The sequence below is a fragment of the Triticum aestivum genome, chromosome 4D, assembly GCF_018294505.1.
Source record: "Triticum aestivum cultivar Chinese Spring chromosome 4D, IWGSC CS RefSeq v2.1, whole genome shotgun sequence".
Classification (NCBI taxonomy): Eukaryota; Viridiplantae; Streptophyta; class Magnoliopsida; order Poales; family Poaceae; genus Triticum; species Triticum aestivum.
The window spans coordinates 66,364,973-66,437,061 of record NC_057805.1 but is presented as its reverse complement, the minus strand read 5'-3'; the positions used below and the strand labels follow the sequence as shown (position 1 = coordinate 66,437,061).

General features: G+C 46.3%; 3 protein-coding genes across 3 annotated transcripts; 2 read left to right on the top strand and 1 right to left on the bottom strand.

Moving 5' to 3' along the window:
- The first annotated feature begins 30,200 nt into the window (after positions 1-30,200).
- LOC123096255 (protein TPLATE) lies at positions 30,201-38,288 on the top strand. The gene is made up of 7 exons (XM_044517936.1): positions 30,201-31,453; positions 32,832-33,428; positions 35,210-35,571; positions 35,716-36,016; positions 36,304-36,426; positions 37,007-37,462; positions 37,571-38,288. Exons 1-7 carry the CDS (start codon positions 30,329-30,331, stop codon positions 38,069-38,071), a joined length of 3,465 nt encoding a protein of 1,154 aa, XP_044373871.1. The 5' UTR covers positions 30,201-30,328; the 3' UTR covers positions 38,072-38,288.
- A 168-nt stretch (positions 38,289-38,456) lies between these two features.
- LOC123096253 (putative pentatricopeptide repeat-containing protein At4g17915) lies at positions 38,457-41,039 on the top strand. The gene is made up of 2 exons (XM_044517934.1): positions 38,457-40,558; positions 40,676-41,039. Exon 1 carries the CDS (start codon positions 38,717-38,719, stop codon positions 40,097-40,099), a length of 1,383 nt encoding a protein of 460 aa, XP_044373869.1. The 5' UTR covers positions 38,457-38,716; the 3' UTR covers positions 40,100-40,558; positions 40,676-41,039.
- A 332-nt stretch (positions 41,040-41,371) lies between these two features.
- Positions 41,372-43,687, bottom strand: LOC123096254 (putative B3 domain-containing protein Os04g0346900). Its single transcript, XM_044517935.1, has 3 exons — positions 43,200-43,687; positions 41,711-42,045; positions 41,372-41,669 (listed from the first exon to the last, which is right to left on the bottom strand). Exons 1-3 carry the CDS (start codon positions 43,648-43,650, stop codon positions 41,445-41,447), a joined length of 1,011 nt encoding a protein of 336 aa, XP_044373870.1. The 5' UTR covers positions 43,651-43,687; the 3' UTR covers positions 41,372-41,444.
- Positions 43,688-72,089: the final 28,402 nt, after the last annotated feature.

The following is a 72,089-nucleotide window of genomic DNA, read 5'->3' as shown; positions in this document are numbered from 1 at the left end:
GCCCGGGTCGAGAGATATGAAGTCTCCGACAAGTTCTTCAGCTGTAAAATGGAGGAAAATAGTTCTGTTAGTGAGCACATACTCAGAATGTCTGGGTTGCATAACCGCTTGTCTCAGCTGGGAGTCAATCTCCCGGATGACGCGGTCATTGTCAGAATCCTCCAGTCGCTTCCACCAAGCTACAAGAGCTTTGTGATGAACTTCAATATGCAGGGGATGGAAAAGACCATTCCTGAGGTATATTCAATGTTGAAATCAGCGGAGGTGGAGATCAGAAAAGAACATCAAGTGTTGATGGTGAATAAAACCACTAAGTTCAAGAAGGGCAAGGGTAAGAAGAACTTCAAGAAGGACGGCAAGGGAGTTGCCGCGCCCGGTAAGCCAGTTGTCGGGAAGAAGCCAAGGAATGGACCCAAGCCTGAGACTGAGTGCTTTTATTGCAAGGGAAGTGGTCACTGGAAGCGGAACTGCCCCAAATACTTAGCGAACAAGAAGGCCGGCAACACCAAAGGTATATGTGATATACATGTAATTGATGTGTACCTTACCAGTATGCGTAGTAGCTCCTGGGTATTTGATACCGGTGCGGTTGCTCATATTTGTAACTCAAAACAGGAACTACGGAATAAACGGAGACTGGCAAAGGACGAGGTGACGATGCGCGTCGGGAATGGTTCCAAGGTCGATGTGATCGCCGTCGGCACGCTACCTCTGCATCTCCCTACGGATTAGTTTTAAACCTCAATAATTGTTATTTAGTGCCAGCTTTGAGCATGAACATTGTATCTGGATCTCGTTTAATTCGAGATGGATACTCATTTAAATCCGAGAATAATGGTTGTTCTATTTATATGAGAGATATGTTTTATGGTCATGCCCCGCTGGTCAATGGTTTATTCTTGATGAATCTCGAACGTGATGTTACACATATTCATAGTGTGAATACCAAGAGATGTAAAGTTGATAACGATAGTCCCACATATTTGTGGCACTGCCGCCTTGGTCACATTGGTGTCAAGCGCATGAAGAAGCTCCATGCAGATGGACTTTTGGAGTCTCTTGATTACGAATCATTTGACATGTGCGAACCATGCCTCATGGGTAAGATGACCAAGACTCCGTTCTCCGGAACAATGGAGCGAGCAACCAATTTATTGGAAATCATACATACCGATGTGTGCGGTCCAATGAGTGTTGAGGCTCGCGAAGGATATCGTTATGTTCTCACTCTCACTGATGACTTAAGTAGATATGGGTATGTCTACCTAATGAAACACAAGTCTGAAACCTTTGAAAAGTTCAAGGAATTTCAGAGTGAGGTTAAGAATCAACGTGACAGAAAAATAAAATTCTTACGATCAGATCGTGGTGGAGAATATTTAAGTCACGAATTTGGTGCGCACTTAAGGAAATGTGGAATCGTTTCACAACTCACGCCGCCTGGAACACCTCAGCGAAACGGTGTGTCCGAACATCGTAATCGCACACTATTGGATATGGTGCGATCTATGATGTCTCTTACCGATCTACCGCTCTCATTTTGGGGCTATGCTTTAGAGACTGCCGCATTAACTTTAAATAGGGCTCCGTCGAAATCCGTTGAGATGACACCATATGAATTATGGTTTGGGAAGAAACCTAAGCTGTCGTTTCTAAAAGTTTGGGGATGCGATGCTTATGTCAAGAAACTTCAACCTGAAAAGCTCAAACCCAAGTCGGAAAAATGTGTCTTCATAGGATACCCTAAGGAAACCATTGGGTATACCTTCTACCTCAGATCCGAAGGCAAGATCTTCGTTGCCAAGAACAGGTCCTTTCTGGAGAAAGAGTTTCTCTCGAAAGAATTGAGTGGGAGGAAAGTGGAACTTGATGAGGTGATAGTCACCCCTTCCGAACCGGAAAGTAGCGCAGCGCGGGAAGATGTTCCTGTGGTGCCTACACCAACTGGGGAGGAAGTTAATGATGATGATCATGAAGCTTCGGATCAAGTTACTACTGAACTTTGAAGGTCCACAAGGACACGTTCCGCACCAGAGTGGTACGGCAACCCTGTCCTGGAAATCATGTTGTTAGACAACGGTGAACCTTCGAACTATGAAGAAGCGATGGCGGGCCCGGATTCCGACAAATGGCTGGAAGCCATGAAATCCGAGATAGGATCCATGCATGAAAACGAAGTATGGACTTTGACTGACTTGCCCGATGATCGGCGAGCCATAGAAAATAAATGGATCTTTAAGAAGAAGACGGACGCGGATGGTAATGTGACCATCTATAAGGCTCGACTTGTCGCTAAGGGTTATCGACAAGTTCTAGGGGTTGACTACGATGAGACTTTCTCACCCGTAGCGAAGCTGAAGTCCGTCCGAATCATGTTAGCAATTGCCGCATACTATGATTATGAGATATGGCAGATGGACGTCAAAACGGCATTCCTTAACGGCTTCCTTAAGGAAGAGTTGTATATGATGCAGCCGGAAGGTTTTGTCGATCCTAAGAATGCTAACAAGGTATGCAAGCTTCAGCGCTCCATCTATGGACTGGTGCAAGCATCTCGGAGTTGGAACATTCGTTTTGATGAGATGATCAAAGCGTTTGGGTTTACACAGACTTATGGAGAAGCCTGTGTTTACAAGAAAGTGAGTGGGAGCTCTGTAGCATTTCTCATATTATATGTGGATGACATATTATTGATGGGAAATGATATAGAATTCTTGGAAAGTATAAAGGCCTATTTGAATAAGTGTTTTTCAATGAAGGACCTTGGAGAAGCTGCTTATATATTAGGCATCAAGATCTATAGAGATAGATCAAGACGCCTCATTGGTCTTTCACAGAGTACATACCTTGACAAGATATTGAAGAAGTTCAATATGGATCAGTCCAAGAAGGGGTTCTTGCCTGTATTGCAAGGTGTGCGATTGAGCATGGCTCAATGCCCGACCACGGCAGAAGATAGAGAAAAGATGAGTGTCATCCCCTATGCCTCGGCCATAGGGTCTATTATGTATGCCATGCTGTGTACCAGACCCGATGTAAACTTTGCCGTAAGTTTGGTAGAAAGGTACCAAAGTAATCCTGGCATGGAACACTGGACGGCGGTCAAGAATATCCTAAAGTACCTGAAGAGGACTAAGGATATGTTTCTCGTTTATGGAGGTGACGAAGAGCTCGTCGTAAAGGGTTACGTCGACGCTAGCTTCGACACAGATCTGGATGTCTCGAAGTCACAAACCGGATACGTGTATATTTTGAATGGAGGAGCAGTAAGCTGGTGCAGTTGCAAGCAAAGCGTCGTGGCGGGATCTACGTGTGAAGCGGAGTACATGGCAGCCTCGGAGGCAGCACAGGAAGCAGTCTGGATGAAGGAGTTCATTACCGACCTAGGGGTGATTCCCAATGCGTCGGGCCCGATGACTCTCTTCTGTGACAACACTGGAGCTATTGCCCTTGCGAAGGAGCCCAGATTTCACAGGAAGACCAGGCATATCAAGCGTCGCTTCAACTCCATTCGTGAAAGTGTTCAAAATGGAGACATAGATATTTGTAAAGTACATACGGACCTGAATGTAGCAGATCCATTGACTAAACCTCTCCCTAGAGCAAAACATGATCAACACCAGGACGCAATGGGTGTTCGATTCATCACAATGTAACTAGATTATTGACTCTAGTGCAAGTGGGAGACTGTTGGAAATATGCCCTAGAGGCAATAATAAATGGTTATTATTATATTTCTTTGTTCATGGTAATTGTCTATTGTTCATGCTGTAATTGTGTTATCCGGAAATCATAATACATGTGTGAATACATAGACCACAACGTGTCCCTAGTAAGCCTCTAGTTGACTAGCTCGTTGATCAACCGATAGTCATGGTTTCCTGACTATGGACATTGGATGTCAATGATAACGTGATCACATCATTAGGAGAATGATGTGATGGACAAGACCCAATCTTAAGCATAGCTCAAAGATCGTGTAGTTCGTTTGCTAGAGCTTTTCCAATGTCAAGTATCTTTTCCTTAGACCATGAGATCGTGCAACTCCCGGATACCGTAGGAGTACTTTGGGTGTGCCAAACGTCACAACGTAACTGGGTGACTATAAAGGTACACTACGGGTATCTCTGAAAGTGTCTGTTGGGTTGGCACGGATCGAGACTGGGATTTGTCACTCCGTATGACGGAGAGGTATCTCTGGGCCCACTCGGTAATGCATCATCATAATGAGCTCAATGTGACTAAGGAGTTAGCCACGGGATCATGCATTACGGTACGAGTAAAGAGACTTGCCGGTAACGAGATTGAACAAGGTATTGGGATACCGACGATCGAATCTCGGGCAAGTAACATACCGATTGACAAAGGGAATGGTATACGAGATTGATTGAATCCTCGACATCGTGGTTCATCCGATGAGATCATCGTGGAACATGTGGGAGCCAACATGGATATCCAGATCCCGCTGTTGGTTATTGACCGGAGAGGCGTCTCGGTCATGTCTGCATGTCTCCCGAACCAGTAGGGTCTACACACTTAAGGTTCGGTGACGCTAGGGTTGTAGAGATCTGAGTATGCGGAAACCCGAAAGTTGTTCGGAGTCCCGGATGAGATACCGGACGTCACGAGGAGTTCCGGAATGGTCCGGAGGTGAAGAATTATATATAGGAAGTCCAGTTTCGGCCACCGGGAAAGTTTCGGGGGTTATCGGTATTGTACCGGGACCACCGGGTGGGGCCACCTATCCCGGAGGGCCCCATGGGCTGAAGTGGGAAGGGAACCAGCCCTTAGTGGGCTGGGGCGCCCCCCATGGGCCTCCCCCCTGTGCCTAGGGTTGGAAACCCTAGGGTGGGGGGGCGCCCCACTTGACTTGGGGGGGAAGCCACCGCCCTTTCCCTTGGCCCCCCCCCCCCATGTAGATGGGTCTTGGCCGGCGCCCCCCCCCTCCAAGGGGCCTATATAAAGGGGGGGAGGGAGGGCAGCAACATTACAGCCTTGGGCGCCTCCCTCCTCCCCTGCTACACCTCTCCCTCTCGCAAAAGCTCGGCGAAGCCCTGCCGAGATCCCGCTACATCCACCACCACGCCGTCGTGCTGCTGGATCTCCATCAACCTCTCCTTCCCCCTTGCTGGATCAAGAAGGAGGAGACGTTGCTGCACCATACGTGTGTTGAACGCGGAGGTGCCGTCTGTTCGGCACTCGGTCATCGGTGATTTGGATCACGACGAGTACGACTCCATCAACCACGTTCATTGGAACGCTTCCGCTCGCGATCTACAAGGGTATGTAGATGCACTCCTTTCCCCTCGTTGCTAGTATACTCCATAGATGGATCTTGGTGATGCGTAGAAAATTTTAAAATTCTGCTACGATTCCCAACATAGTTGTGATTGAATTGCTGGGGTTTCGATGACCAGGGAGCGAATACGCTTTGCCTGAGTCTCGAGTTGTTGTCTGTCGTCCTTGAACCGCCACCGGCTCGTGCCTTTATATACACAGGTCGACGCCCGCCGGCTTACAGAGTCCCGATGTCGGTTTATACACATATCGGCTCGGTCTCTACTTTGTCATACCTTACAATACAAGTCATGTACTACATGGCGGTTTATAACTACAGGCCTCAATCTACCTTTGGGCCTCGGGCCTTCGATTCTCCGTAGTAAACCGCTTTATTCCTTGTCTTCATGGGCCTTCAAGTATGAACAATCCATTATGGGGATAACCCGGCTTCCTTGGCCGGTTTACACCTAGTAGTAATATCCCCAACATTAGGCCCCAGATTGATTTGAACTGGTTCATGTCAATCTCCGAAACCTTGAGAAAATTTCTTCTTCTATATCTTCGCATAAATCTTGTAAACTGCCATGATGTCATTTGTCATTTTAAATGGTATATTCCTCACCTTCATTAATGAGCCTCCGACAATCGAGGCAACAAATCTGTCACATATCCACTTATTAGGCTCCTGATTCTTGCGCTTGACCCTTATCCTTTCGTCTTTATAAATACGGCCGAGGGTCCTTTACATTTTCCCCCTTTCTCTTCATCTCCTTCTTCCTCGCGACGTCTCAGAACCCGAGCTCTGCCGCCGTTGTTGACCTTCGTATCTGCATCAACCAAGGCCGCTGCATCAACCTGATCGAGCCAGAGCAACGTGGCGCTCCTCCGCTGTTCCGCAGCACCTGGTGAGTTCATTTCCTTTTCAACCTCAGATCTGCATTAGGGTTCCGCCGTTTGTCGGTGTTCTTCCCTGTTCGTCTTCTTTCTGTTCTTAGATCTCATAACTTGACTTGCGACTGATAGTAGAAGTAGGCGATGATAGTCTAGCGTCCTTTACCAACCTCAGAAAACACCTTTTACTGCCTGAGATCCAATCAAACAAACGTGTTCTTCCATTGCCACCATTTTAGGTTAAATTTATTTCCTCTTTTTAGAACTGCGGCAGATCCAAATTTACACCACCGATCTGTGAAATCTGTTTGCGCCATACTTAGAAATTTTTGTAAATCTGTAGCCTCTATACCATTGTGGGCGGTTTATCCTTTAAACTTTGATAACTCATCATATACCATTAGCCCTCTGTTAAACCGCCAACCTGCTTTAAATGCTGAAATCCGGTTTAGTACACCCAAATGCTTGAAATATCATTGTCTTCCATCATTGCACCGGTTTGTAAGTTGTAACCATGAACTTTAACCCGGATACCGTGCTTTTTTCCAGCTTGTCACCAAAAATGGCCAAACAATTATGTTCCTGTAATTGGGTTCCTTCCCGGGTTACGGAAGCGCAGCTGGCTCGTTGTGTTGCAACGGGCGCTTTAGCAAATAAGGACACTATCCATTGGCAAGTCCCCGGTCCAGAATTTCCTCCTAAACCCCAAGACGGAGAAGTTATTGTATTTGTTGATCACCTGAGCCGAGGCTTCACTCCTCCCGGATCAAAAATTTTCCGTGACGTGCTCGCCGACTTTCAAATCCATCCCCAAGATATCGGTCCAAACTCCATATCCAGTATTTGTGACTGGCAAATATTCTGTGAAGTGTACCTGCAAGAGGAGCCTACTGTTGATCTGTTCCGGGATTTCTTTTATCTAAACCGCCGTACTGAGTTTACGGATGGCCCCAATACTGAATTAGGCGGGGTTTCAATTCAGAAGAGGAGAGATGTCGATTTCCCTCATGCCAAGCTTCATAGTCATCCTAAGGACTGGAATCATACTTGGTTCTACTGCCGCAACACAGCCCCAGCCAATGAAAATCCTTTGCCGGGTTACCGTCCACACCGGCTTACCCAAGCTCATCCCTTTCCTCAACGGTTGACCGCCCAGGAGCGAGCAAAATATGCCCCTCAACTGGCAAAGCTCAGAGCCTTTGTTGCAAATGGGCTGACAGGCGTGGATTTTGTCCGATGCTGGGTTTCATGGAGCATTTTACCTTTAAGCCAGCGACCCGGTTTAATGTGTGAATACACAGGGGATCTGAAAGACCCGCAACGCCATATTGACATTCAGTTGACTGATGATGAAGTCACCGAAGCTGTTAAAAAGATGCTTAATGAGCCAATAGATGTGTGCAGCAAAACCGGGCTCAGTCCTTTCTATGCTACCAATAAACCGCCAAAGGTATAATCTACCGTATTTCTGCCTTTATCCATCCTTTGTTAAATTTCTCCTTTGATGACTTACTATTTGTCTATGCAGGCCGATGATCCATTCTGGAAGAAAAAATCACAAGATAAACAGGTAAAGCATCCTCGGCTTAAGACCAAGGCTTCAAAAAAGCCTATGAAAAGAAGGAACGTTGAACCGTCCGAGCCCATTATTGATGATGATCTGGAAATTCCGGATTCAGAGGTAGAACTTGACTCTCTCGATTCATTGTTTATACACCTTATTGACAATGATCATTATCAGGATGAAGCAGAAGCCAGCCATGCTGATGAGGTAACTATTCTTTCTTCTGATTCTGATCCTGTGCCAGTACCAAGAATCCGTCGAGCCATTCGGAAAGTAAAATTTTCATGCCCTCTTTCTTATTTGGACCCGCACTTTCTTTTAAAGACGCAGCAGCATGAAGCTCGCCGCACAACTCGACATAGTGGCCAAGTGGTGACCTCCTCCGGTTTACCAAATTCGCCGGTTCGCAAACGCCGCCAAGAGGTTGCTTATACTCCTGACACCCTTTACCCTAAGGCGGGTTACATCCGATATCCTCTTATCCGTCTGACTCAAATTATCAGGGAACTTCCCATTCATCGTCCGGCGAGTCGTCAGCGACACAACTTCCTCCTCTGAGAACCGTCCCTGGGTAAGCATAACATACTTTTAACTTTTTCGTCTTGTATTATACTGTCACATCGATCTTCGTGTCTGCTCTTTTTCAGTGCTAAAGCCAGACCAAGCAAGAAGGCTAGATTGAATAAGCCAACCGACCATGAACCGGCTACCGAGCCGGAGAAAACCCCAGAGGCTAACACTGTTATTGATAATCCGGAACCTCAAGCAACTGACACGCTTGTTGAACCGGTAGAAAATAATCCAACAAGCCAGTCAGCTGATCCACTAAGTCCAACTGTTGATCCGCCGAGTCCGGCTAAAGCATCCGATAAACCGCCAAGCCCTGCCAAAACTACGGACGACGATGTTGTCGTAACTAGCCTTGGTTTCAGCTCCCCTGGTCGTCCTGTCGCGTTATCAAAGCATAGCGCCAAAGAAGAAAGTTCTGCTGTGGACAAAGGGAAATGGAAATCCGAGTTATCCAATTATACCAACCTCAGCGCTGAAGACCTTCATTCTGGTTTTTTAAACCGCCTGTATACAAGCCGCGACATTGAAGCCGGTTTAGTAGGCCTGATGAAGGAGCGGTATGAGGTAAATGTCACTTTCCCTTTGCATAAATATTCCAATAGTCCTTTTGTTAGAACTGGTCTAACGTATCAACTCCAGTAGCCCCCAAGGGCCAGTGAATAACATTGGTTTGAACCAGGTCTTGAATCAATATTTGCATTTTGCTGGTGTAGCCCCCATGAACCGGCTTATATATTTTTAGAATGAACCGGTACATCCTATTAATCTCACCACTTATAATGATGACAATCCATCTGAATCTGAACGAATACTCATTAGCCCCCAAGTGTCAAGTAGATAACTTGTTATGTGCTTGAGACTATAAATGAATAGCTGATAAGAAGCAATCCGCATTAGCCCCAAGTGTCAAGTAGATAACTTGTTATGTGGTTGAGACTTCAATGTTGTAATGCTAACTTATTATCTGTATTTTTGCAGGCTGAGTTGTCCAAAAAAGACTCCCAAATCACTGATCTCCAAGGAAACATCAAGTCTCAGGTAGATGAAACTTGCAAAGTTAAGAGCGAGTTGACCACCGCTTTAATAACCATGGAGCAGCTGAAGGAATTCTTCAAAGGCGAACGGGCAGATTGGGCAACTGAAAAGACCACCTTGTTAAAGCGGGCAGAAGATGCGGAAAACGCCCTTAAACCGGCCACAGAAGAGCTGAGCAGCCTGAAGCGGCAGATTGATGCCATGACCTCTGCCATCTTTGGTAACAATCTCTTCACCAATATGTAACAACACCGGTTATAAAAACTTCCGGTTTAATAATAATATGATCCTTTTGCAGGTAGCCGTGTTACTCATCTTGGCACAGATATGGCAAAAAATTGAAGGCAGTCTATACTTTGGTAGAACAGCTTTATACCGGCGCGCAACGAGCTATCTGCACAGCTTCCAATAACCATCCGCCCCCGTCGCGAATCAAGGAAACGCTAGAAAAATTGTCTATGATGCCTGCCCGGATTGTGGAATTGAAGAAATCTGCTGCTAGGTCCGGTGCCCTTACTGCACTGACGCGCGCCAAGGCCTGTATCTCTGACCTTGATCCGGAAGATGTTTGAAATGGTTACCCAAGCCAAAAAGAGGACGGTTTAGAATTTAACAATGACGATCTCCGGGCTATCACAAGAGAGATGCGACCACTGGCAAGTAAGTTGGCTGAAGACACTAACTTGTCAATTTACCAGAATGTATATGATGCCAGTGGCAAGCGAATAAGTGCTCCAACTTATGACGTGGAAAGTCTGATCCCGCCGATCTGTAAGCACACTTACGCTCCTAATGTTGAACCGTCTGATCTTATACACGACGAAGCTGTCTTTCAAGCCTTATCAGGAATTGATTGGACAACTGTTGACTTCCAGCCACTGGGTGGAGAGAAGGAGGATGAACCGGCGCAGGAAGATCCGCAACCTTCACATCAACCTGAGGCAGAATCATAATCCGGAAGCGGGTTTAACTTGTGCCTATTGTCATCTTTTGTGAAAAACAATCATTCTTATGGGCAGTCAAAACGCCTTGTAATAGGCGAGCTTGAACATCTGATCCGATATGCCATCGTGCATACTTGTTGCACACAATATTGTTAATCCGTCATGCTATATTTGCTTATGATCTTTATCGGTTTTACACAGCCCTATTTCTGCATAAAACAAAGTGAAAACTGTCCTGGCGGTTTACCGCCGGACGGGTCATAATGCCCAATATATAGCCAAGGTTGATAACCATAGCTTTAAATAATGAAATATGAAACATATCATACCTGTGATATTGAATCACTTTGTTGGTTTACCAACATTCTTGTAATAAGGGTGACGACCCAAATACTGAGTATTGATAACTCAAACCATGTTATGCTGGTATATAATAAGTGATGCCGGGTTATGATAAACACCGGATGACCATCCTGGCAACTTATAGTTAACTCCAGGCCGGGTTAAATAAACACCGATTTATATGGATGATTTACAATCAGGCCGGGCCATTGGACGCCGGTTTAGATCAAAATTGTAACAAGGGAGAAAAACAAAACTGACCAATAGAAACCAGAGAGAGAAAAAAAACTTGTAGTCGAGGCTTTTCAAGGGCTGCCAGGCCCAAATGCGAGGCTTTTCATCGGCTGCCAGGCCACTGAGTTAAACCGTTTTACAAAGCCTTTTAAGATGGTCCTCCATCTTTAACCAATCGCCGGTCTATCATTGACAAGTTCAGGGTCATATGCGATTGACTTGTCAAGTTGGCGGGTCATACCAGGCTTACCTGGGTGGAGTGACTTACTTAATGAAGGCAGGTTAACCCGGGGTTTTAGGTATATATACTAGGCTTCCAAGCCACGGCTTGATAGCCTATTGCAAGTGTAGATCTCTTTATTCATTGCGATAGCAAAGAATCCCCAAGCAACATTTTGAGCTGTGCTCAACGGGTGCCTATGTTTGAGTTGTTCTTGACAACACTCTTTGGCCCCTAAGTAATGGCATTGCGCCAGCCAAAAGGTGTAGCTATGGTTGAACACAACCAAGCCCCCAAGTGACTTACTGTCTTGGCTTTTGAGCCAGCCAAGAGGTGTAGCTATGGTTCGAATACGACCAAGCCCCCAAGTGACTTTCTTTTGTGGCCTTGAGCCAGCCAAGAGGTGTAGCTGTGGTTCAAATACGACCAAGCCCCCAAGTGACTTTCTTTTGTGGCCTTGAGCCAGCCAAGAGGTGTAGCTATGGTTCAAATACGACCAAGCCCCCAAGTGACTTATATTGATAGATAGTTGTAAAGCTGAATCAAGGGGTAAACCGGATGTCGCTTTGCAAACAGAATCCTCCGTGTAACCACTCATGATATGAGAAGAACAGCAGATACCCCGCTTTAGGTGGGGCTCCGGTTTATTATATTGATCATAATATATACATCGTCAAAATATGTACATGATAGGAGCCTATGGCTCAGGTGTAGTACGGCCGTAGATGAGCTATGTTCCACGGCCGGATCGTCTCCTCCTCTGACTTGCATGAGTCTTTATGCTCTCGAACATCAATGAGGTAATATGATCCGTTGTTCAGATTCTTGCTGACCACAAAGGGCCCTTCCCAAGGTGGGGATAACTTGTGCATATCGGTCTGATCTTGGATAAGCCGGAGCACTAGATCGCCTTCTTGAAAAGTTCTGGTTTTAACCCGGCGACTGTGATAACGCCGCAAGTCTTGCTGATAAATCACCGAGCGAGCCGCCGCTACGTCCCGTTTCTCATCCAACAGGTCCAACGCATCCTGGCGTGCTCTTTCATTATCCGCTTCAACATAAGCTGCCACTCGTGGTGAGTCATGACGAATATCACTTGGAAGGACAACCTCCGCTCCATAAACCATGAAGAAGGGTGTGTAACCCGTAGATCTATTGGGGGTGGTGTTAATGCTCCATAAAACGGAAGGCAGCTCTTCAACCCAACACCCCGGTGTCCTTTGCAAAGGAACCATAAGCCGGGGCTTGATCCCCTTCAAGATTTCCTGATTAGCTCTCTCCGCTTGACCATTAGACTGGGGGTGGGCCACTGAAGACACATCAAGACGGATGTGCTCTCTTTGACAGAACTCCTCCATAGCACCCTTGGAAAGATTCGTGCCATTGTCTGTTATAATGCTGTGTGGAAAACCAAAACGGAATATCACCTTCTTCATAAATTGAACCGCCGTGGCTGCATCACATTTGCTAACTGGCTCTGCCTCCACCCACTTGGTAAATTTATCAACCGCCACCAAGAGGTGGGTCTTCTTATCCTTAGACCTCTTAAAGGGTCCAACCATATCAAGCCCCCAGGTTGCAAATGGCCAGGTAATTGGAATCATCCTCAGCTCCTGAGCCGGAACATGATCCCGGCGTGCAAACTTCTGACAGCCATCGCACCTTTTGACCAAGTCCTCAGCATCAGCATGAGCCGCCAGCCAATAGAAACCGTGACGAAAATCCTTAGCCACCAGGGACTTTGAACCGGCATGATGACCACAATCACCTTCGTGAATCTCGCGTAGAATTTCACGACCTTCTTCAGGAGAAACACAACGTTGAAAAGCCCCTGAGACACTGCAATGATGTAGCTCACCATTGACAATAGTCATGGACTTGGAACGCCGGATTATCTGCCTGGCCAGAACTTCATCCTCTGGTAACTCACCCCGGTTCATATACGCCAAATATGGGATCGTCCAATCCGGGGTGACATGAAGCGCCGCCACCAACTGAGCCTCCGGATCAGGAATAGCTAAGTCTTCCTCCGTGGGTAGCTTGACCGACGGGTTATGCAAAACATCAAGAAAAACGTTGGGCGGCACCGGTTTACGCTGGGAGCCCAACCGGCTTAAAGCGTCCGCCGCTTCATTCTTTCGCCGGTCTACATGATCAACCTGATAACCCTTGAAATGACTTGCAACAATATCCACCTCTCGATGATACGCTGCCATGAGGGGGTCCTTGGAATCCCAAGTACGAGAAACTTGTTGAGCCACTAGGTTCAAGTCACCAAAACATTTAACCCGGCTCAGATTCATCTCCTTAGCCATCCGAAGACCATGGAGCAGGGCCTCGTACTCAGCTGCATTATTAGTACAAGGAAACATCAAGCGGAGAACATAACAAAATTTGTCACCTCGAGGGGAAGTAAGAACCACTCCAGCCCCCGAGCCCTCCAATTGCCTGGATCCGTCGAAATGAATCGTCCAGTATGTGTTATCCGGTCTATCCTCCGGCACCTGCAACTCTGTCCAGTCATTGATGAAATACACGAGTGCTTGAGACTTAATGGCCGTGCGAGGCAATTTTTTAATCTGTGAGGCCCAAGCTCAATAGCCCACTTAGCAACCCGGTCAGTCGCTTCTTTGTTCTGGATGATATCTCCCAAAGGAGCAGAACTGACCACAGTAATGGGATGGCCCTGAAAGTATTGCTTCAGCTTCCGGCTCGCCATAAAAACCCCATATACAAGCTTCTGCCAATGTGGATATCTCTGTTTTGACTCAATGAGCACCTCACTGATATAATAAACCGGCCGTTGAACCAGATACTCCTTTCCTGCCTCCTTGCGCTCCACCACAATAGCCACGCTGACAGCCCGAGCATTAGCAGCCACATATAACAGCAATGGTTCCTTGTCCATGGGAGCAGCAAGAACAGGTGGTTCGGCAAGCTGCCGCTTTAGAGCCTCAAACGCTTCATTAGCCGCATCACTCCAGACAAAGTTGTCCGTTTTTTCAGCATTTGATATAAAGGGATGGCCTTCTCCCCGAGACGACTTATAAACCGGCTCAATGCTGCAATCCGGCCTGCCAGTCGCTGAACATCATTGATGCACCTCGGTTTAGCCAGTGAAGTAATAGCCTTGATCTTCTTCGGATTAGCTTCAATGCCCCTGTTAGACACCAGAAAACCCAAAAGCTTGCCTGCCGGCACACCAAAAACACACTTGGCCGGGTTGAGCATCATCTTATAAACCCGAAGGTTATCAAAGGTCTCCTTTAAGTCATCTATTAATGTTTCTTCCTTCCTGGACTTCACCACAATATCATCCACATAAGCATGAACGTTGCGCCCAATCTGGTTATGAAGACAATTCTGAACACAACGCTGATAAGTTGCCTGGGCACTCTTGAGCCCAAAGGGCATAGACACATAGCAGAAGGCTTCAAAGGGAGTTATAAAAGCTGTCTTCTCCTGGTCCTTAACTGCCATCTTAATCTGATGATAACTTGAATAAGCATCCACAAAACTCAAACGCTCACAACCTGCCGTAGCATCGATGATTTGATCGATACGTGGGAGGGCAAAAGGATCAGTCGGACATGCTTTGTTCAAATCCATGTAATCCACACACATACGCCAGGTGCCATTCTTCTTAAGCACCAGCACCAGATTAGCCAACCACTCCGGATGAAAAACTTCAACAATGAACCCTGCCGCCAAGAGCCGGGCTACCTCCTCACCAATAGCCTTGCGCCTCTCTTCATTGAACCGGTGAAGGATTGTCGGACCGGTTTAAACTTGGGATCAATATTAAGGGTGTGCTCAGCGAGTTCCCTCGGTACACCTGGCATGTCAGAACGCTTCCATGCAAAGATATCCCGATTCTCATGGATGAACTCGATGAGCGCGCTTTCCTATTTCGGATCCAGATTTGCACTGATGATGAACTGTTTGGATGAATCGCCGGGCACAAAATCAACCATCTTAGTCTCATCAGTCGATTTAAACTTCAAGGTCGGATCATGCTCCGTGGTTGGTTTCTTCAAAGAAGTCATGTCCGCCGGATCAACGTTGTCCTTATAGAACTTCAACTCCTCTGCTGCGCAAACCGACTCAGCATAGGCCGCATCACCTTCCTCACACTCCAAAGCGATCTTGCGGCTTCCATGTACTGTGATAGTCCCTTTATGACCCGGCATCTTGAGCTGCAGATAAACATAACAGGGTCGTGCCATGAACTTAGCATAAGCCGGCCGTCCAAACAGGGCATGATACGGGCTTTGGATTTCACCACTTCGAAAGTCAATGTTTCTGATCTTGAGTCATACTCATCTCCAAAAGCGACTTCCAGAGCTATTTTACCAACCGGATAGGCTGACTTGCCAGGCACCACACCATGGAAAACAGTGTTCGACGGTTTAAGATTCTTATCTGTCAACCCCATACGACGGAAGGTGTCATAATATAAGATGTTGATACTGCTGCCTCCGTCCATGAGCACCTTAGTGAACTTATAACCTCCAACCTGAGGTGCCACCACCAACGCCAAATGACCCGGATTGTCAACCCGGGGCGGGTGATCCTCTCGGCTCCAGACAATAGGCTGCTCAGACCATCGCAAATAACGAGGCACTGTCGGTTCAACCGAGTTCACCGCTCGTTTATGAAGCTTCTGATCGCGTTTGCATAAGCTGGTGGTGAAAACGTGGTACTGTCCACTATTCAACTGCTTTGGGTGACTTTGGTACCCTGACTGTTGCTGCTGCGGTCCTTGTTGGTTATAACCACCCTGGTTGCTCTGATTGCCTTGATTGCCATGTCCACCCTGATTGCCTTGGAATCCTGAACCGGAGTTGCCTCCTCCATAACCCGGCCCATAGGACCCGGGTCCTGAACCGCCAGATGGTCCGTGATCATTCCGGAAGAAATCTGAATTTTTGAATTCTCGCATGATATAACAATCTTTCCAGAGGTGCGTGGCCGGTTTGTCCTGCGTTCCAGGATGCTTCGGGTATGGCTAGTTCAACAGGTAATTCAGACGCTCCGGATTAGGACTGGGCTCTGCCCTTCTTGGGGGCGGCTTTCCTTTACGACGCTGACCATTACCCTGTGTATTGGTGTTAGCCACAAAATCTGAATTATGATCTGCTTTCCGCTTACCATTATTATTGTGGCCCGTCGGGTTATGTTGCTGCCCCTTGGCGTTGCCGCTCTTCTTTCCCTTCCCCGATTTGTCATCGTCAGACTCGGGGTCCTTGGTACTATCAGAATCAGCATACTTAACCAGTGTAGCTATGAGTGTTCCCATGTCATTGCAGTGACGCTTGAGCCGTCCCAACTTCAACTTTAAAGGCTGAAACCAACAATTCCCCTCCAATGTTATAATCGCCGAGTCGGCCTTGATGCGATCCGAAGAATGTAAGATCTCTGAAACCCGGCGCACCCAACGGGTTGTTGACTCGCCTTCTCCCTGGACGCAGGCGGCTAAGTCCACAATTGACATAGGTTGCTTGCACGTGTCTTTGAAGTTTGCTATAAACCGGGCTTTTAACTCAGCCCCTGTCCCAATGGAATTAACTGGTAAGCTTTTCAACCACGTGCGAGCTGTTCCATCCAACATCATAGCAAAATATTTCGCGCAGGCCGCTTCATCCACATCTAACATCTCCATAGCCATCTCATAACTCTCAATCCATGACTCAGGAGGCACATCAGCGGTGTAATTAGGCACCTTACGGGGGCCCTTGAAATGCTTGGGCAGCTGTACATTGCTCAAAGCCGGGACGAGGCAGGGCACCCTCCAAGAGCTGAAAGTAAGGCCTTGCTCTATGGAAGCCACCGGACGAACCGAAGTGAGCTGACGGTCCTGCGCTGCTAACTCGGCTTCTCGACGTGCTCCGTTGTTCACCACATCCTGAGCATTTGCCCCACCACGCGCCGGATTAGGTCCTCGAGGAGCGTCTCGGTTCCGTGCACTGCTTGACACAGCCGGTTCATCGATGTGCCTGCTATAACTCGGGCTCGGGCGTGGGGTTGAATGAATTCTGTCTCGGCTGTATGAATAAGCCTGCTGCTGCAGCATAGCCGCCTGAAGAAGATCCCTAGCACGCCGCATCTCAACCGCTGCTGGGGATTCACCCTCCATTGGAATAGCGGCTAATCGAGATGCGGCAGCGATCATATTATCCAAAGGGGTGGCGAAGTGACCCGGCGGCGCCGGTACATACTGCAGCGGGTTATGGGTCCGTCGAGGGGGATCCGTCACCCATGGCTGATCCGGTGCTCCGGTCCTCGGCGCCTCAATCCGGTTACCGCGGCCGGATTACTGGTTCCTACTCCTGGCGTGCCAAAGAGATTCATTGCCTCATAAAACGGTGGTAGTAGTGACCGATGCCTTCTCCTTAACACGTCGCTTGAAGCGTTCTGATCCAACAGGAGTTGATAATTTTCCGCCTGAATCCGCTGTGCTTGTGCCTCTAAAGTGGCCCGCTCCTCAGCCATCCTGGTTTCTTCAGCCGCTAAGTCCTCCTTAGCTTGAGTTATCTGATCCTGCAGCTTAGCCACCTCCGCATTATGCTGATCTTGGGTGTCAGCGGTAACTTGTGTGGTCAGCAAGGTCGTCCAGGAGTCCAATAAATCAGATTAGATTTGGGCCGGCCGGCGCGCGGGGCCTCCCGCCCCAGCTGCCGATCCGGAAATTATTGCTGCCGCGGTTGAAGATTGTAACGTGGGCTGAGTTCCAGCCATGAAGATCGCAACCCGGTTCGACGGTTCAAAGGGGTCCAGAATAGTGTCGCCGTCGGAATAGCCCCCAAACTGGCCATCTTGCAGTTGGTACAGTGACTCGGTCTCCCCGGTGGATGACTCGTCATCTGAGTAGATGACGTTCTCGCCATCGGACGCCGGTTCAAGTTCCACACCATTGATGAATCCTACGAACGCACGCTTCACGGCAGGCTAAACCCGGGCAGGGCTTGCACGCTGAGCCGTCTCGACGAGGTCGGTGCAGATGTCCGGCTCAGGGCCCGGTTCGCCGATCTTGCTGATGAAGACGTGAATTCCTCCAAAGGGGACCCGGTACCCGTACTCGATTGAGCCGGCCTCGAGGCCCCAGCCTGCATCGTCGATGTAGAGCTTGCCGCGACAACTCTTGGTCATCCGGCCCACGGCGTATCCCTTGAGCCCTTCAAAATTGCCCTTCAAACCATCGCGCGATTGCCCCACGGTGGGCGCCAACTGCAGTGGAATTGTCACGGCAGATGTCCTAATGAAAGGACTTAGTCGTGGAGCCATCGCAACGGGTTAGCTTAAAGAGGTTAAACTGGACAAGGGACACGGGAGTTTTATACTAGTTCGGCCCCTTCGATGAAGGTAAAAGCATACGTCTAGTTGTGATGGAATTGCTGGGGTTTCGATGACCAGGGAGCGAATACGCTTTGCCTGAGTCTCGAGTTGTTGTCTGTCGTCCTTGAACCACCGCCGAGTCGTGCCTTTATATACACAGGTCGACGCCCGCCGGCTTACAGAGTCACGATGCCGATTTATACACATACCGGCTCGGTCTCTACTTTGTCATACCTTACAATACAAGTCATGTACTACATGGCGGTTTATAACTACATGCCTCAATCTACCTTTGGGCCTCGGGCCTTCGAGTCTCCGTAGTAAACCGCTTTATTCCTTGTCTTCTTGGGCCTTTAAGTATGAACAATCCATTATGGGGATAACCCGGCTTCCTTGGCCGGTTTACACCTAGTAGTAATATCCCCAACAGCACTGGTTGAAAAGCCTCCCCGAAAACTCAATTGGAAGTTGGGAAGAGCTTGAGGATGCTTTTAGGGCTAATTTTCAAGGGACCTATGTCCGACCTCCGGATGCAGACGATTTAAGTCATATAATTCAACAGCCCGGAGAGTCAGCCCGAAAGCTTTGGAACAGATTTCTCACTAAGAAGAATCAAATCGTCGACTGCCCGGATGCCGAAGCCTTAGCGGCTTTCAAACACAGTGTCCGGGACGAATGGCTTGTCAGACACCTCGGCCAGGAAAAACCGAGGACAATGGCAGCCCTAACAAGCCTTATGACCCGCTTTTGCACGGGCGAAGACAGTTGGCTGGCCCGTAGCGGCACCAGCAACCCAGGCACATCCGAAGTCAGGGATGGCAACGGGAAACCGCGACGCAATAAAAGCAAGCGTTGAAACAATGAAGACAGCCCAGACAACACGGCGGTAAACGCCGGATTCACGGGCTCTCGACCTGGTCAACAGAAAAAGCCATTTAAAGGCAGCAGAGATGGACCGTCCAGCCTAAACAAGATTCTAGACAGGTTATGGCAGATTCATGGCACCTCCAACAAACCTGCAAATCACACCAACAGAGAATGTTGGGTCTTCAAGCAGGCCGGCAAGCTAAACGACGAACACAAGGGGAGGGAGACACCAAGTGAAGACGAGGATGACCCTCGCCAGCCGAACACTTGGGGACAGAAAAAAATTCCCACCAGAGGTCAAAACAGTGAACATGATTTACGCAACTCACATACTGAAGAGGAGGCACAAACGCGCACTCCGAGACGTATACACCGTGGAGCCCTTCACCCCCAAGTTCAACCCTTGGTCGGCCTGCCCGATCACTTTTGATCGCAGGGATCACCCGACTAGTATCCGGCACGGAGGATCGGCTGCCTTGGTGCTAGACCCAATAATTGACGGATACCATCTCACCCGAGTCCTTATGGACGGCGACAGTAGTCTTAATCTGATATATCAGGACACTGTCCGCAAAATGGGGATAGACCCGACAAGAATCAGCCAAAGCAACACTACCTTTAAAGGAGTAATACCAGGCCCAGAGGCCCGCTGCACGGGCTCTCTAGTACTAGAGGTTGTATTCGGTTCTCCCGACAACTTCCGAAGTGAAGAATTAACCTTCGACATCGCTCCATTCCGAAGCGGCTATCACGCACTACTCGGAAGAACGGCCTTCGCTCGTTTTAATGCAGTACCGCATTACGCTTATCTTAAGCTTAAGATACCCAGTCCACGTGGCATCATCACAGTTAGTGGAAACACAAAGCGTTCCTTACGTGCGGAAGAATATGTGGTGGCTCTAGCAGCCGACCACTGAACGGCCTCTCCAACCAGAATAAATGATCGCTCGTCAAGACCGCGGACACGGTTAGACGAGTCCGGCGCACCACTAGCTGTATCAGCTCAGATAAACCTGAGATTGGGTCGACGGATATACCCCCATAGGTGGTCCTAGGGGCTTCCCGCATGTAAAAAGGGCTACAGTTCGGCTTGACCCTATTATACAATAATAGATTGCATTTTAATGGTTCATTAAGAATAACCAATTTTTCGCACGAAGACTTTCACCTCGGTTTTTCTCTTTTACAGATGATCATTGTGCTACACCCTTCCAGGATACGGCACAACGGAGACACAGGCCTCTTGTTGCTTCACACCCTCCGGGTACTCAACACAACCGAGAGGGATGCTAGCGTTATTGGCATTTCGTCACGTCAGACTAATGCACGTACCTGGAAATTCAGGGCTCATTATCGAGGGCGTTATTCAGCCCAGTATATGTTGTAAAGTCCGAACACCTTAGGGAGTGTTCGGCGTCGCGAGTTTGGCCTTATATGCATCAGCTCCGAATCATGTCTTTGGTCAATAGTTGGGTTTGCCCGGCTCCTGTGTTTTGCTACCTTACATTCCGCTCTATCGGCTAAGGTGGCACCGGGAGAACTACTGCGATTGTGCCCTGGTTCATCTGGATGAGCACCTCAGTAGAGAAAGCCGAAAACTGACTGTCATGATAAAGCGCGAGACTGGTCAACCACTCGATTACTCAGCGAAATCTTCGCGATTCCTCCGCATTAACGAAGGACCGGTTTCCTGGTCATGTATGTACGCGCACCGTATTCGGATGAGCGCGGAAGTACCAGGGGCTATATAGTAACCCCACCGTCAAACTCCTATGGCTAAGTAAAAGTGTTAAAGCTATATAGTCCGATTGCCTTGTTCGCCGCGCTATCACCTCCTTAATGGACCAAGACGTTGGATCAAGTGTGAATACGCGCTTTTTCGAACACCCCCGCATTATATGCGTGGGGGCTGAAGCCGACGACTGCAAACTTTCAGGTTATATACATACATAAACGGCCGCACAGGAGGCATCATAATACTTTCAGGCAAAAGTATAAACATAGCCTTTATAATCCAAATAGCATTGTTTTTACAATGGGGATACATGTCACTCGAACATGATACTCTTCGAGCACTGAGCCTCTATTAAACGAGCACCTTCTAGGACTTCTTCAAAATAGTGCTCGGCCGAGACCTGGCCTACGGCCGGACCCCGGGTTGCAATAGCGGTGGCCTCCATCTCTGCCCAGTATGTCTTAACACGGGAAAGAGCCATCCGCGCACCCTCTATGCACGCCGGCCTCTTTACAGCGTCGATATGCGGCACAACACCAAGGAATCGTTGCACTAAACCAAAATAACTATTCGGCCTTGGTCCCTTCGGCCAAAGATAATCCACGACAGACCTCATGGAAAGTCTGGACAACCTATGGAGCTCAGCCCACTCGGCCATTTGTTCATTTAACAACAGCGGACGCGTTGGAGCACTGAACTGCGACCAGAACAACCTTTCCACTTCATGATCTTTCTGATCTTTGAAAAACTCAGTCGCATCAGCAGCACTCATTGCCAAGTCCAAGTACGCGTCTGCAGCACTCCATAATTGATCCAGAGGGGCATACTTCGGATCTTCGAACTTCGTCCGCAACAAAATGGGCTTCCCAACCGTGATATCTCCGGCTTGACGGAGGTCCTCCTGCGCTGCTCTGATTTTAGAGCGGGTTTCCTTGGCTGCTTCCATGGCTTTCTTCAGGTCAGCCGCTTTCGCTTGGCTTTCCTTTTCAAGAAGCTCATATCGGCCGGCGGCATCTTTCAGCTCGACAGCCATCTTGGCTATTTTATCTTTGCTCTAGCGATGAGCAGCCTGTTCGGCTCTTAACTCTTCGGCCGCCTTTAGGGCGGCCGCATCACTTCTCCTGGCTTGTTCCTTGGCTCGGGCAAGTTCCGCCCGAAGGGTCTCCACGGCGGCAGCTCCATCTGCAGTCACAACATATTATAGATACTAGCATCATGCTCCTCTTAATATTTGTTGACCACCCGAAAATACATACCCTGTGCCTCGTCAAGCCGCTTGTTCACAAGCGCGATGTCGGCATCTGCCGCGTCAAGCTGCCACCTCAGTTCGGCAAACTCAGCAGTCCGGCCAGCCACCGGACCCTCAGCCGCCTGCACATGAAAGCAGCGCGATCATTACCTGGGACTATGATCCTTTGTTTGCCGCCTCTGGACGGCAACCAGAGTCTCAGGGGCTACTATCTGTATAGAGCACACCTAGCTTGTGCGGTACCATCAAAAATATATATATTACTTTGCGTACCTCAAAGCCTCTTAGCAGGCTTGTAAAAGCTTCATGAAACCCACTTTTGGCGGATGAAATCCTCTCAACCACCGTACCCATTAAAGTACGATGCGCCTCTGAGATAGCCGCTTGCTCCAGAAGACCCATCAGTGCGTCCGGTTGTGCACCGGACAGTCCCGGACTCTTTCTATTGCTCTCCTTAGGAGCCGAATACTCCGGACTTCGGGTGGCCGAAGGGTTACCTTCTGACCTTGGCGGATCAGGAGAAATCCTCCGTGACGACACCTCAGGGTCGTCCGCCCCATGAGGCGGGGAGACAGGGGGAGGCGTTTCGCTCTCCATCATCTCTGGAAGAAGATCCCCCGAAGACGAACTCTGTCGAGAAGGGCTATGAGTCGGACTGCAAGATATATGTCTTAGTTATTGTCCTCAGAGATAAAGCAGGATATATTTACCAAAGTACTTTTGTTCACTTACAGCTCGGTGGAGGGCTGGCCCCCTTGCGGGCGCTGTGCGGTAAGGACGCCCTCTGGGGCAGGGCCCCCTGGTGAAGGTTTCTTCCCTCGTTTGGAAACCTCCGTTTCCAAGTCTTCAAAGGCGGTCCTTTTCCTTCCTTGGGGAGAGGGGATTCTAGATTCTTCTCCCTGATTATCCTCCTTCGCGGAGACGCTAATTCCCCCGGTTTGGATGTGTAGTGTGTGAAGCCTGCTTTCGGCTTCTTTATTCCTCCCTTCATCTTCCCTTGAGGGCACTTGATAAGGTGCGTGCTCAAGCATCCTGGCTAGTACAGGATCCGGTGAGCCTTCGGGAAGGGGGGCCGAACACCTGATCCTCTCCGCCTTTCTTATCCAGTCCTGGCCGAGAGTGATTTTTTCAGAATGATGTTGTGACAAATAAAAAGACAGCATGTTCAGCAGCAGAATTACTTACGTGGGTATCTAGACGGTTGCAGTTGAGACCCGCATCCTCGGTGGTGTCCGGACACTTTATTCGTGATCTGAAGAACAATCCATACATCTCTTTGAGCGTCACGCCGAAGAATTGCTGAATAGTTCGCGGTCCTTCCGGGTTGAACTCCCACATACGGAGAGATCGACGTTGGCATGGTAGGACCCGACGAACTAGCATAACTTGCATTACCTTGACAAGACTGACATCCCTCTTGAGGAGATCTCGAATGCGACTTTGCAATGTCAGCACGTCGTTAACTGGCCCCCAGTCCAGCCCCTTGTTGACCCATGACGCCAGTTGCGGTGGAGGGCCCGAGCGAAAGGCGGGGGCAGCCGCCCACTTTGTACCTCGGGGAGCTGTGATGTAAAACCACTCCCGTTGCCATAAGTTGGACACCTCCAAGAAGGAACCCTTTGGCCATATAGCATCGGCGCCTTTGCTTATTATGGCACCTCCGCATTCTGCGTGTCGCCCATCAATCGTCTTCGGCTTCACATTGAAGGTCTTGAGCCATAAGCCGAAGTGAGGGGTGATGCGGAGGAAGGCCTCACACACGACGATAAACGACGAGATGTGAAGGATGGAATCTGGAGCTAGGTCGTGGAAATCGAGCCCGTAATAGAACATGAGCCCTCTAACAAAGGGATCAAGACTAAAGCCTAGCCCTCGGAGGAAGTGGGAAACAAATACGACACACTCGTTGGGTTCGGGAGTGGGGATGACCTGCCCTTGAGCAGGCAGCCTGTGCGGGTTTCGGCGGTCAGATACCTGGCTTCCCTTAGCTTCTTGATGTCCTCCTCTGTGACAGAGGAGGCCATCCACCGACCTTGAAGGTTGGATCCGGACATGGTTGAAGGTCCGAAGCGCTTAGCCTGAGCCTTGGGTGTTGGAGCTCGAGGTGGGGGAAGGGAAGGATCGAGCGTGGGAAGAAAAGGACAGGCCTTGGCCCCTTTATAAAGAGGGTGAATATCAAGCGTCCTCCGCGTGGCCGTTTGGAACTTGCCTAAAATCGAGGAGTCATACTAACAAGCACGATTGGGTTACCCACACCCGTGTTGATGAGAATCCCGTGATAAGGGGAACACGATCTCTGCTTCGACAAGACGTGCCAATACAACCGCCTCACAACACGTAGTGGCAGGCTGGGAAAAACGGTTCGTAATGACCGGACCGCGGCAGAAAAGTTGTCAGCAGATTAGATTTGTGGAATATTATACTCTCTACGGTGGTATGTGGAATTTGTTTTGCAGAGCCGGACACGATCCTTGTGTTCAAAATCTTCTACGGAGTATTCGGAGAAGGAACCCGCCTTGCAATGCCGAAGACAATCTGCGCGCCGGACTCGTCGTCATTGAAGCCTGGTTCAGGGGCTACTGAGGGAGTCCCGTATTAGGGGGTCCTCGGACAGCCGGACTATATACTTTGGCCGGACTGTTGGACTATGAAGGTACAAGATTGAAGACTTCGTCCCGTGTTCGGGTGGGACTCTCCTTTGCGTGGAAGGCAAGCTTGGCGATTCGGATATGTAGATCTCCTTCTCTGTAACCGACTCTGTGTAACCCTAGCCCCCTCCGGTGTCTATATAAACCGGAGGGTTTAGTCAGTAGGACGACAACAATCAGAATCATAGGCTAGCTTCTAGGGTTTAGCCTCTACGATCTCGTGGTAGATCAACTCTTGTAATACTCATATCATCAAGATCAATCAAGCAGGAAGTAGGGTATTACCTCCATCGAGAGGGCCCGAACCTGGGTAAACATTGTGTCCTCCGCCTCCTATTACCATTAGCCTTAGATGCACAGTTCGGGACCCCCTACCCGAGATCCTCCAGTTTTGACACCGACAGTGGGGGCGTGAGGTCGTGCGAGCGGGGCGAGAGGTCGTGCGGACTTTTTTTAGCGATCGATGGACTGTAAGTGGCTTAATTGCGTGGCTTGTTGGGTTAACCATGGAAGAATTTCACGCCATTAGATTTTGTAGATGGACGGCTATAATTGTTTGGATCTGCCCCTCTCTTCCTTTTATAGGGGTAGTAGATGTTCTATATGTCGTGCGATGTGGTGCTCACTTATTAAATGTTTGCTTAATTAGTTGTTGTGTTCAGTTAACTGTTTGGTTCAATTCTGCAAATGTGATGTTCAATTCTTCAGGGTGCAATTTTCCAAGTTGTCAAGCATGCTTGGTTTGGTTAACTGTCGGATCTTCTAGTATGTTGTACATTGTGCAATGTGGTGCTCAGTTAACGTTTGGTTCATTTGTTGTGGTGTTTAGTTAACTGCTTGGTTCAATTCTGCAATGTGATGTTCAATTGTTGTGGCTGCATTCTGTTATTGTATACCATGTGAGAAATAAATCAAATTTGGCTGCACTAAATACATGATAAACAAATACAATTGCTATATTTCCAAGTTGTTAAGCATGCTTGATTTGGTTAACTGTCTGATCTTCTGTTAGGAGTATGTTATATTGTGCAATGTGGTGCTCAGTTAATGTTTGGTTCATTTATTGTGGTGTTTAGTTAACTGCTTGGTTCAGTTCTGCAATGCGATGTCCAATTGTCGTGGGTAGAATTTTGTATTGTTGTGCATGTGAGGAATAAATCGAATTTGGCTACACTTAATACATGAAAAACATATACAAGTGCTATATTTCCTAGTTCTTAATCATGCTTGGTTTGGATAAATGGGTTTTCCATGTGGCTTGAATTAATCTGATGAATCTGCAATGTGCTTATTTTTCATCAGCATATTTTACTGATAGCATGCGAACCCTTACTTAAGCCGATGACTAACTATCTTATATGTGTTGCAGGGAAACAATGGGAAGCACTGAGGTTTACAATCGAGGTTAGCACGTGCATGGTCCGTTGTCTAATAGCACATTATTGTGCAATTGCAGGAACCATTCTAATATTTAGGTTTTTAACAATTTGGTCTTGCACATGTAGGTCCTGCTGCCAGAGGTTTTGACCCACTGTTCGACCCTTTTTGCATATGGGAAAATGAGTTGTCCTTGAATATCAATCAAGTCAAGAAACTCAGAAAGATTGTTAGGATAAAAAAATTAGCGACAAAAAACAACAAAATCTTTGTCTGCACAATGAAGAAGATATCAGTTCACTACAAGATGGTACTAACTATTATACCTTGCCTTTTTTTATTCCTTTGCCCATTTCCAATATAGAGAAGATATTTATGCACATCCTTGTTTTCAGGCCTTTCCAAAGTAGTTCACTGATGATTACCTCTCAAACCACCTCTATGGTCAGGAGGCGAGGAAGGTTTTCATACAACACCCACGGTTCAATATTGAAGTGTTCCTGAAGAGGATGAATGATGGACGGTCAATCATCCACATGCACTGGCCTAAAGTTGCAAAGACCTTCAGCATGAATGAAGGCTCAATATTCGACTTCCGCTTCAGAAGTTTTTCAGATGAGATGCATCTGTCTATGTACCGTCTATGATGCTAATTTCGAAAGGTTCTAGATGTTGCATGTGAAACTTGGTGCTGGTGCAGTTGTGTAATGGGGTAGCTGAGTGCTAAAGCTATATCATGTTGTACTCGGATGTATTTCAAATATGAAATCATGCTTCCTTAATATGGAAATGAAATATATTATGTGCTTAATATGAATGTCAATTAGATTAATAAATGGATTATTAATAATAGGACAATTAGCCTGCTAATTGGGTTTCCTATTGCAAGCGGTTATTGAGAAAACACCGTGGGCGATGACCTCAGGCAACGCACACAGTTTCTAGAAATAAACCGTGTTGGATCAATGAACAATCACACACGTCATTCTCTTAAAAACTGTTTGCGTTAGGCCACCTTGCGCAAACGTTTTCCTTGGAGCGACTGTGTGAGATGTACTTACGACCATGAACGATTTCGTCTGTATAATTGTATTTTTTAGCACTACTGTACGTATAACCGTATTTGGTTGCTCTCCGGTCGCACACGACCTCATTTTGCCGAGCGTGTGTGCCAGGAGGGCATATCCCCGATGGTTTCTGGGTCGTGTGGAAAGGACCCCCCTATCGCAGTCTCTCATTAGGTGACGGTTCCGAACGCCGTCGCGGAAAGGGGTTAAAAACCGTTTGTATAGCACCTCGCTGTACCAGTGAATGGTTGGGCCTAGTTTGGGCTGGGTGGGCTTGGGGGAAGATCCATGACGGACAAGGACTGTCATGGAAGGCCTGATGTCAAATTATGACGCGATATGAAATCCGTCATCGATGGGCACCAATGACAGATTTGCATTGATGCATGACGGATGAGGACCATCATTTATTAACAGGTTTCTTGTAGTGACTTGAGCTAGTCCTACAGGCGAGACTAAGAACCTTTTATTTAACCGTTTATCATTCCACACATGCATGCGAGTTTTCCACTGAATCGCATATTTCAGGATCATAGCAGTTATAACATGAAATCTAAACACTTAACTATGAATATGGAAATATAATAATATAATATTATTGCCTCCAGGACATTTTTTCAACACTAATAATGATTAGTAGGCTTTTATAATAATTAATATATCAACGGGACAAAATATATTTAAAAGACCAAGTGGTGGCGAGTTATTGGGCCCTAGCAGGGCCCGATAACACTTGGGGCGCCCATAGCTTGTTAGGGGAGGCCGAATTGGAGGGTAACTCCCCATCCTCTTAGCCGACCCTTCCCCCTTGTGGCGCTTCCTCCCTCTTCTCCAACCAATATATACTTGAGGATTTGGCCCTTGGGAGACACAAGTTTTGGAGCCTCCTCTAGTTGTCTAGGTCTAGTTCTAGTTGATCCAGTTAGAGCTAGATCTAATCCTCTCTAGTCCTCATAATTAGAAGCCCAATGTGGTTCTAATCTCCCCCTCTAATTCTCTGGCATCGATTAGCTTTGGACAGCGAAGCGCTGCCGAATCATGAAGACCGTACGCTTGTAAACTATGGAGAGGTCGTGCTTTCGGTCTTTAGTTTGAGGGAACGTTCGTGAACGGTTTGAGGGACTTCAAGTATGATCTACATCGACTCTTTTCCGCTGCAACTCGAAGTTGGTGTTCCTGATTTGATCGTAGGACATTTTTTTTTGTTTTCTACTATGTTTCCCAACAGGAATCATGATGCAAAATGGATGCCACTCCGCCCCTGGCCCCGCGTCCCCCTCTGCCTCCGGATGGGACTGACCCGCTGGGGCGTCCACTTCGCGGAGGTCAACTAGGCTGAGGCAGGGGCGGAGATAGGGGGCGAGCAGGGGCTAGACCCCCCCAACGATCGCCCCCCCTAACGATCTAGTGCAGATATTAGCACTAATACGCAACATTATATACAAGTATTCAAGTGCTAATTGTCTGTATATAGGTTAACTAACAATTATACTAGTAAGGCCCAAACTCAGCTGTCTGCTGTGTACGTGCCGAAGCCAAATAAGAGCCCATGCCCCACGTTGATTGGTCATTCAGCGGTGAACTATAACTTGCACGAAGAAACCTAGCGTGCGTCTGCATTTTGTCTAGATCGACTCCATGCCGCCGCCGCCGCCGTTATTCGAGGCCACCGCTCGGCGCGATGCCAGTCGCCAGACACCAGATAAGGGCACCATTGCGATGCGACGATGGTGCCGTAGCCATGGGCGCCGTTGCCCCTGCCTCTGCTAATCCTGTCGCAATGTCGACTGCATCCGAGTCTGTTGATCATGGTGTTTATTCTTCAAACACTCAAATCTGAAGGTATCATCTACTTTACACTTTTGTTGATGGACTGCCGACCGCACCCTACTCATCTAATTATTTGGTTCACTTTCATACAAGAGAATTGATAAATTTACTGCATGCATTCTTTCTTATAATGAGAGATCACTTTCTTTGAACCTTTACATTGTCGCTATATAAAAAGATTGTTTGAGGGAAAGTTCTTCCAATTAGATTGTCAAATTGTTCGATGAGCTTCATAGTCATGGATCAAAATTTATTAATTGAAGTGAAGTTTTATAATGCCAAATATACATTTCTATGTGGTTTATATCAATGTGCTGCCCAGACTTGTTCTTCTGTGACATCTTATCACTTGTGCAAAGCTGCACCTTTTAGCGCGACACTGCATTTGTTTGCCATTGTTGTGTGCTCACACTTGCGAAGAAGTAGAGTGAAGTGGAAAAGGTAGCATTAGACCGTGCATTGAACCCCTCTTACTTTAGGCCAATTTTTATCTCTTATGCGGTTAAGAGGAAAAAAAAATCTTCTTTGCCCCCCTCATGTTTAAATCCTGGCTCCGCCCCCGGGCTGAGAGCTACAGCTCTGTGCTCCGCTTCCATCTCAACATGGTCATCGAGGGCGAGGACTTTGCCAAGGCTGCATCCCTCATGCATGCACTCCATGGATTCGTGTTGGAGAAGTTGTCCTGCATGAACAAGGACTCCGACTTCGACCCAAAGCGAAGACAGATGGCAGGAGGAGGTTTAGCCAAATTATGAAATAAACTATTCGGACATTGTCCCAGTAAATTATGAAATAAACTATTTCTGAAAGAACAATAATCAGTGGCTGTGTTATTTCTCCGCTGGAGCGGCCTGCACCGTCAGATATACTCACTTTAGCCAAAACTTCAACATAGACGGTCTAGATCGAACCCCGACCATTACAGTCGCTCTGGGCCCTACTGATCAGTCCTCGCCGAGTCACCGAAGTCGCTGGACGAAAAGATCCGACCCGTTACCACCGGCCGCAGCACCGCACTCAAACAAAACACCGACCCTTCTCGTGCTCTGGCACTCCCCCCTTCCCTCCCAGATCTGCACGACCACCGCTACTCTTCCCCAGCTCCGGCGATCGCCGGAGCCCAAGTGCGGGAGCGGCGCGATGGACCTCCTCATCGCGCAGATCACCACCGATCTCCGCTCCTCGGACGCTCTCCGGCAGTCGTCAGCGCTCTTGCAGGCCCTGCAGCAGTGCGCCGCCGGCCGCGACGTCTCCGCGCTAGCCCGCACCACCGCCACCGAGATCCTAGCGGCGCCCTCCTCCGCCGTCTGCAAGCGCCTTGCGCTCGACCTTCTCCGTGCGCTGCCCCTGCCCCCCGATCTCCTTGACCCGCTCCTGCTCTCCTCCCTACGCTCCGACCTCTCCTTTCCGGATCCCGACGTCGCCGCCTCCTCCATCGCCTCATTCCCGTCGCTCCCCTCGCACCTACTCCCAACCCTCCTCTCCTCCGCGCACGCCGACATCGCTGCCGCTCTCTCCTCGCCCGCCGAGTCACTCCGCCTTGCCGCCGTTACCTCCCTCTCCTCCCTCCTCCCGCGCGATGACCTCGCGCTCATGTGCTCCACCAACCCCTCGCTCATGGGGCACGCCACCACCTGGTGGGGCCGTCTGACCGAGCTGGCCTTGGACTCTGCAGACGCAGTGGCAGCCGCAGCGTTCGAGGCACTTGCTCGGCTGTTCCAGGAGCTGGACGCGCGGCGTATGAGCCGGCTTGCTGGGGACAAGCTCGTTGATGGAGAGGGCGCGCTCGCTGTGCGTGCCCAGTGGGCAGCTGACGCCATCGACTTCATCTGGTCCCGGCGAAACATGCTCATTGCTCGATCCATGGTGATGCCCGTTGAGAGCTTCCGGGTTACTGTGTACCCTCTTGTGCATGCAGCAAAAATGGTTGCATCTGGCGCGGTGAACACGCTGCGGCAGATTGCCAAACCAGGAGACACTACAATAGCAGATACGGTGGAGGCGAGTGCGGAGAAGTTGGTGGGGGTGTCTGACATTGTCTCGCACTTGCTTCCTTTCCTTAGCTCGCTGGAACCGCCACTGGTGTTTGAGGTGGGGATCAATATGCTCTCGCTCGCAGATGCGCCCGGAGGCAAGCCGGAGTGGGCTTCAGCTGCCATTATTGCAATCCTAACACTATGGGACCGACAAGAGTTCTCATCGATGAGGGAGACGATCGTCAGAGCTGTTGTGGCGAATCTCCATTTGCTGGATCTTGGAATGCAGGTACTAAATCAATCGACTTATAAGAGCAATTCACCTTAGTCTTATCAACTCAATGATTGTTGATTGCTAATTTCCTGTGGTAAATCTACTGGTTGTGTCTTGTGCCCAATGTCTACGAGGCAACTATTGTATTAAGGATCCTGGAAGTGGGCATTGGTAGTGGTAGCCAAGTTTGTATGAAGTAATTTAGGAGGCTTCTGTTTTCGTGCCAATACATGGATTTATCTGTCATCAATTAGACATGATATAAATTGTCGTTGAAACATGGCTAGCCTTTCAGCCACATAAGCTATTGTTTTAACTGGAGTCTGTCAAGTAATTCCAGTAACACACAATTCTACTAGTTAGTGTTGTTTTTAGTGCACAAGCCTGAAACCATACTGATCCCAAGTTTTAAAACTAATACAGCATTATAAATCTTAATTGTCAGTACCATGAAGAGTTATTAGTTATTAGATTCATAAATTCTGATCTCAAAGCTGATATTCTTGTTTGAACCAAACAAATTTAGTCTTATCCCATATGATCTCCTATTTCAGTCTTATGCCAAAAATCCAAAAATCTATTTGTTGTTGTTAGACTGGTGAATCAAATGGCACTTTAGTAGGTTGTATTTCCATGTGCTGATTGTTGTCTGCTTATTTGGACAAAAGATGATCTTCTGAAATGCTACTATATACATTTATTAATTATAATTTTCATTATTTGATGTCATCTCTTAAATACGGCAAGTAAAAATCTTGCTAGTGTATCACAACTAGTTTGTTGGTGTATTCCTTAGCATGAGCATTACCTTATGATTTACATCGTTATAGGTACTATATCACAAATAAAGCTTATTTATTAACCTTATCGGCTAAGCATTGATTTGTATTGTCATGATAGATCAGTTACTAAGCAGCTTAAGCCCATAGGTGATACAATGTTGTTTACTCGCTATCCATTCAAATTAAGCACAGAAGTATTGGGCCTTCAAAAATTTCACATTACTTAGCATATAATCATCAATATTTTTAACTTGTGGAGCCAATGTAAAATGGTTATGCATCATTACTTTGATACCTGATTTAGTAGTATACTATTGGCATCTTGCTTACCAATTACTGCTACTATGTTTGGAAGGTAATTCTGCCAACTAGTTGCCCATGCACCCCATATTCTCCTTCTATTTTTTCTCTTTTCTGGCTTTCTAAAAAATGTGAAATAATTCATTGATTGGAGTCGTGCCATATCATGTGCTAGCAGATCTTTTTCAGTTTCTTCCTTCCATGCATAACTTGTGAAGAAGATAGCGAGAGGGACAATTTCAGTTTAGTGAACAAGTGTTGTGAAAATTTGTGTTCAAGATGGATTTACAAAAGCATGTTCTGTAATGCAGGTGTCTCTGTTCAAAAGGCTGCTTCAGATGCTGAAAAATTTGAGAGCAGAATCAGATCGAATGCATGCATTGGCATGCATTTGCCGAACTGCTCTTTGTGTTGATCTTTTTGCAAAGGAGAGCGTTCGAAGAGGTCAGAAGCCCGTTCCAGGAACAGATGTGATATCTCTTTTTGAGGATGCAAGGGTGAAGGATGATCTAAACAGCATAACAAGCAAAAGCTTGTTCAGAGAAGAGCTAGTTGCCTCACTGGTTGAAAGTTGTTTCCAGCTATCTCTTCCACTACCTGAGCAGAAGAATTCTGGGACAGAGAGCAGAGTTATAGGGGCATTAGCCTATGGAACTGGTTATGGTGCGTTGAATTGGACAGAACCTGCTTTGGATGTGGTGGAAGTTTGCAGGCCTTGTGTTCTCTGGGATTGTGACGGGCGTACCTATGCAATTGATTGCTATCTGAAGTTGCTTGTACGGCTTTGTCATATATATGATACCAGAGGCGGTGTAAAGACAATTAAGACTGGTGCATCTCAAGATCAGATTCTAAATGAGACTAGACTTCGAAATTTGCAGCTACAGCTTATTAGGGATCTTCGCGAGGTTATGATCCATCTCATTATTTTGATATTCAAACACATTTTGTTATGCATTTAAATACCAGTTGGACGTAAGGTGCAATTTTTATTCATTACTAACACACTCTCATAATATTCTTGTTTTGCTTGATCTCACCTAGTTCTACAACAACAACAACAACAATAACAAAGCCTTTAGTCCCAAACAAGTTGGGGTAGGCTAGAGGTGAAACCCATAAGATCTCGGGACCAACTCATGGTTCTGGCACATGGATAGCAAGCTTTCACGCACCCCTGTCCGTAGCTAGTTCTTTGCTGATACTCCAATCCTTCATATCTCTCTTTAGGACTCCTCCCATGTCAAATTTGGTCTACCCCGACCTCTCTTGGCATTATCCGCACGCTTTAGCCGTCCGCTATGCACTGTAGCTTCTGGAGGCCTGTGTCAATATGCCCAAACCATCTCAGACGATGTTGGACAAGCTTCTCTTCAATTGGTGCTACCCCAACCCTATCTCGTATATCATCATTTCGAACTCGATCCTTCCTCGTGTGGCCACACATCCATCTCAACATGCGCATCTCCGCCACACCTAACTGTTGAACATGTCGCCTTTTAGTCAGCCAACACTCAGCGCCATACAACATTGTGGGTCGAACCGCCGTCCTGTAGAACTTGCCTTTAGCTTTTGTGGCACTCTCTTGTCACAGAGAATGCCAGATGCTTGGCGCCACTTCATCCATCCGGCTTTGATGCGATGGTTCACATCTTCATCAATATCCCCATCCTTCTGCAGCATTGACCCCAAATATCGAAAGGTGTCCTTCTGAGGCACCACCTGCCCATCAAGGCTAACCTCCTCCTCCTCGCGCCTAGTAGTACTGAAACCGCACCTCATGTACTCAGTTTTAGTTCTACTAAGCCTAAAACCTTTCGATTCCAAGGTTTGTCTCCATAACTCTAACTTCCTATTGACCCCCGTCCGACTATCGTCAACTAGCACCACATCATCCGCAAAGAGCATACACCATGGGATATCTCCTTGTATATCCCTTGTGACCTCATCCACCACCAAGGCAAAAAGATAAGGGCTCAAAGCCGACCCTTGATGCAGTCCTATCTTAATCGGGAAGTCATCAGTGTCAACATCACTTGTTCGAACACTTGTCAGTTGTCACAACATTATTGTACATGTCCTTGATGAGGGTAATGTACTTTGCTGGGACTTTGTGTTTCTCCAAGGCCCACCACATGACATTCCGTGGTATCTTATCATAGGCCTTCTCCAAGTCAATGAACACCATATGCAAGTCCTTTTGCTCCCCGTATCTCTCCATAAGTTGTCGTAGCAAGAAAATGGCTTCCATGGTCAACCTCCCAGGCATGAAATCAAACTGATTTTTGGTCACGCTTGTCGTTCTTCTTAAGCGGTGCTCAATGGCTCTCTCCCGTAGCTTCATTGTATGGCTCATCAGCTTAATTCCACGGCAATTAATACAACTCTGAACATCCCCTTGTTCTTGAAGATTGGTACTAATGTACTCCGTCTCCATTCTTCTGGTTTCTACTTTGTCAAGGCTTTACCTGCGTTTGGATCTCACTATGCCTGCCTTTGTTTGGTTTCCTTGTACTTTTGTTAATCTTCCACTGCAAATAGTTGTAGCTTAAACTGTGCCATGCTGTAAAGATTGTTTTCTAGTTAGAGATGATTGATAAAAGACTAATGGTGTCATTAGTTCTTCAGTTTTTCAGTACCTTTCCTAAATCCAGATTGGCCTATATTTAAATGTGAATAAATGTTTCAGGTTCATACCTCAAGAATATCATCACGGCTGATATGGGCAATTTCTGAACACTTTGATCTTGAAGGCCTTGATCCTCTTTTAGCTGATGACCCAGAGGACCCTCTGAATATCATCATATCTAACATGCATAAGACTTTATTCAACACCGATTCCTCTGCCACTACATCAAATAGGATACAAGATGTGCAGGCTGTCCTCATATGCGCTCAGCGTTTGGGAACCAGAAATGCAAGAGCCGGCCAGCTCCTCAGTAAAGAATTGGAGGAGTTCAGGTCAAGTACTTCAGCTGATTCTGTCACCAAGCATCAGTCACGTTATGTCTTGCAGATAATAAAGTATGTGACGAATCATCCAGATAACAGGTGAGGGTTGCATCTTCAAACTAATTATTTTACATCAGGCTGCACTATTTGCAAAAGTTATATATCTAAAAAAAGGAAATTCTCTACGAACATGCATTTGGGAAAAAATCACTGCCATGTTTGACTTTCCAATATTTCATCCAGGTGGGTAGGTGTAGGTGATGCTACAGGAGATTACCCTTTTAGCCACCACAAGCTTACAGTTCAGTTTTCTGAGGCTGCTGCTGCACAAGATAGGAAATTGGAGGGATTAGTTCATAAGGCCATTCAGGAGCTTTGGAGGCCCAATCCCAGCCAGTTAACTCTCCTACAGACTAAGGGTATCGGTGCTTTGCACAAAGATCTTCCAAAAGCACGCACTCTGACTGGCAGCAGCGATCCATGTTACATCGAAGCATATCATTTGGCGGATCCAACTGATGGCAGAATCACCCTACATTTAAAGGTATATCCTGACCGATGAGATGATGATCTTTTCCGTGGACATTTAACATAATTTATATTGATCTGTACTGCTGTGTCATGGTAACTGTTGATCACTGGTTAGGTTAGGAACTTTATATCTTTATTTATTGCTCCTGCATAGTTTATGTGCACTTTGCCACCCGGTAAAATGGTGAGAAATTAAAACAAATATTTGTGGCTGCTGACATATAGTTTTGCTGTAAGCCATAGTATTGTTTGACTTTGAGCTGTATGATTGCCCTTTTTAACTAATGTACACTTTTGCAGATTTTGAATTTGACTGAGCTGGAACTCAACAGGGTGGATATCCGAGTTGGGCTCTCTGGAGCATTGTATTATATGGATGGATTTTCCCGCACTGTTCGCCACCTGCGTAATCTTGTTTCCCAGGTGCCTCCACGACTTGAAATGCCTTGTTTACATATGCTTTTACTGTGCAGTTTAATTTCAATTATGTATCAATAATTAAATATTTAAGAATTTGTTATTAGTCAGAATGGGCAGACAAATGTAGGGCTGCAGTTTGTTTGCAAATATATTTATTTGAATATAGTTTACAGTGAAAGATTTTCTTCCTTGGCTAGTGAACTTCTCAATCTATTTCCTGGCAAAATTTAAAGCCACCACCTCCCAATGTAGTACACCTGTCTAGCCAGTTGAGCTCACATTATATTGCACACCAGATATAATGTGGTAGTGGAGACTATGAAATCCGCTATCATGATCATGATGTTAAATATAAGTGATTTTCTAAGAGCCAGGCCATCTAGCATTGCGGTGGCTTTCAAGTAACTTAACTACTAGTGACAGTATCTTGTTTCCAGACGAGTTGCGCTAAAAAATGTGGGCTATTGATAAAAATAGAATAGTGATAATAAATATTATATCATTGGGTAAGTACTGCCATCTCAGATTGGCTAATCCATATTCGCATCTAATTTATTTGGAAAATGCTTTGTCAATTCTGCAGGATCCAGTCCAAAGTAGTGTCACTGTGGGAGTTTCACATTTTGAGAGATGCTCTCTCTGGGTTCAAGTCCTGTATTACCCATTCTACGGAAGTGGAGGATCGGCAGACTATGAAGGAGATTATGCAGAAGAGGACTCACAAATGACGAGGCAGAAGCGCGCGCTCCGGCCAGAGCTTGGGGAGCCAGTTGTTTTGCGGTGTCAGCCCTACAAGATCCCTCTCGCCGAACTTCTCTTGCCATATGAATGCTCTCCAGTTGAGTATTTTCGTCTATGGCCAAGCTTGCCAGCCATGGTTGAGTGCACTGGCACATACACATATGAAGGTAGTGGTTTCAAGGCCACTGCAGCTCAGCAGTATGATAGCTCTCCTTTCCTCAGTGGGTTGAAGTCAATTTATTCCAAGCCCTTCCATCAAGTCTGCTCTCATTTCATCCGAACAGTTGCTGGGTTCCAGGTAAGCTTTTGACTGATAGTCACTTAGACGGTGTCATGACATGGTCTTGATTCTATCCTGTGCAGAGTTACCATTTTTGTAAGGTTATAACACATGTATCTTCCACAGTTGTGTTACGCCGCAAAGACATGGTTTGGTGGGTTTGTGGGCATGATGATCTTCGGTGCAAGTGAGGTGAGCCGAAATGTTGATCTGGGTGACGAGACAACCACGATGATATGCAAGTTTGTCGTGCGTGCATCTGATGAATCGATCACAAGAGAGATCGAGTCGGACCTCCAGGGCTGGCTGGACGACATCACGGACGGAGCTGTTGAATACATGCCCGAAGAGGAGGTGAAGAGCGCAGCTGCGGAGCGGCTGAAGATATCCATGGAGAGGATAGCGCTACTCAAGGCAGCCAAACCTAAGATGCCGCCTGCGAAAACCGAGCAAGAAGAGGAAGAGGAGAGGAAGCAGAGTGAGGAGTTGGACGGGTTTGGGAACCCCAAGGGCCCCTCGACGCTCTCCAAGCTCACGGCGGAGGAAGCCGAGCACCGTGCGCTCCAAGCAGCCGTGCTCCAGGAGTGGCACCAGCTCTGCAAGGAGAAAGCCATGAAGGCACAGTGAGCCTGGCTCCACCTGTATAATTTTGTATCCGCCTTTTCCTCAGCCACATTTTGATTTCTTTTTCAGCCGGCTGACATTTTGATTTTTGAGTATGTATGATCCTGCCGATTTCCCGATTTGTTCATTGTATTCACAGATATTGTTGTACCATGTTTCGTTCTTTTTGTAACATAGCTCAAAGCATTAGTGTGAATGAGAATGATTTTTTCCTCCCCAATTTGTTGTGAATCTTTCGTACGACAGTTTTTGAAGGAAATCCCATCGATTTTAGGTGCTGAATTAATTCCTTTTCCTATTATGCTCACTGACTGTTGGGTCAGGCGAAATGAACCCTACTTGTCTGACCGTGCCGCCTATGACATGCGTGGCCCACCTGGCCTCTCTCTCTAGTCTGTCCCTCGCTGCGCGGTCTGCGAAGTGCCAACTCCCAACTCCCTCCCGAGCCCCGACCACCCGGCGGCGCCGTCGCCGCCACCAACCTCTCGCCGCCTCCTGCAGCTGAGCGCTTACCCCATAACAAGGCGCCGGCCTTGCTCGTCGCGAACTCGGCAAGCTGGTCTGGACAGCGAGCGAGCTGTATGGGAGTCGAAGCGAGCCCGGAACCGGAAGATAGTCTCGCGGCGAGGAGGAGGCGGAGGAGGAGCAATGACCTGGGCGCGGACGCGGCTGTCCACGCGGCTCATGAACGTCTGCCTCGCGGCGCTCTGCCGCGGCGGCGGCCTCGCCCGGGCGGAGTCCGTCCTCGTCGACGCCATCCGCCTCGGCATGCCCCCCGACGTCGTCACCTACAACACCCTCCTCGCCGCGCACTGCCGCGCCTCGGGCCTCGACGCGGGGTTCGCCGTCCTGCGCCGGATGCGGGAGGCCGGGGTGAGCCCCGACGCCGTCACCTACAACTCCCTTATCGCCGGCGCCGCGCGGAGGGGGCTCACGATGCGCGCCCTCGACCTGTTCGACGAAATGCTCCAGGCGGGGGTCGCCCCCGACGCCTGGAGCTACAACGCGCTCATGCACTGCTTGTTCCGGTCTGGCCACCCGGAGGATGCCTACCGGGTGTTTGCCGATATGGCCGAGAAGGGCGTCGCGCCGTGCGCCACCACCTACAACACACTCCTGGACGGGCTCTTCAGGTTCGGTCACGCGACGAACGCGTACAGGATGTTCAGGTACCTGCAGAGGACGGGGCTCCCGGTGGGCATTGTGACTTACAACACGATGATCAATGGGCTGTGCAAGTCAGGCAAGGTGGGGTACGCCCGCATGGTCCTCAGGGAGCTTGGGAGGACCGAGCATGCCCCGAACGTCGTCACTTACACGACGGTCATGAAGTGCTGCTTTAAGTACGGCAGGTTTGATCAGGGGCTGGAGACCTTCTTGTCATTGCTGGACGGAGGGTACATTCCAGATCTCTTCCCATACTGCACGGTGATTAGTGCGTTAGTCAAGAAGGGACGGATGGAAGAAGCCAATACCTACAGTGAGCTAATGATACGGAGTGGGTTCAGGCTTGACAGTGCATGCTATAATACGCTGATTTACCTGCGATTCCAGGAAGGGAAGCTGGATGACGCGTTTGAGCTGCTGAGTATGATGGAAGAGGGTGGTCTGGAGAGTGATGAGTACACATTCTCAATTTTGGTCAATGGTTTGTCCAAGATGGGGCATTTCGAGGCTGCACATAAGCAGTTATGTTACATGGAGATAAGGGACATGGAATCAAATATTGTTGCTTACAATTGCTTGGTGGACGCACTCTGCAAATCTGATGAGGTGGATGCAGCCATCAAATTACTTCACAACATGAAACTGAAGGATGATTTTACTTACACATCACTAGTCCATGGTCTATGTAAGGTGGGTAGGTATCATATGGCATCCAAATTCTTGCGGATCTGCTTGCGTGAAGGGAACAGTGTTCTTGCATCTGCAAAGCGTGCTGTCATCGCTGGCCTTCGTAGTGCAGGGTTTCAGAATGACGTGAGGAAAGTTCGGGCAGCATTACGTATGGCTAGGCTGTTAAAACCATAATCCAAGTCCAAGGAAAACAGTCTTCAACTTCACTGGGTGGTCCTGCAGAATCGAGAAGATCAATTGAGCAGACAAACTGAAATTTGGAGATGATCCTGCATTGAGATGAATTTCAAACATCCAGTTCTTGTCGCATAAACTGGAGGAAGGAAAGTAGGATCATGCTATTGTTGACGGGTGTTACTACTCTTATACATCAGCTCTTGGAGATACCATATTGGCTGGCAATGTTGCAGTATGTAATCAGCGTTGTCACCCTTAGAACCAAGCATCATTTGAAATTATACAGCAGGAGAAGATGCAACATGTGATCACTAGCTGGCAAGTGGTCATGATGCCAGCGCAGTATACGCAGGAAGTGATCTTTGCCTGGTCCGCGCATCACCTTGGATGTGAATATTATTTGGATGGCGCTGATAAAATCCAAGTGATTATTAGCATTCCAAAGTTTCAATAGAGGTAATTATGGATAATATATTTGCAATCATAGTTTTTGTTTAACGCAGTGAATACCGTATCGTTGTCATGGAGTTCAAATTTTGTGTGAAGCATATTGCTAATTGCCCCCTCTTTTAGGTGATCGGTGTGATGATTTGATCAGGATCCTGTTGCTCCAGACATGATGTGCACACTGCAGTATAAGATAGCAAAATGCAAATATTGGTACTTAGTACACAACAGTCCATTTGTTCATCATTTTTGCTTCGTTGTTTAATTCTTGTGAAGCGGCAGAAAAATAATCTTTTTTTGGGAAACGTCATGTAACAGCATTAAGCCGTTTGAAGAAAGTATGTATGCCAATGAAAGAAACATTAACAACATAATCGTGTTTCTGCTATGCTGCCTACTCTGTAGATTTGTCGTTGGACAGGCATGCTGCTGCCTATTCTTAAGATTTTGATAGTCTAACTTAAACCATCACCAAATTATTTTTGTTGCACAGTATATCGTTTGTTTCTTTTCCATTGACTGCATATGGTCTTCAGATGGTGAAATCATGTGTCTGTGGAAGTATAAACTAGTCCTGTATGGCACATAGCAATGTAACATTCTTGTTTTTTTGGTTTATTTGCATGCTAATGGCACTTTTACATATCTGAGATCATTGATATGAATTCATTGTGTTCCATTTCATTCACCTGCCTCATATGGTTTGAGTTGCTACTCTGTTTGTCAGCAAGTTTCCAGTAGTGTATGTGGTTACATCTAAAATGCATGCTGTTTGGAACCCGAGACACTTTATTACTCCATTATTATTATTACCAAAGCTAAAGGGACAAATCCAAGACAGTATGGAAAAAAGGCACATCCCACACAGAGCACCAGTAGCCAAAACACTTCATTATTACTCGGCCCGCCTTATGCTGACGTTGAAGGTGTGCTCGTCGACGAGGTGGAAGACACAGAGGTCCCCGACCTTGATCCCATGGTGGCCGGAGAAGTGGCCCCACCCGGCCTTCATGCGCGCCTGGTCGCTCGTCAGCGTCAGCTTCACGGGCCACGACCTCCCGCCCGAGTCCTTGAGTATCATCAGCCGGTTCGTCGCGATGCCGTTCATGACGCAGAACTTCTTCCCGATGTTCTACACGAGGCCCAAGCCAAAACAAACACTATAAGTTCACAGTGCATGTCTATCTGAACTAGAGAGTATATATTTGATTTTGAACAAGCTAAAGAACTTGCCATGTAGCTGTAGCGAATGTTGCAAGGAGTCGCCGTCTTGGCGTAGAAAGGGAGGGTGCCGGTGTAGTCAGACTCCTTGGCCTCCGTTGCGATGCCGGAGTGGGTGTCCGCTTGGGCGTACTTCTCTGTGGTGGCATCTTGCTCGCCATCATTGTCTTCCATCAGAATCCTGCGAGGTTTGTACTGCTTCTTTGCCTGTATGGCACCATCACCGGTAAGGCTCCTGTCACTGACCTTCCTGGTTTTCTGAGCATGTGAACCACCTGCTAAACATACAAGATAAGCTCCATTATTAATCTTCCTGATTTTTACGCTCGCTATATCTACCTACCTGGTATATATGTGCAGATTTGTTTACACAGAATATTGGAAATGGTGAGCGGTGTTTTATCTGTACGTATGCAGGAGTTGTATTTTCGGAACACGTTGAGTTTTTTTTTTGGGGTATGTAGTTGAATGGGGAACATCACCTATTCACAATGATTGTGATTTATTTGACATTCGCCATATTCTCACACAAATATTCACTATGAGTTATAGTGTAGCTGTTTTTTTTTCTGTGACATAAGTTTGGGTGTAGTTGATGAGTGTGAAAGTATACTTCTATCCATCAAAAGGAAAAAAAGCATTCTATATATTTTTAATATTGTCGGTTTCCACAAGTAAGCGTAAAGGGTCTGTATCAAAAATAAATAAATCTTAGTAATATTTTTGAGAGGGTAAAAAAAGATATGTTTATAAGAATTGAGAATGTCAAACATCAACACTTCCAAGCTATTGTAACTCAGTTAGTGAAATTAACATCCCAAGTAAACATTTATAAGAACTGAGAATATGGAACATTATTAGGGCCTCCTTTAATTCGAAGGAATTGCATAGGAATTTTGGAGATTGTGATCCTTTGGAACATTTCCTACGTGGGTTGTTTGATTTGCGATTGCAGTCCATAGGATTTTTTTAGGACTTGTTTGTACTCCCTCCGATCCATATTAGTTGTCGCTCAAACGGATGTATCTAGACATGCGACAACCAATATGGATCGGAGGGAGTACTAGGTTCTGTAGGAAATCATGTGAACAATCCTACGCTTTTTTGTGCACAACCAAATGACCATATAATCCAGTAGTTTTCAATATGCCACGACACTCGTTTTACAAATAATGTGAATCAAAGAAGTCCTAAAAGGCTAAAATGCAGATTCTACATGATCTTGGTTTCCTTTAATTTTTTCATGAGGGGTACTTTTGTTAAAGACAAAGAAGTTTGTTATTTTCTATTGTGTGATCATACTTCATATATAGCCACACTGTTAATTTCTTAAAGATAATATATAGACTTAACAATTGTGACGTGATATCTTTGCAGGAAAAACACATTCACACATAAAATCATTCTGAGAAGAAGAAGCGAGACGTACCATGGCCCTTGGAGGTAGGCTGCGATCCACAGCCAGTGCTGGACCGCTTCCTCGGTGCTGCCTGCTCTAACAATGCGCCGGCGACGACGAGGTCGTCGTAGTTCTTGATGCACCCGGACGTCTCGAACACCTTCACGGTGAACACCATGTTCCCTTCGTACTTGAACACCAGGAAGTTCTCCTCCTCCAGCCTGTTGGCCCTCACGAACTCGGCCCAGCCGCCTGCGAAGTAGACGTCGCTGTCGCCGCCGTGGCCGTCTCGGACCACGTCGACGTGCCAGAACTTGCCCAACGGGCTCATCAGGGTGGCCCGCCGGAGCCCGGGCTCCGCTGCCAGGTGCCGCCGCATGAACTTGGCCGGGATCGGCATCTTCTCCATGAAGTCCGTGAAGAGCACCTTGAGGAACTGAGGCTTGCCGCAGGGAGCCTTCCGGTTGCTGTCGGAAGCCATTTTTCTTCCTATCGTGTGGACCGCGCAGCAAGTTTTAACAGAGCACGCACCGGAGGAGGAAGAGGAAGAATAGCAAGGGAACAGTTATTATAGGCGTTACTGTAGATTTGGGGCCAATATGTTTAGCATTGAACATGGGAATTTAATCTGGCTGTCATGGAATGGCTTCATTTCTCTTTGGTGAATTGGCATCTTTAGCTGGAGCTTTTAGAGCAGCCGGTGCAATTACAGAGTACGGGTAACATATTTTGCTAGTAAATGTGAAGGAATGAGGGCCCTCTTTGATTGTAAGGATTTAAAAAGTCGCAGAATTGCAGTGACACGTCCTAACATGGTTGAAACTTGAAAACGATAAAATTTGGTAGCAAAGCGATTACACAACACAGTTAGACTCTTTGATTATTTGGAGGATTGAATTTCTTTTACATGTTCTTTTTTACAGGGATATGAGTTGTTTGGTTTATATGAATCATAAGTATTCTTTTGCATCCACTCAAAACGCCCGATTCACCATTTCCCTCCTCGGCAGATCTCCCTCAAATTCGGCATCTAGAGCGTTCTATTCTTTAGCATTGAAACGCTATGAGCAACATTTTTTTTCTACACATGTAACATTATCTCAACATCGCGAACTTTTTTTTTGAGGCAATCTCAACATCGCGAACTAACTTGTGGTGGATGGTTAGAAGGACAATAGTATGCCCACAGCCCAGCAGAGTTCTAGACCTAAACTTACACTGGCGCTCGTATTTTTCTGAATTTATTTCAGTCCTTCCGGCAATATGCATTTAGTGCGAGGGGATGTTTCCATCAACTACGAAGGCGTTGTGTCGACTTCGTCAATCTCAAGATGATGTGCTGGTTCAGTCTCTTAGAGGTGCTCATATGGGTCGTGCGTGCATTCATAGAGGTATGTGTATGTATGAGCGTCCCTGTCTGTATTGTGTTAAAGAAATAACGAAAAAGTTAACTCGCGGTGGCGAGCGAACCCTTTTTGATAATAGTTTTTGTTCTGAGCCGAGATCTGAAAGTGCGTTATATCGACTAGAGGGGGGTGAATAGGCGATTTTTATGAATTCTTCACTGAGGAATTTGCGGGTGAGGAAATTCTTAGCGAAGAACTACTTGCACGGAATAAGTACTCAAAAGTAAACATAACAGAACACAAGCATGGTCATCATGATGAAATGAAGACAAGCACAGAGTACAAAAAGCGTAATCACAGGATAACACAGGATGAAGACAAACAGACTGAAGAAATTGAACTGAGGAAATTGAGAAAGTTTTCAGTCAAAGTCTTCAAACAGATATGTGTCGGGGAACGCAGTAATTTCAAAAAATTTCCTACGCACACGCAGGATCATGGTGATGCATAGCAACGAGAGGGGAGAGTGTTCTCCACGTATCCTCGTAGACCGAAAGCGGAAGCGTTAGCACAACGCGGTTGATGTAGTCGTACGTCTTCACGATCCGACCGATCAAGTACCGAACGCACGGCACCTCCGAGTTCAGCACACATTCAGCCCGATGACGTCCCTCGAACTCCGATCCAGCCGAGTGTTGAGGGAAAGTTTCGTCAGCACGACGGTGTGGTGACGATGATGATGTTCTACCGACGCAGGGCTTCGCCTAAGCACCGCTACAGTATAATCGAGGTGGACTATGGTGGAGGGGGCACCGCACACGGCTAAGAGATCAAACGATCAATTGTTGTGTCTCTAGGGTGCCCCCTGCCCCCGTATATAAAGGAGCAAGGGGGGAGGTGCGGCTGGCCAGGAGAGGCGCGCTAGGTGGAGTCCTACTCCCACTGGGAGTAGGACTCCCTCCCTTTTCCTAGTTGGATTAGGAGTGGAGGGGAAAGAGGAGGGAGAGAGGAAGGAAAGGGGGGGCGCCGCCCCCCTCTCCTTGTCCTATTCGGACTAGGGGGGAGGGGCGCGCGACCCTGCCCTGGTCGCCTCTCCTCTTCTCCACAAAGGCCCACTATGGCCCATTAAGCCCCCGAGGGGTTCCGGTAACCCCTCGGTACTCCGGTAAAATCCCGATTTCACCCGGAACACTTTGGATATCCAAATATAGGCTTCCAATATATCAATCTTCATGTCTCGACCATTTCGAGACTTCTCGTCATGTCCGTGATCACATCCGGGACTCCGAACAACCTTCGGTACATCAAAACATATAAACTCATAATATAACTGTCATCGAAACGTTAAGCGTGCGGACCCTACGGGTTCGAGAACTATGTAGACATGACCGAGACACGTCTCCGGTCAATAACCAATAGCGGAACCTGGATGCTCATATTGGCTCCCACATATTCTACGAAGATCTTTATCGGTCAGACCGCATAACAACATACGTTGTTCCCTTTGTCATCGGTATGTTACTTGCCCGAGATTCGATCGTCGGTATCTCAATACCTAGTTCAATCTCGTTACCGGCAAGTCTCTTTACTCGTTCCGTAATACATCATCCCACAACTAACTCATTAGTTGCAATGCTTGCAAGGCTTAAGTGATGTGCATTACCGAGAGGGCCCAGAGATACCTCTGTGACAATCGGAGTGACAAATCCTAATCTCGAAATACGCCAACCCAACAAGTACCTTCGGAGACACCTGTAGAGCACCTTTATAATCACCCAGTTACGTTGTGACGTTTGGTAGCACACAAAGTGTTCCTCCGGTAAACGGGAGTTGCATAATCTCATAGTCATAGGAACATGTATAAGTCATGAAGAAAGCAATAGCAACATACTAAACGATCGAGTGCTAAGCTAACGGAATAGGTCAAGCCAATCACATCATTCTCCTAATGATGTGATCCCGTTAATCAAATGACAACTCATGTCTATGGCTAGGAAACATAACCATCTTTGATCAACGAGCTAATCAAGTAGAGGCATACTAGTGACACTCTGTTTGTCTATATATTCACACAAGTATTATGTTTCCGGTTAATACAATTCTAGCATGAATAATAAACATTTATCATGATATAAGGAAATAAATAATAACTTTATTATTGCCTCTAGAGCATATTTCCTTCAGTCTCCCACTTGCACTAGAGTCAATAATCTAGATTACACAGTAATGATTCTAACACACATGGAGCCTTGGTGCTGATCATGTTTTGCTCGTGGAAGAGGCTTAGTCAACGGGTCTGCAACATTCAGATCCGTATGTATCTTGCAAATTTCTATGTCTCCTACCTGGACTAAATCCCGGATGGAATTGAAGCGTCTCTTGATGTGCTTGGTTCTTTTGTGAAATCTGGATTCCTTCGCCAAGGCAATTGCACCAGTATTGTCACAAAAGTTTTTCATTGGACCCGATGCACTAGGTATGACACCTAGATCGGATATGAACTCCTTCATCCAGACTCCTTCATTTGCTGCTTCCGAAGCAGCTATGTACTCTGCTTCACACGTAGATCCCGCCACGACGCTTTGTTTAGAACTGCACCAACTGACAGCTCTACCATTCAATGTAAACACGTATCCGGTTTGTGATTTAGAATCGTCCGGATCAGTGTCAAAGCTTGCATCAACGTAACCATTTACGATGAGCTCTTTGTCACCTCCATAAATGAGAAACATATCCTTAGTCCTTTTCAGGTATTTCAGGATGTTCTTGACTGCTGTCCAGTGATCCACTCCTGGATTACTTTGGTACCTCCCTACTAAACTTATAGCAAGGCGCACATCAGGTCTGGTACACAGCATTGCATACATGATAGAGCCTATGGCTGAAGCATAGGGAACATCTTTCATCTTCTCTCTATCTTCTGCAGTGGTCGGGCATTGAGTCTTACTCAACTTCACACCTTGTAACACACGCAAGAACCCTTTCTTTGCTTGATCCATTTTGAACTTCTTCAAAACTTTGTCAAGGTATGTGCTTTGTGAAAGTCTAATTAAGCGTCTTGATCTATCTCTATAGATCTTGATGCCCAATATATACGCAGCTTCACCGAGGTCTTTCATTGAAAAACTCTTATTCAAGTATCCCTTTATGCTATTCAGAAATTCTATATCATTTCCAATCAGCAATATGTCATCCACATATAATATTAGAAATGCTACAGAGCTCCCACTCACTTTCTTGTAAATACAGGCTTCTCCAAAAGTCTGTACAAAACCAAATGCTTTGATCACACTATCAAAGCGTTTATTCCAACTCCGAGAGGCTTGCACCAGTCCATAAATAGATCGCTGGAGCTTGCACACTTTGTTAGCTCCCTTTGGATCGACAAAACCTTCCGGTTGCATCATATACAACTCTTCTTCCAGAAATCCATTCAGGAATGCAGTTTTGACATCCATTTGCCAAATTTCATAATCATAAAATGCGGCAATTACTAACATGATTCGGACAGACTTAAGCATCGCTACGGGTGAGAAGGTCTCATCGTAGTCAATCCCTTGAACTTGTCGAAAACCTTTTGCAACAAGTCAAGCTTTATAGACAGTAACATTACCGTCAGCGTCAGTCTTCTTCTTGAAGATCCATTTATTCTCAATTGCTTGTCGATCATCAGGCAAGTCAACCAAAGTCCACACTTTGTTCTCATACATGGATCCCATCTCAGATTTCATGGCCTCAAGCCATTTCGCGGAATCTGGGCTCACCATTGCTTCTTCATAGTTCGTAGGTTCGTCATGGTCTAGTAACATAACTTCGAGAACAGGATTACCGTACCACTCTGGTGCGGATCTTACTCTGATTGACCTACGAGGTTCAGTAATAACTTGATCTGAAGTTTCATGATCATCATCATTAACTTCCTCACTAATTGGTGTAGGTGTCGCAGAAACCGGTTTCTGCGATGAACTACTTTCCAATAAGGGAGCAGGTACAATTACCTCATCAAGTTCTACTTTCCTCCCACTCACTTCTTTCGAGAGAAACTCCTTCTCCAGAAAGATTCTGAATTTAGCAACAAAAGTCTTGCCTTCGGATCTGTGATAGAAGGTGTACCCAACAGTCTCCTTTGGGTATCCTATGAAGACACATTTCTCCGATTTGGGTTTGAGCTTATCAGGTTGAAGCTTTTTCACATAAGCATCACAGCCCCAAACTTTAAGAAACGACAACTTTGATTTCTTGCCAAACCACAGTTCATAAGGCGTCGTCTCAATGGATTTTGATGGTGCCCTATTTAACGTGAATGCGGCCGTCTCTAAAGCATAACCCCAAAACGATAGCGGTAAATCAGTAAGAGACATCATAGATCGCACCATATCTAGTAGAGTACGATTACGACGTTCGGACACACCATTACGCTGTGGTGTTCCGGGTGGCGTGAGTTGTGAAACTATTCCGCATTGTTTCAAATGAAGACCAAACTCATAACTCAAATATTCTCCTCCACGATCAGATCGTAGAAACTTTATTTTCTTGTTACGATGATTTTCAACTTCACTCTGAAATTCTTTGAACTTTTCAAATGTTTTAGACTTATGTTTCATTAAGTAGATATACCCATATCTGCTCAAATCATCTGTGAAGGTGAGAAAATAACGATATCCGCCACGAGCCTCAATATTCATCGGACCACATACATCTGTATGTATGATTTCCAAGAAATCTATTGCTCTCTCCATAGTTCCGGAGAACGGCGTTTTAGTCATCTTGCCCATGAGGCACGGTTCACAAGTACCAAGTGATTCATAATCAAGTGGTTCCAAAAGTCCATCAGTATGGAGTTTCTTCATGCGCTTTACACCGATATGACCTAAACAGCAGTGCCACAAATAAGTTGCACTATCATTATCAACTCTGCATCTTTTGGCTTCAATATTATGAATATGTGTATCACTACTATCGAGATTCAACAAAAATAGACCACTCTTCAAGGGTGCATGACCATAAAAGATATTACTCATATAAATAGAACAACCATTATTCTCTGATTTAAATGAATAACCGTCTCACATCAAACAAGATCCAGATATAATGTTCATGTTAACGCTGGCACCAAATAACAATTATTTAGGTCTAAAACTAATCCCGAAGGTAGATGTAGAGGTAGCGTGCCGACCGCGATCACATTGACTTTGGAACCATTTCCCACGCGCATCGTCACCTCGTCCTTAGCCAATCTTCGCTTAATCCGTAGCCCCTGTTTCGAGTTGCAAATATTAGCAACAGAACTAGTATCAAATACCCAGGTGCTACTGCGAGCATTAGTAAGGTACACATCAATAACATGTATATCACATATACCTTTGTTCACCTTGCCATCCTTCTTATCCGCCAAATACTTGGGGCAGTTCCGCTTCCAGTGACCAGTCTGCTTGCAGTAGAAGCACTCAGTCTCAGGCTTAGGTCCAGACTTGGGTTTCTTCTCCTGAACAGCAACTTGCTTGATGTTCTTCTTGAAGTTCCCCTTCTTCTTCCCTTTGCCCTTTTTCTTGAAACTGGTGGTCTTATTGACCATCAATACTTGATGCTCCTTTTTGATTTCTACCTCCGCAGCCTTTAGCATTGCGAAGAGCTCGGGAATTGTCTTATCCATCCCTTGCATGTTATAGTTCATCACGAAGCTCTTGTAGCTTGGTGGTAGTGATTGGAGAATTCTGTCAATGACGCTATCATCCGAAAGATTAACTCCCAGTTGAATCAAGTGATTATTATACCCAGACATTTTGAGTATATGCTCACTGACAGAACTATTCTCCTCCATCTTGTAGCTGTAGAACTTATTGGAGACTTCATATCTCTCAATCCGGGCATTTGCTTGAAATATTAACTTCAACTCCTGGAACATCTCATATGCTCCATGACGTTCAAAACGTCGTTGAAGTCCCGGTTCTAAGCCGTAAAGCATGACACATTGAACTATCGAGTAGTCATCAGCTTTGCTCTGCCAGACGTTCTTAACGTCGTCAGTTGCATCAGCAGCAGGCCTGGCACCCAGCGGTGCTTCCAGGACGTAATTCTTCTGTGCAGCAATGAGGATAATCCTCAAGTTACGGACCCAGTCCGTGTAATTGCTACCATCATCTTTCAACTTTGGTTTCTCAAGGAACGCATTAAAATTCAACGGAACAACAACACGGGCCATCTATCTACAATCAACATAGACAAGCAAGATACTATCAGGTACTAAGTTCATGATAAATTTAAGTTCAATTAATCATATTACTTAAGAACTCCCACTTAGATAGACATCCCTCTAATCCTCTAAGTGATCATGTGATCCATATCAACTAAACCATGTCCGATCATCACGTGAGATGGAGTAGTTTCAACGGTGAACATCACTATGTTGATCATATCTACTATATGATTCACGCTCGACCTTTCGGTCTTCGTGTTCCGAGGCCATATCTGTTATATGCTAGGCTCGTCAAGCTTAACCTGAGTATTCCGCGTGTGCAACTGTTTTGCACCCGTTGTATTTGAACGTAGAGCCTATCACACCCGATCATCACGTGGTGTCTCAGCATGAAGAACTTTCGCAACGGTGCATACTCAGGGAGAACACTTATACTTTGATAATTTAGTGAGGGATCATCTTATAATTCTACCGTCAATCAAAGCAAGATAAGATGCATAAAAGATAAACATCACATGCAATCAATATAAGTGATATGATATGGCCATCATCATCTTGTGCTTGTGATCGCCATCTCCAAAGCACCGTCATGATCACTGTCGTGGAATTGTCACGGCAGATGTCCTAGGGTGAGGACTTAGTCGTGAGGCCAGCACATCTATGTAGTAGCTTGAGAGGGGTTGAGCGGAATCGAGAGACGCAACACAAGACGAGGATTTAGACAGCTTCGGGCCCCGGGAAACATCATCCGGTAATAACCCTACATGTTGTTTGCGGCTAGATCTCATTACGCTCATGAGGGAGTCGCCGTAAACCGGCTCTCCTCTAATTGTGTCTAGCCCTAGAGATTATTGATTGTTGCCTGTCTCTTGTCCCTCTTTGGGGAGCCCTGCCCCTTCTTATATATGTTGAAGGGGTGGGTTACATGTGGAGTCCTATTAGGATTAGGACTAGTCTATCTCTAATATAAACCGGATACAAGTCCAGGTCTTAACCCCTTGTAAAACAAATATTCCTCACGCCTTTCCTCTTAAACCGGCCCACCATAGTATGAATCGGCCTTCATGAACCGCCCGTTGGGCCACCGGGTCTTGTCGCTCCTCTGACCCGCCTGCCGGATTACCAATGAATCGTAAACCGCCAGGTCCAAACGGGTCGCTAGTGGATCGTCAATTCTCAGCCGGGTCTCAAGTAAACCGCCAAGTCCGGCCGGGTTATACTTCCGGCCGGTTTACGCCGCGGGGTATATCCCCGACATTAGCCCCCAGTTTAATTTGGATTTATCCATGTTAAACTGATCCTGTAAAACAAACACAAGAACAAATTTGACAGGTTGTGCTCCGGGTTAAGAATTCTTGTAGACCGGCACCTGATCATCCTTAAGTCCTTGTCATTTCCTCCTTCTAGAAAATCCGGGTGAGTAGACCAGCTTCATAATCAATTTACTTGTAGAATAAATATTGTAAATAAAGAATCCATTTGAATTGGCCTTCAATGCTCTGACTTGACAAAAATATTGGTCTTCAAATATTCAACTGATATCCGTCGGCTTGAAAATGTAGAACTTGCCGGTTTATCATTGTCAAAATTGCCGGTTTATAAATATTGATGGCACCGGGTCATAATTGTTGTCGACACCAGGTCATGTAATTGATCTTCCTGATTTGCTCAAAACTGATAAACTGAAGACGTTCCTCCTTTATATGCATAATACCTGTAGCCCCCAAGTCTTAAGAGGAGAACATAGTGATAACTTAAGACTTGCTCCAATAAGTGTTTTCAACCTTGAAGAAATCCGGTTTGTTCATCTCAATCATATAAACTGAATACTCCATATATGTAGCCCCCAAGTGCCGGGTTGTCATGCTTGCAGCAACCTGGGACTTGTAATTGCTTATAAAAACTTCAATCAGTGTAGCCCCCAAGGGCCGGGTCATTATGCAATAATGAGCAGGGACTTTGTAAATATAATCATGCAGATTTTAGCAGTGATGTGTAGCCCCCAAGGGCCGGCTTAGTAAGATAATACTAAACTAGGACTTGATATATACTTCAATGAAAATAACATCTTATAATGTAGCTTCCATCGTAGGGCTTGAACCCACGTCCACAAGGTTAAGAGCTTTGTGCTTTACCAACTGAGCAGTGGATCCTTCAATATAATGGACGAAAACTTGTGTACCTTGAATTGTTGACAGGAGCAATTGGTAGCCCCCAAGGGCCGGCTCATTATGATATGATGAGTCGGGCCTTCAATAAGACTAGTAAAAATGACTTTGCATTAGCCCCCAAGTGTCATGGTGCATGCTTGCAGCGACATGAGACTTGCATGTAATCTCAATTTGAATAATGTAGCCCCCAAGTGCCGGGTTGTAAGCCTGCAGCGACTCGGGACTATTCCTTCCATTGTAGAATAAATCATATTCTTTGATAAAATAATAGCCATTGCGCTAAAGCGACTTTGAAAACCTCAATAATACTGGTTATTAATAACCATAAAAATCCAGCCATGTTGGCTATTCAAGATAATATAATCCGGTATGAAAACCTTATTCATTCAATATCATAATGAAAATTCAGCCAAGTTTGGCTATTTGAATAATATAACCCAATGATTTATAAGCGCATGATTCCAATGGCGCAATCCAAATATACACTGGCGACTTATAGTCCAAAGCCAGGCCGGGTTAACAAACACCGGACAATTTCTCATCATATACTGGCGACTTATCGCCTTAAAGCCAGGCCGGTTTAATAAACACCGGATAATTTATCATCATGCTTTATTCAACCTGTTTATGCATACAACAAATTTAAAGTGTCCTGGCGGTTTACCGCCGTACGGGTCATAATGCCCAACATATAACCCGGGTTTATAACCAAGGCTGCACTTAAGAATAATCAAATATGAAATATATCATACCTGTGACCTTTAGGCATAGTGTTGGCTGACCAACCTTTTAATGAGGGTAATAAACCTAATCCGGAGTAAAAGTAACTCCTGTTATATGATGCCGTTTTACAATAAAACCGTTCCGGGTTGTGATAAACACCGGTTTATTCCATACTGGTGACTATGAGTCAAAGCCAGACCGGGCTGATAGTCTCCGGATTATAACTTGACCATGTACTGACAACTTGTAGTTGACAGCCTAACTGGGTTGATAAACACCGGTTTGAAAACATCACAAATCTTATCAAAAGAAAGAGAAACTTAGCAAAAGGCAAATAAAACCATTGTAGTCGAGGCTTTTCACGGGCTGCCAGGCCCCAAATTTGATCAAGAGGTGTAGCTATGGTTCGGGTTCGACCAAGCCCCCAAGTGATGCTGTGGCATTACGCCGATCAAGAGGTGTAGCTATGGTTCGGGTTCGACCAAGCCCCCAAGTGATGCTGTGGCATTACGCCGATCAAGAGGTGTAGCTATGGTTCGGATACGACCAAGCCCCCAAGTGATGCTGTGGCATTACGCCGATCAAGAGGTGTAGCTATGGTTCGGATACGACCAAGCCCCCAAGTGATGCTGTGGCATTGCGCCGATCAAGAGGTGTAGCTATGGTTCGGATACGACCAAGCCCCCAAGTGATCAATAATATGATAAGCCAATAAGGCAGGATACCCATGTTTGAACCGCGCATCATGGCAGCAGGTCCTCTTCGGCAACCTTTAACTTTTTGCAAGAGATAAATTCTTCTTGAACCGGGATTTTGAACCGGATATTGAGAGCTTCAAAGCTTTGTGGGAGACATCTTTCCCTTAAACCGGATTTTAAACCGGAATCTTCATTTTTAGCCGGAAATTTTCTGACGGCCTTTAAACTCGAACTTGCGAGAAGTTAATTCCTTTTTGAACCGAACATTGTTAAACCGAATTTGAGCGCTTCAGAGCTTTGTGGGAGAATAGATTTCCCTTGAACCGGATTGTAAACCGGATATTGAGAGCTTCAGTGAGACTGACTTCCCTTGAGCCAGATTTTAAACCGGAGTCATTTCTGATGACCCGGAACTTCTTCATTGAGCCGGGATTTTGTAACTGTCATATACTTTCTAAACCGGAAATTTTCTGACGGCCTTTAAATTTTCATCAATATAACAGTAGCCTCCGAGACCGGGTTATCTTTTCCTCCATCGTCCTGGGGTTCTTAAATTTGCTGAAACTGGCAAGATTTGCTGAGTCATGTCATCATAGCCCCCGAGTCTCAAAGGTGACTCGAGGAGTTGGCTTGAAACTCTCCATATTTGACTGGGATGTAAACCGGCATAACTTGTATATCATTGGTGTTGATAGCACGATGTGAATCCACAGAAGGTTGAGGTGACTGCGACGGGTTATAAATGATCCCGTATGAGCCATGTCAGCAACTCGGCCAATGGTTCCTTCCAACTGGCGATTTGAAGTTAACCAAACAGTAGTGGCGACGACTTGTGCGCCTGCCCATTGAACCACCCAGTGTAGACGGTGGTTGATGATAATTTGCCTTCGTTTTATTGAAAGAAAATCGGGCTACCCAAGCTATGACTTGCTCATACTCAATAAAAAGCTCATGCAGACAGGTGCGGCCCGGTATGTTGATGTAGACCAGGCCGCGAGAGACGGACGACAAGGACGACCGCAACATTAGAGGCAGCTCGGACAGATGAGTCGGCCGCGGCATTGTAAGCCAGGTGCGGACGGGGAAAATTGGCACCGGTGTCGTAAACCGGCACGGACGGGCGAGTTAATCATGTCGTTTTGATGTAGTGAACAATTGTCCTGCATCACAAAACATCATAGGCCAGAGTAATTGTTTTTTTGACAAAATGAATATGTGCCAAATTTATATTTAAAAGGATATCACCTGATTCGCCCGGACAACAAATGAATCGGCCGTGGCATTGTAAACCGGCGTGGACGGGAGAGTCGGCCACGGGGTCGGATGGGTAAATCGCCCATAGTGTTGTAAACCATCACGGACGAGCGAGTTGTCTTCCACGTTGCAAGCTGGCGCGGACACGTGAACCGGCCGCGAGGGCGGACGGGCAAGTCATCCGTGGCGTTGTACGGTGGTGCGACGGGCGAGTCAGCTGGTGCGTTTGATGTAAACTGGACCGTGACACGCGTGTCCATGGAGCCACGTGGCACAGCCGAACGTGCATCTGCGGCATAACACCACTTTTGTAATGAATAATTTACCTGTATATAACAACACTATAGGGCAGAGTAGTTGTTTTCACAAAAAAAATAACAAGTACTGATACAAAGTAAGCTGGATGGATATCACCTGATTTGTCCGGACGACAGATAATCCTTGTGCGGACCAGAATTTAACTCGAACAGATGAAGGCCCAGTAGCAGCGTGGATGCTCATCGTATAACCAGTTTTTTTTATCTGATTTTCTTCAGGCGTCTTGTCGCATCTGCCGAGAAGCAGACAGAAGCGGAGACCAGCATACGCGCGTTGGTTGCAACTGGGGCGGGTCAACGAGGTCCAGCGGGGTACGTGGAAAAGGTATCTCGCAGGCGCTGTTGATCCGCCAATCCGATCCAGCGTGGTAGTCCTTTGCCCAAACATGCATACTCACGTGAAGCAAGCAGTTCCTACAAGCATTATTTCTTCCTTGTACAGATTGCTTCCTCAAAATTTGAGTTTGGATTTGACTCGGTCCTGACACTAGAAAAAGTAGCACCAGCAGAGGCGTAACCCGGCGACTCTAGAGGGGCGTCGGCAAGACGGGCCGCGGCCAGGTAGCGGCGGCTCTCGGGGCGACGGCGGTGGAGATCCGGCCAGAGTGGCTCGTACTGTCTCGGGTGTGTTGACAAATCCACATGGTAGCCTGCAATTTACTATTCCAGGATGCTTCCTTTGGATGGCTTTTATTTTGACTCGGAGTGCTAATAGTAGTACTATTCAGTAGCGATTTGATCTGACACGCTTGCTTTATATGAATCTTCAAGCGGCGGCTCGCAGGCAGGGACTGACCGAGACGGAACACCGGTTTGGAATCGGCAGCAGCAGGGTCCCGGCGACTTGATGTTGGTCTTGGCTCGCATAATAGCCACTGTAACAGATATGGATTCACCTTTGGATTCGTCGGATCGCCGGGTCACATTCATCCACACGTAACCCTAATTTTCTTTTGACCTCAAACCTCACAGATTTACATCTGGATTGATGAATTTGAAGTTGATGTAAATCCCTTCAAACCGGCTCTTCTGACAAAATGCAAACTTCCCGATCCCTAGGAGTGATCCCTCCAAGAACTCAACACCACCGTGCGCCTGGCCCCACGGTGGGCGCCAACTGTCGTGGAATTGTCACGACAGATGTCCTAGGGTGAGGACTTAGTCGTGAGGCCAGCGCATCTATGTAGTAGCTTGAGAGGGGTTGAGCGGAATCGAGAGACGCAACACAAGACGAGGATTTATACAGCTTCGGGCCCCGGGAAACATCATCCGGTAATAACCCTACATGCTATTTGAGGCTAGATCTCATTACGCTCATGAGGGAGTCGCCGTAAACCGGCTCTCCTCTAATTGTGTCTAGCCCTAGAGATTATTGATTGTTGCCTGTCTCTTGTCCCTCTTTGGGGAGCCCTGCCCCTTCTTATATATGTTGAAGGGGCGGGTTACATGTGGAGTCCTATTAGGATTAGGACTAGTCTATCTCTAATATAAACCGGATACAAGTCCAGGTCTTAACTCCTTGTAAAACAAATATTCCTCACACCTTTCTTCTTAAACCGGCCCACCATAGTATGAATCGGCCTTCATGAACCGCCCGTTGGGCCACCAGGTCTGGTCGCTCCTCTGACCCGCCTGCCGGATTACCAATGAATCGTAAACCGCCAGGTCCAAACGGGTCGCTAGTGGATCGTCAATTCTCAGCCGGGTCTCAAGTAAACCGCCAAGTCCGGCCGGGTTATACTTCCGGCCGGTTTACGCCGCGGGGTATATCCCCGACAATCACCATCGTCACTCGCGCGACACCTTGATCTTCATCGTAGCATCGTTGTCGTCTCGCCAATCTTATGCTTCTACGACTATCGCTACCGCTTAGTGATAAAGTAAAGCATTACATGGCGATTGCATTGCATACAATAAAGCGACAACCATATGGCTCCTGCCAGTTGCCGATAACTCGGTTACAAAACATGATCATCTCATACAATAAAATTTGGCATCATGTCTTGACCATATCACATCACAACATGCCCTGCAAAAACAAGTTAGACGTCCTCTACTTTGTTGTTGCAAATTTTACGTGGCTGCTACGGGCTTAGCAAGAACCGTTCTTACCTACGCATCAAAACCACAACGATAGTTTGTCAAGTTGGTGCTGTTTTAACCTTCGCAAGGACCGGGCGTAGCCACACTCGGTTCAACTAAAGTTGGAGAAACTGACACCCGCCAGCCACCTGTGTGCAAAGCACGTCGGTAGAACCAGTCTCGCGTAAGCGTACGCGTAATGTCGGTCCGGGCCGCTTCATCCAACAATACCGCCGAACCAAAGTATGACATGCTGGTAAGCAGTATGACTTATATCGCCCACAACTCACTTGTGTTCTACTCGTGCATATAACATCAACGCATAAAACCTAGCTCGGATGCCACTGTTGGGGAACACAGTAATTTCAAAAAATTTCCTACGCACACGCAGGATCATGGTGATGCATAGCAACGAGAGGGGAGAGTGTTGTCCACGTACCCTCGTAGACCGAAAGCGGAAGCGTTAGCACAACGCGGTTGATGTAGTCGTACGTCTTCACGATCCAACCGATCAAGTACCGAACGCACGACACCTCCGAGTTCAGCACACGTTCAGCCCGATGACGTCCCTCGAACTCCGATCCAACTGAGTGTTGAGGGAGAGTTTCGTCAGCACGATGGTGTGGTGACGATGATGATGTTCTACCGACGCAGGGCTTCGCCTAAGCACCGCTACAGTATTGTCGAGGTGGACTATGGTGGAGGGGGGCACCGCACACGGCTAAAAGATCAAACGATCAATTGTTGTGTCTCTAGGGTGCCCCTGCCCCCGTATATAAAGGAGCAAGGGGGGAGGTGCGGCCGGCCAGGAGGGGCGCGCCAGGTGGAGTCCTACTCCCACCGGGAGTAGGACTCCCTCCCTTTTCCTAGTTGGATTATGAGTGGAGGGGAAAGAGGAGGGAGAGAGGAAGGAAAGGGGGGGCGCTGCCCCCCTCTCCTTGTCCTATTCGGACTAGGGGGAGGGGCACGCGGCCCTGCCCTGGCCGCCTCTCCTCTTCTCCACAAAGGCCCACTATGGCCCATTAAGCCCCCCGGGGGTTCCGGTAACCCCTCGGTACTCCGGTAAAATCCCGATTTCACCCGGAACACTTCCGATATCCAAATATAGGCTTCCAATATATGAATCTTCATGTCTCGACCATTTCGAGACTCCTCGTCATGTCCGTGATCACATCCGGGACTCCTAACAACCTTCGGTACATCAAAACATATAAACTCATAATATAACTATCATCGAAACGTTAATCGTGCGGATCCTACGGGTTCGAGAACTATGTAGACATGACCGAGACACGTCTCCGGTCAATAACCAATAGCGGAACCTGGATGCTCATATTGGCTCCCACATATTCTACGAAGATCTTTATCGGTCAGACCGCATAACAACATACGTTGTTCCTTTTGTCATCGGTATGTTACTTGCCCGAGATTCGATCGTCGGTATCTCAATACCTAGTTCAATCTCGTTACCGGCAAGTCTCTTTACTCGTTCTGTAATACATCATCCCACAACTAACTCATTAGTTGCAATGCTTGCAAGGCTTAAGTGATGTGCATTACCGAGAGGGCCCAGAGATACCTCTCCGACAATCGGAGTGACAAATCCTAATCTCGAAATACGCCAACCCAACAAGTACCTTCGGAGACACCTGTAGAGCACCTTTATAATCACCCAGTTACGTTGTGACGTTTGGTAGCACACAAAGTGTTCCTCCGGTAAACGGGAGTTGCATAATCTCATAGTCATAGGAATATGTATAAGTCATGAAGAAAGCAATAGCAACATACTAAACGATCGAGTGCTAAGCTAACGGAATGGGTCAAGTCAATCACACCATTCTCCTAATGATGTGAGCCCGTTAATCAAATGACAACTCATGTCTATGGCTAGGAAACATAACCATCTTTGATCAACGAGCTATTCAAGTAGAGGCATACTAGTGACACTCTGTTTGTCTATGTATTCACACAAGTATTATGTTTCCGGTTAATACAATTCTAGCATGAATAATAAACATTTATCATGATATAAGGAAATAAATAATAACTTTATTATTGCCTCTAGGGCATATTTCCTTCAATATGAACAAGCACACAACAACTGTAATGAGGAAATGAAAGAGTTGAGGAAATGGAACCAGTAAGCTTGGTGAAGACAATGATTTTGTAGACTAGTTCCAACTGCTGTCTCAGTTGTACGTCTGGTTGGAGCGGCTAGGTATTTAAACCTAAGGACACATAGTCCCGGACACACAGTCCTCACCGTATTCTCCTTGAGCTAAGGTCACACAGACCTCGCCCAATCACTCGTGGTAAGTCTTCAGGTGACTTCCAAACCTTCACAAACTCGGTCACTCGGCGATCCACAATTCCTCTTGGATGCTCTAGACCATGACGCCTAACCGTATGGAAGAAGCACATTCTTCAGAGGTAACAAGCATCGGATCCACGCAGGATCAATCTCTTCAGTGATGCTCAATCACTTTGGGTTTGTAGGTGTTTGGGTTTGGGTTTTCCTCACTCGATGATTTTTGCTCAAAGTCCTCGGAGGATGGGATGCTCTCAAATGACAAGTGTCAGTTTCTCTCGGAGCAGCCAACCAGCTAGTGGTTGTAGGGGGCGGCTATTTATAGCCTAGGGAGCAGCCCGACATGATAAGACAGACATGCCTTTCAATAATATGAACGTTAGGAGGGTAGATATTTTGGGACAGCTGGCGCGTAGCACAGCAACGGTCGGAAATTTGATTATCAAATTCCTCAGGGCTATCATGTTCCTCACTGTGTAGGTAATCCGCATTGGCGAATTCCTAACTCCTCAGTCAGAACAAATTCCTCAGAGATTAGAAGAACTTCGTCTCTGTCACTGAAGAATATGACTGAATTGTATGAGATTTCCAATGGCTTCACTTGAAGGGATTGGTAGGTGTAGGATTTTGAGTTGAGCATCACGTGGAAATTTTTTCTTAGTATTTCCTCGACCCCCTTTAACAGTACGGTGTTTCCTATGACTCAAGAAAGAGAAAATGAAACTTCGAAAACAAAAGTCTTCACGCTTCATGATCCTCGAATGAATACCAAGTCTTCAAGGTCACACCAATTTCTTCACTTTCAAAGTCTTCAGAAAGTCTTCAGAAATCCAAAGTCTTCAGTCGAGGAACTTCATTTTTAGGGGTCGACTTTCTCTGTAAATATCAAACTCCTCATAGACTTATAGACCTTTGTACACTCATAAACACATTAGTCCCTTAGAGCATCTCCAACAGGCGCCTAAAAAGAGCTCCGCGCACTAAAAATTCATTTTTTGGGCGCCCAACAGCTTCAGCAGAAGCTGTAGCGCTAAAACGTTTTAGGCGCGCGCTGAAAAACGCTATCGCGCGCAGCATATTTTGGGCTCCGGATTGCGCGCGCTTCACAATTTGCACTGTCTGCTTTTTGGGCGCGCGTCTTTGGGCGTCTGGTAAAGCAATATTGGTCCCGTCGCACTAAAAGTGCTAAAGTGGCGCGCTATAACTTTTATTGGGCGCGAGATTTTTGTGCGGCCGTTCGAGATGCTCTTAACCTATAAGTCTTCAATACACCAAAATCACTAAGGGGCACTAGATGCACTTACAATCTCCCTCTTTTTGGTGATTGATGACAATATAGGTTAAGTTTTCAACGGGGATAAACATATGAAGGGTAAATACTGATATTGAGGAATTTGATTGCAAGATATAGAAGAACTCCCCCTGAAGATGTGCATAGTGAGGAATTTGCTTTTGAAGCAATGCACACTTGAAGAGTTGAATCATGGAGATCTCCCCCTATATCTTGTAATTCATACACGCATTTGACATAATATATGAAGAATTTGAAATGCATGATGAAATAGGGTGACTGATGTAATTCAGCATGCGTACATAAACATTAATGAGGAATAAGCATGCAGAAAAACTACAACAAAAGTATCAGGTCACCATAGAGTTTAAGTTTACAACTCGATCCAGCAAAGTCATCAGAAGAACGAGAGTTGTAACTTAGCAAAAAAACGCCCATATAAATAGACCCGCTTGAAGACTAACTCAAATTTCTCTCCCTTTGTCATCGAATGACCAAAAGGATCGAAACTGAGGACTAACGCCCCTGAAGAATCTCAAGTTGATGAAGGAGCGCCAGCGTTGTTGGGGTTGATTGTTGAAGTAGGGCCTGCCGCAGTGTCATCCAAGTCTTCATGCTCGTCAGTGGCGCGCGATGAAGAATAGGAGCTGGCCACCAAGGAAGGAACCTTGACCTTCTTGTATTTCTTCGGTGGAGGAGCAGACCAGTCAAAATCTTCTTGAGACCCATTTTCTTCAGATCTTCTTCGCTATAAATGTGAGACAGAACAGCCTAGGTACGTTTGAAGGTTTCATGGAGGTAGTAATGGTTTTTCTTCACTGCATTGTGGGTAGCATTCATGTTGTGAAGAATTGAACCAAACTGACGCTTGACCCATTTGTGATTGCGATCAACCTTCTGGTGAAGACTGAGGAGAAGCTCACGATCAGTCATCACCCTGGGAACTGTGCCTTGAGGATTTGGCTTGGTTGCGTTGGCGGCAGAGTCATGAGTGGCAGAGTCGTCATTGGTGGAGTAGGATGCAGCCTTGCGAAATTGACCATCCAATGGACGATGCCTTCATTAATAACAACAGAAGCCTTGCCCTTGTCATCAGCTGAGGAAAATGTCCGTTTGAGGACTTCAATCGGGGGCAAGTAGCTGCAATGGTTCAGTGTATCAGCTTTGTAGTTGAGTGAAGACCTTGTTCTGATGAATCTCATAACCCACGGAGCATAAGGCTTCAACTCAAACGGTGACATTGCGACATTGGCCAGAGTCCTCATGAAGAAATCATGGAAGTTGACGGGAACGCCATGCATGATATTGAAAAGCAGATTCTTCATGATGTCAACGACTTCTTCATTCGAGTCGTGGCCCTTGATAGGACTCAATGTCTTCGTCAAAATGCGATAGACAGTCCGAGGCACATATAGTAATTCCTTCACGAGGAATTTTGTTCTTGGGGCCTGACCTAGCTTCAATGGCTTCATCAGCACTTGCATATAGTGGTCTGTAAGCTCAGGCTCTTGGTACATGTAATGAGCAGCTTCAAGGGGAGGACTGAGAGGCAAAGCATGAAGCAATTCAGTAGCTAGTGCCTTGTAGTGAGTATTTTCAGTCATCCAGTCTAGGACCCATGAATTCACATCTTCAGAGCCTCCGGTGATGTGTAGCATTGCATAGAATTGAAGAATGAGTTCTTCGTTCCAATCACATATATCAGTGCAGAAATTTAACAGTCCAGCGTCGTGAAGAACATTGAGGATTGGCATGAATCACGGCAGAGATTCCATATCCACGTGAGGAATATGCTCATGATCGAAGACTTTGTCTTTGTTGAACAGCACTGAGGAATAAAAATTTGCCTGGCTGGTAGTCCAGAAATGCGTCTTCCTAATGCGAGCAGAGTCATAGGGGTTGTAATCAGTGAAGAATACGTGCTCGCCGAAGAAAGCATCAGTCTTGAATTTTTGCTTCCTTGAGAATGGATCTTTTGGCTTGGGTTGAGGAGTTTCAGTAAGTTGCATCACAACCTCAGGAATCGCAATCTCAGGTTCTTCAGGCTGAGGAATTTCTGGTTCCTCTTCAGTGGCAGTCTGTGTCTTCAGTGATTCAGCAGCAGCAGTTTCTTCAGCACTAGTGGCTGGAATTTCTTCATGTACAGACGGAGTGGGGTGAGTTTCTTCAGAGCCCAATGGAACAGTATGTGCTGGGGACTGAGGGATTTGCTGCAATGGCGTGAAAAGAGGAGATTGGGATGCTGACTATCCCAAAATTCATCGTTCATCAATGGAGTAGTACTCCCAATGTCCACGTCAGAATTTTGATCATCCAATTCCTCAACGCCGGCCTCTTCAACAGTAAACTGAGGCATGGGCGAGGAGACAATTGGAGTTGAAGGGATTGCGTCCGCTTCAATTTCTTCATCCATCTGCTCTGAGGAAGCAGCAGAGGGAATGTCTTCATCGGATCCGCTAGGGATCACATATTCTTCATCAAAAGGTACAAGTTCCTTTGATGGCATACTAGAAACAGGAACAACATCAATTGGATTTTCAAATGAGCTGGTCAATTTCTTCATCTTCTTCGGAGCTGAAGAATCTGATGAAGCTGATGCTTTCCTTTTCCTCACCGCTGCACGCTCTACAGCCTTGGTCTTCTTCACATCTGATGCAGATGGAAGGATCGGAGTTGGGGTAGGCGCAGGAGGAGCAGAGGAATTTGGTTGAATTTCTTCAGGCACAACTGATGCAGTTTCCCTGACTTCTTCATTTTCTTTAGGCGCACCACTAGTGGATGCCCTCGCAATTTCTTCAGCGGCTGGAATGCAGTCATCAGCCCTGGAACTCACATTTTCTTCAGCAGCCTGATTTTCATCAGCGATGTTGGCGTGCTCTTCTGTTGGTTGAGCACATGCTTCGGCTTGAGGAATTTCTGGTTGCGATGGAGCTGCAACCTTTGAAGTGAACTTCTCAGTCAGTTTTACAAACCTGACCTTGGCTCCTTGCCAATCAGCATAGTAAGCATTGAAGTCATCGCCGAGGCCTTTGATTTCAGCCTGGATCTTCACTAGTTCTTCAGTTGTCATAGAGACAACGCTTTTCTTGAGGAAGCACTCCTTCCTGTACTGAGCTTTCTTCAGCTACCTGGCCTTCTCAAATTTCCATTTTTCTTCTTCAATGAAGGCAGTCAAAACATGACTTTGACCAGGAGTGAGGTTCATCTCCGGCAAAGGAGTGTTGGGATCTTTGTGCCAGAGATCGATGTAGTCTAGGATCAGCTTCGGATCCAAAAGTAGCGGCACATTTCTTCCTTTGGCTCTAGCGGCCTTGACTTGTCTGTCTCTAATGATTTCAGCTAGTTCATCATCATCAGCCTCATCATCATCAGAGGGCACTTGGAAAGCAACCTGCTTCTTGTGAGGACTTGGTCGAGGACCTTGTCCAGCAGCAGACTTTTTCTTCAGCAAAGAGGGGCCAGCTGAGGAACTTGCAGAGGCTCCTGAGGCAATAGATATGCCTGCAGTCCTTTGGCACGTGGCGAGATGCACAGGTGCTGAGGATTTGGTCGTAGCAGCCGAAGACTTTGGAGGAGCAGGAGCAGTTTGAGGAGTTGGCCGTGAGGGCTTTGAGGAATCTGGCCGTGAGGGCATTGCTGAGGAACTTGGCCTTGAGGGCATTGAAGGTGAAGCACTTGGCTTATGCGCAAGCTTCTTTGCCATGGCCTTCTTCGGCTTGCTAGCAGAGGCCTCAGTAGTGGCAGCAGCAGCAGTAGAGTCTTCTTTGAATTTCCTCACTGCTTCTCTGGCTTGTCGAGCCAACTTGGCCAGGCGCTTGGCCCATTCATCAGGATAATCCTCATCGCGCTTGAGGCTAGTGGGATCTGCTTCTTGGCCAGGTGCCAATGGAGGTCTTGGGCATGGAGGATTGAGTGCGAATTTCTTCATGTACTTGAGAGTAACATACCTGTACTCCCTCCACTCTCTTGCCCATCTCCTCTCTATCCTTTGGATGCGCACCTTGCGCAGATTCTTGTCCTCCTTACCAAACTTGGCCTCATCAGGAGTGCAATAATCTTTGTATATGTCATCAGGGATCTCAAAGGCAGTATTGATTTCAGGCCTCTTTCCTCCTTTCTGTGGCTTCTTTCCATCAGCCATTTTCTTCAGATGAGGAATTTGAACAATGGAATTCTCTGAAGAAGTATGCAAATTTTCTTTGAGGAAAGCTGCAAATGAGTTAAGTTGATGAGAACCTAGTGATTCAGCAGTGGACATGAGTACCTGTGAACAGAGTATAGTTGCGAGGAATTTGGAGAGGTCATATGCGTTCTCAGAAGGTTAAAAAAAACAAGTTTGAGGAATTTGACCAGATGAGTCTTGAAGAATTTCACTAAGCATTCTTTGTCTTAGGTTCCAGAGTTGTATAGATCGAAGATCCACACAATTGAGGAATCTTGAAGAAAAATTATTGCTTAGAGAAACGAAACAAGAACAGATGACAAGTGAGGTGTTTAGTGTGTGAGGATTTGAAGAAAAAAAGCACCTTTGAGGATTTTGTAGAAAACTTTGAATCAAAGAGGTCAGTAAAAGTAACTTTTAATTACCCTGGACGAAGAACACGACGAACTGGGAAGTGGAGATGTGAAGTTCGTCAATGCAGATCTTCCACTCCCTAACTTGGCGGAGGAAGACAGCTACGGCAGCGGCGGAGTGAAGAAATCACGGCCGGCGCGAGTACGGCGGCGACGAGGTCGAGGCAGTGAAGCTCTTCCTCACCGGCGACGATGAAGTAGCGGCGGCGCTAGGGTTTGAGAAGCTCGAGCTGAAGTGAGGTCGAGCGGAGTAAAGGAGAAGTGAGGAAGGGGAGGGGTATTTATAGCCACGGTGAAAAGCTGTTCGCCCGAAGAATTTGGACGAACGTGCCCCTGACCCTTCTCATTCGCTTGACATGTGTCACCCACGTACTGAGAAGTGGAGATCGTGGGTGAATAGATAAGTGTTTTCGTGGGATGCGGAACGGTTTGAACGGCAAAGCCGAAAATTTTGGATAAGATAAGTTAAAAGTTTCGTTCACAAATTCTTGAACTGACAAGGACACAGAAGATTTTGAACGAGTTTCAAATAGAACGCACATGAAGAATTTGTGAATAGATTGGGTTGAGTTTAGCATAGAGGGGGAAGGGTCCGATCACATTCACTTAGCAGAAAAAACAACTTGAAGAAATAGCAATAAGTGAATGCTGTAGAGGACATAAACTCATATATATATATATAGCTAATGAAGAAAATTGACGGAAAAGGTGAAGACAATGAAAAGTTGAAGAATATGAACAACTGAGGAATTTCAAAAAACTGAGGAAAAACTCAAATTGAAGATTTTCAACTTTTGGTGGTGGCGTGACCCACCGTATAAGAATGATGATTTCAGACACCGCATACAATTGTCGTAGGGCTCTGAGAATCAAATTCTTCGTTAATTTCTTCACACTTAGAGTGTTAGTCTTCATTGATTGAAGAAAAACGTTTCTTCATGTGTTGCACATCTAACTCATCAATTTTTGCATAAGTGTTAGGATGAGTGTCCTTTTCAAAGAACATTCGAAGATTCTAAGATATTTAGCTCACACAGCAACTTGCTAAATCTCTTCTCGTCCAAGGGCTTTGTGAAGATATCGGCTAGCTGTTCTTCAGTCTTCACATGCTCAATAGAAATGCCGCCCTTCAACACATGATCACGAAGAAAATGATGAAGAATCTGAATGTGCTTTGTCTTCGAGTGCTGAACTGGGTTGTGAGCAATCTTGATGTCACTCTCATTGTCACAGAAGAGAGGCACATTCTTCATGTTGACGCCGTAGTCCTTGAGAGTTTGCTTCATCCACAGCAATTGAGCATAGCAAGAACCAGCAGCAATGTACTCAGCTTCAGCAGTAGACAGTGATACGCAGTTCTGTTTCTTCGAGGACCAACATACCAAAGATCGTCAGAGGAAATGACATGTACCAGATGTTGACTTGCGGTCCACACGATCACCAGCATAGTCAGAGTCAGAATATCCAATGAGATCAAAAGCCGAGCCCTTGGGGTACCATAATCCAAGTGTTGGTGTGTGAGCTAGATATCGAAGAATATGCTTCACAGCCTTATGGTGTGGTTCCTTCAGTGTAGCTTGAAATCGGGCACACATGCAAACACTAAGCATAATATCTGGCCTAGATGCACATAAGTACAATAAAGAACCAATCATGGAGCGGTATACCCTTTGATTGAAGTCAATACCATTTTCATCAGTGGATAGATGGCCATTTGTGGGTATAGGAATTTTGACGCCTTTGCAATCTTGCATGCTAAATTTCCTCAGTACATCCTTGAGGTATTTCTCCTGAGATATGAATATGCCATTGCGCTGTTGACGAATTTGAAGACCTAAGAAAAATTTCAACTCTCCGATCATAGACATTTCATATTCCTCTCTCATCATATAACCAGATTCGTCCGTGTAACGTTGGTCAGTACAACCAAAGATAATATCATCAACATATATTGGCACACAAACAGTTCACCATCATAAGATTTAGTGAAAAGAGTAGGGTAGAGTGAACCGGGTTTGAAGCCTTTCTTCATGAGGAATTCCTTCAAAGTATCATACCACGCCCGAGGGGCCTGCTTGAGGCCATAGAGGGCCTTATTGAGTCTGAAGACTTTGTCAGGATTCTTTGGATCTTCAAAACCTGGGGGTTGAGCAACATATACTTCTTCTTCAAGCTTACCATTGAGGAATGCAATTTTCACATCCATTTGATATAGAGTGATATCATGATGGTTAGCATAAGCAAGTAATATGTGAATAGCCTCAAGTCTAGCAACAGGTGCAAAAGTTTCATCGAAATCAATTCCTTCAACCTGTGTGTAGCCTTGAGCTACAAGCCATGCCTTATTCCTCACCACAAGGCCATTTTCATCTTGCTTGTTGCGGTAGATCCACTTTGTGCCAATGATATTGTGCTTGCGAGGATCTGGACGTTGACCAGTTCCCAAACGTTGTTGAGCTCAAATTGATGTAATTCTTCTTGCATAACTTGAATCAACTCAGGCTCCATAAATGCTTCATCTACCTTAGTGGGCTCTGTGATAGAGACAAAAGCAAAGTGCCCACAAAAGTTAGATAAATGTGAAGCTCTTGAGCGTGTGAGAGGACCTGGTGCTTCAATGTCATCGATGATCTTTTCAACTTGCACTTCTTTTGCAACGCGAGGATGAGCTGGTTGTCGTCGAGGAATTTGATCAGCATTTTCTTCAGCATCTTCTTCAGGTGCATTAGCTCGATGTTCTTCATGTTCTGGAATGAATTCTTCAGCAGATTCTTCGATCGGAATGACATCCTCAGTAGCCTTGAACTTGATAGATTCCTCAGGTGCAGGTTCATCTATCACAGAAGGTAGGTGCTCTCTTTGCAAGCCATTAGTTTCATCGAACCGCACATCTACAGTTTCAACAACCTTGTGAAAAACGTTGTTGAAGACTCTGCAGGTGTGCGAGTCCTTTCCGTAACCAAGCATAAAACCTTCATGTGCTTTCGGTGCAAATTTTGAGTTGTGATGAGGATCTTAATCCAACATTTAGCACCGAAGACTTTGAAATAACTCACATTGGGTTTCTTGTCAGTGAGGAGTTCACAGGCAGTCTTCTTGAAGAATTTGTGAAGATATACTCTGTTAATGATGTGGCACGCAGTATCAATTGCATCAATCCAGAAACGGCGAGGCGTTTTGTATTCATCAAGCATTAGAACAGATAAAGCAATACGAGGACGTGAGAAATGAGAGTTCATTTCTTCATGATTAGCCTGCGTCCTTTCAGGCACTTTTCAGGTCTCCAGCAAATTCTTCAGACGTTTGAGCACGTCTGGAGACCTGACCCTGCAGAAGAGATTAGTTCTTTTTCTTTACCACCCACATCTGAAGGGGTGGCAAAGAGTTCATCACTCTGCGAGCTCCATACGAGAAAGGTGGCATAGAAGCCATCCCATTTCGTTTCACATAAGAGGAGTTAGGATAAGCATATGAATAAGTAGAGAAATTCTTCGAGGACTTATGAACATAATGGTTAGAAGAATAATGCTCTTATTCATAGCCCTTAGCTCTTCCCTGCGAAACAGGGTTGTTAGCACGATGATATTCATATGAGGACTTTGATCCTTTTGAGGAATTTGATCCACGTGAGGAATTTGGTCCGTATGAAGAATTTGATCTGGGGTTCCTATTCTTCACAGGTGGTGTCATGAGGACATTCAGCTGAAGACTTTCAAGGCACCTTTTGGGAACCCAGATTTTCTTCATAGGGGAACCGTTCCTGAAGTTAGTGCCAACATATCTAGCAAATACTTCACCATTCTGATTTTTGAGCAGTTTATAGTTGGAGTCAAATGACTCATCAGAAGAATGAGGAGATTCACATGTAAAGCCAGATAGATTAGATGGATCAACTGGAGGTCCCTTTGCAGCAACCCACGAGGTTTTGGGGTACTGCTCAGGCTTCAAATATGTACCATCAACATTAAGTTTCCTCTCAAAGGCAATACCCTCTTTCCTAGGGTTCCTATTGAGGATCTGCTTTTTAAGCACATCACAAAGAGTCTGATGCCCTTTGAGGCTTTTGTACATGCCTGTCATGTACAATTCCTTCAGCCCTGCATCATCAGTGATACTAGCGATGTCCTCAGATGAGGAATTAGTGATAGCAGAGACAGTTGAAGAATTTGTAGCATTAGAAGCATTTGAACATTCAGGTGAAGAATTAGCAGATTCACGTTCAATGCATTTCAAGCATGGAGGAACAAATTCTTCCTGAGAAGCGCTGATTTGTTGAGCAAGTAATGAATCGCGCTCCTTCTGAAGATCTTCATAACTCGCTCTTAGCTTTTCAAGATCTTGCTTTCTTTGAAGAAATTCATAAGAAAGCTTCTCATGATCAGATAAGAGAGTGTTATGATGCCCTTGAAGATTGTCAAACCTAGACTGAAGTCTCTGAAGATTTTCAGTCAAGGTTTTAGTGCGATCCATTTCTTCACCCAACATATCATCACTTTTATCTAGCATGTTTTGAACCTTTTCAAAAGCCTTTTGTTGTTTTACAACAATCTTAGCAAGTTTAGAATAGCTAGGCTTGAGGTTTTCATCAGATTCATTCTCACTTGATTCAGAGGAGGTATATTTGAGTACCTTGGCACCCTTTGCCATGAAGCAATAGGTGGGAGCATAGTCATCATTGCCTTCATCGGCCTTGTTGGTGAAGCCATTTTCTTCAGGGTTGAAGATGGACTTGCTGACGAATGCAGTAGTGAGAGCTAGACTCGCCACACCAGACTCGGACTCCTCAGATGCCTCCTCTTCCTCATGTTCCTCACATTTAGCCTCAGAGTCCATTTCCTTGCCAATGAATGCCCGGGCCTTCTTGGAGCTGCTCTTCTTGTGAGATGAAGACTTCGAGGATTTTGATGATGAAGATTTTGACGATTTCTTCTTCTTCTTCTTCTTCTTCTTCGCGTCATCAGAACTGTAATCCTTTCTTCTTCTTTGATTCCTTTTCCCACTGAGGACAATCTTGAATGTAGTGACCAGGCTTCTTGCATTTGTGGCATAACCTCTTCTTGTAGTCACTGGATGAGGAATCATTGCTCCTTGAGGATTTTCCAAAGCGACCACGTCTTGAGAACCTTTGGAATTTTTTCACGAGCAGTGCTAGCTCCTGGCTCAGTTCTTCAGGATCACCAAGGCTACTACCAGAATCTTCACCTTCAGATTCAGAGACGACCTTGGCCTTCAGGGCACGTGATCTGCCATAGCTCGAACCATAGAGATCTCTCTTCTCAGCAAGCTGTAACTCATGAGTATTTAGCCTCTCGAGGATATCGGCGGGATCAAGTGACTTGTAATCAACACGTTCTTGTATCATCAATGCCAGAGTATCAAATGAGGAATCAAGCGATCTCAGCAATTTCTTCACCACCTCATGGTCGGTGATGTTAGTGGCACCAAGTGCTTGAAGCTCATTCGAGATGTGAGTGAGGCGATCGAAGGTTTGCTGAACATTTTCATTGTCAAGTCTTTTAAAGCGGTTGAAGAGATTGCGAAGAACATCAACTCGAGAGTCACGCTGTGTTGAGACTCCTTCATTGACTTTGGACAGCCTATCCCAGATAAGCTTAGCAGTTTCCAAAGCACTCACTCTTCCATACTGTCCTTTGCTCAGATGGCCACAAATGTTATTCTTCGCTTGAGAATCGAGTTGCTTGAATCCCTTCACATCAGCAGCATTCAGAGAAGGTGTGACCGAGGGAACACCATTTTCCAAAACATGCCAGAGATCGTTATCAATTGCCTCAAGATGCATTCGCATCTTATTCTTCCAGTAGGCGTAGTCCGTCCATCGAAGGTAGGACACCCGGCAAAGACCTTGATCATACCTGCGGTCGACATAACTAAAACTCCAGGCGGTTAAACCAAAATCACATAGAACAAGGGAGTACCTTGCTCTGATACCAATTGAAAG

What these genes read in the sequence shown, in the direction of transcription:
- LOC123096255 (XM_044517936.1), top strand. Translation starts at nt 30,329, where the DNA reads ATGGACCTCCTCATCGCGCAGATCACCACCGATCTCCGCTCCTCGGAC. An exon ending in TTATTAGGGATCTTCGCGAG is followed by an intron (nt 33,429 to 35,209) that starts GTTATGATCCAT and finishes TAAATGTTTCAG; the next exon opens with GTTCATACCTCAAGAATATC. An exon ending in GAATCACCCTACATTTAAAG is followed by an intron (nt 36,017 to 36,303) that starts GTATATCCTGAC and finishes ACACTTTTGCAG; the next exon opens with ATTTTGAATTTGACTGAGCT.
- LOC123096253 (XM_044517934.1), top strand. Translation starts at nt 38,717, where the DNA reads ATGACCTGGGCGCGGACGCGGCTGTCCACGCGGCTCATGAACGTCTGC.
- LOC123096254 (XM_044517935.1), bottom strand. Translation starts at nt 43,650, where the DNA reads ATGGCTTCCGACAGCAACCGGAAGGCTCCCTGCGGCAAGCCTCAGTTC. An exon ending in GCCTACCTCCAAGGGCCATG is followed by an intron (nt 42,046 to 43,199) that starts GTACGTCTCGCT and finishes TATGTTTAGCAG; the next exon opens with GTGGTTCACATGCTCAGAAA. An exon ending in ACATGCACTGTGAACTTATA is followed by an intron (nt 41,670 to 41,710) that starts GTGTTTGTTTTG and finishes AACATCGGGAAG; the next exon opens with AAGTTCTGCGTCATGAACGG.